The following is a 72,089-nucleotide window of genomic DNA, read 5'->3' as shown; positions in this document are numbered from 1 at the left end:
TACCATTATAAATTGGTCATCCCAACTATAGTACCATTGGCTATGATGATGATGGATGACATGGATGGACTCAAAGCATATTTTCCTTTGCTCTTACAAAGATGGATGGGACTTATCACCACACAAGATCATTGAAATCATGAAATCCAAGCAAGTCCATTGATATATTTGCTCCATCTAATAAACTCTTACGCTCATTTATCTAGTGATAAATGGATTGCATGCTTATCCTTTGTCAAGAGTGACTTTGTCACAATCATCTCATGAGTATTTCACTCCAATGAACCATTGGATGGGATATTGGGTAGAAAGATAGAGCAGAATGTGGGTTTGATACTTGTTGATACGGCTCAGAGATCAAATACTTAGAATTTTAAAATCTCCCCCCTTATGGACTTTGCCATCATGATGAATGGCCCAGATCAGTAGGCAACATTAGTAGGTCATTGATCAAGATAAATTCCTTTGTCATCCCTTGGTCCTGAGGAGGAGTGTGGTAGCAAGTATCTTTTTGACCATTCATACTTGGTGGCTTGATTATGCAAGAATATGCTCTTAGTTTAGCCACCCCCACACCGAGTAGTTTGTTGTGTGTTGCCACACTAAATGTGGCACCCATAGTTTAGCCCATGCACATGTGGCACCTCACATCGAGAATCTTGTTGCTTTTTGCCATATCACATGCAACACCCACAATTTAGCATACTATAGTCCACTCTCTACTTTGCCACATGTCATAGCTACAACCAAAGCACACAATGGAGTCTCATTCATATCATAGTCCCAACAAGGCACTGCTTATGAGGGTCCCCACACGATGCGACATGCACTCCCTAGATCTCTTGTATATAAATCCTCACAAGGTATTCTTCAGGGAGATCTCACTCCTAAATAGGGGCACACGCACTCCCTAGATCTCTTGTATATAAATCCTTGCAAGGTATTCTTTAGGGACATCTCACTCCTATATATTAGGCCCAATTAGTGCATGTTCATAAGCACAAAGTGTCCCAATATAATACCATACTCCATAAGGTAGTTGAAGGCTGTGTCCCTAAGAGTATGTGTACACTAGTGTTCTAGGTTGAAATCCATATTATTAACATAGTTGGACTATAGCGTGTTGCTCAATGTTTAGAGCTATGTAGAAAATTGGAAGATACTCTTCTCGATTTGTTTGGCCTTTAACGACATATATGCCCCTAGCACATCTTTTAAAATTTGATCAACTCTGATGTTCGCTCAAGAAATGGATTGTGAGTTGTATTCAAACTTGTTTTCAACCTATGAAGAACAATCCTCCAAAAATGGCTACTGAACTTATTGCCTCAATTACTAACAATATAAAGAGGTAGACATATTGATCTTATATCCCACCCCCCACCCCCTTTTTAAAAAAAAAAAAAATCTCACCGAAAAGCTAAGCATGATAAAGAGAGCATCACCATGGATTCTTTATTTTAAAGATAAAGAGAGCATCACCATGGATTCTTTATTTTAAAAACTTGCCCAAGAAACAAAGGGACACAATCATGTGTAGGTAATGCTGATAAATTGACAAAATGTTCATATTATACAGCAAATACATTTATGAAGATGAGCTTATGATGTTGCTGGTGCAAGTCGTGAAGATTACAACTCTGTTTTTAAAATTTTCAAGTCTGATACAATGCCATTGCCAACACCCTGGTCTATAAGGCTTGCACATCAAGAAACAACCTGATGTGCTAGGGAAAAGCTTGGAGATACCATTGTGTAAGTGGTACAATGACTTGGGAGAGTAAAAATAAATATGGCATCCAAACGTTCGAGATGAATGCTTTCAATAATGTTTACGTGGATGTAGAGAATTTGCAGAGAGCCATGGTCAAATTCTATGGGATGAGAGAAGAAGGTAAGAGAAATTACCTCTTTGCATTCAAACTTTACTTCTTCTCATTTCTATATCCTCATTGCATTTCTCTTCATTTTACACATGGCAAGCTAATATTTGTTATAAAAATGGATAAAGCTCAGTTGGTAAAAGAGCACAAACTAGAGAGGGTGAGCATTTGTATTATGAATGACACCTTGCATTTTGCTCAAGGGGATGAGGAAGCTGAGCAGGGTTGCTCATCCAATCTGAGAAGGACATATGGTGGCTTGCAGCATTTGAGACCCCAAAGGAGTGCCACGAGACATTGAAGTGGGTTTTGGAGAGAACCAGAATCCCATAGATTATTCAAAGACAAGAAGCAGGGCAAACATTGACAGTGGATGGGCATGGAATGTTTCAAGTTGAATGGCATCTAGCTAGTGAATTGAAGACTCTCGAGTGCTTGTATAATTGTGATATAGGTGCAGATGGAAAATGGACATGTTTGTATTGCATCCACTCTCAAAAGATGCAAAAGGGAAGCCTATAGTGGAAAAATGGCATCCTTTATTGCAACCGAATTCCAGCCCCTGATCATCACCAAAAGGATCCTAAGTGGGACCCCATTGTGCGGATTCCATTGGAGCGGGTACACATGTGTACTTTGCATGCTGAACTATGCATACTTGACAAGTTACTCTATCTCCATCTAGTTTATGCTTGGAACTTGAGGCCACAGCAAGTCTCTGCACAATGCATTGCAAAAGATGAAGAACTACTCTCACCGATGGGCCACAACAAGTCTCTACACAATGCATTGCAAAAGCTAAAGAACTCTCTCACTGATGGGCCTTCACACGAAGGAAATGTGAAGCTTAAGCAAGACAAGAAATAGTCTGGAAAGACACAAAATATTCCTACTAAAGCGTCCACCAGTGGAGGAAAGGCAAGGAGGTTCTTGTGCTCCAACCACAATGCTGATAAGAAAAACATACATAGGCTTAGAGCACCCTAGGCTGGGAGTATTGGAAAGTGCACTACAAATCAAGCTTCACACCCTTGAATTGCTACTTTGAGAGCAAAACTGTGGACAAAGCTTGAGGTATTTATAAAGTTGGTTAGATAAGGTCAAATGGATGAGCTTTATTAGAAGAGATTCAGGACAGCATTGGGAGAATTCATATCATTAATGGTAGAAGCATGGGGGGAGTCACATATTACACATTACACATTACATTGTAATCCTCCTTAGGTTGAAAATTTGTGCATTAACCTTGGGTCAATATGATGTTCTTTACAGCATATCCTTTATGCACATGCATTGTGGTTTGTGGAGCAATGGGGGCCCCTGTCCATTTGGAATACTCAAGGCATGGAGAAATAACACTATAGAGCAAAGGCAGCCTACTTCAAGGATACAAGGCATGGGGGTGGTATCGTGCGAAGCAATGCACTACACAAAATGTTCGATTGGTTTTATAAATGTCTAGAGGCCAACACTCTCAAGCACGACAAGGTAGAGGTCTCAAGTCTCACAAAAGCGGTTCAACATGTCAAGAAGACACGGAGATGTGCTGCTTGGAGGAGTCAAGTCTCGCAAAAGCGGTTCAACATGTCAAGGAGACAAGGAGATGTGCTGCTTGAAAGTCCTCCACAGGGAGTCAAGGGGTTGTGCTTTGGTTGCAACATAGAGTCAGACAGGGGAGGCGTTGGGTCCTAAGAGAACCCCAAATGTAAAATGTTTGATGAATAAAGTTAACACTATTTCAAGTCAATTGCAGATTTCTAAATCCACAGATTTGTTTGGCAATTACCGAGTTGCATATGTGCATGTGCAACATGTAGGGTGGAGGGTTGGGCAGGTGGGGGAAAGGGGGAGTTGAAGAGCTAGCATTAATGAATGGCGACAAAAGGGGGAAGGGGGGGGCACTTGACAAACCCTTATTTAAAAGGGCCTATAAATAAAAACCCTAAAGTGATTTTAAAAGACTATATAAAGCATTTCAAAACCCTAAAATCCCACATTTCTATGGCTCGAGTTAAACAAACTGCTAAACCCACCGACAAACGCCATTTAGACGCAACCCGCTCTCCTCCTCACAACTCCATGGCCTCCAAACATACTCCAAGTCCCAATGGCCAATAGGGCAATGATCAGCAGGAATCTGAAGGCGGTTCTCATCGACAAGAGTCCCAACAATGCGAGTCCCCACCATTTGACTCTCATAGGGGATCCTAGCACGACTTGGGATCTCAGCACGATCAAGGGTCCTCTCAGTCCTTCCACAAAACTAACATGTGTAAGTAGAGAGGTTTCCCAAGAGGTTTAAAATAGTCTGAACAATCGTGATCGGCTGCAAACCACTGTCAATCCCCTCCCTCCTCCATGGGGTCCTAGCATGGAGCATTTGGACCAACAAGGGGAGCAGCAAGGACAAAGCCAGGAGATGGAGAAACTACAGTGGTCACAATTAGAGGAAGTATTCGGTGGGCTTGCAATTATTATGAACCTTGGCCCCAATCCTTCAACCAAGCAGGCCGCACGGAAGAGCATCATCAACCCTTTGTGCCTCGAGATTGTCACATATGAGGAGCCTCTAGTATGAGCTGAGCAAGAGCCTCGGCTTGACTCATAGCCTTAGCCAAAGGGAATGAAGAAAAGGACAAAGAAGACCACGAGATGCAAGAGGTCACCTCCATAAACCCACCAGACAGGTTGCATGGAAGGAGAGGCGAAAGAAGTTCAAAGCGGACAAGCGGCCATGGATCAATGTGCAGAGGCTAGTGTAGGGTCTGCCAAAGATTGAGAGGTGCAAGAAGGCACTTCAAGAGATTCGCAAGTTCGAGACCACTGTGGACAATCTCATTCCCCGTGCGCCCTTCAGCGTGTTATACGTTAAATAGCACAACAATACAAGGATGATGTGTGTTTCACTTCAAGTGCTATGGGAGCAACTCAGGAGGCAACGGAGCAGTTGGCAATAGGTATTTTTGAAGATGCGAACTTATACACGATCCATGCCAAAAGAGTAACAGTGATGGACAAGGACCTTACACTCGCCAAGCGCATCCGCTCCAATCTCTCCCTTAGGCCATAGATGTTTCTACGTAGATTCACTTGGTGTAATCCGAATCATTTATAAATCTCTGCCCTTTGAGGCCAATTAATGAAAGATTTTTTAATGTTCTATTACTTTTCCCATCTTATTATACATGTCATGTGATGCTTTCCATCACTTTATGCAACTTCATTGTGAATTTGAGTGGTTAAATGAAGTTTTTCACGTGGCGCAGAAGGCAAAAGTGCTCAACATCATGTGGGAAGCCCAAAAATGCAAAAAACTGCCATGGCATGTATGGAGCCTATTTGACCAAGCTCAGCATCATGTGGGAAGCCCAGAAATGCAAAACCCGCCATGGTGGGTGTGGAGCCTATTTGACCTAGTCAAACATGCTCCATACGCGCCATGGTAGGTTTTTACATTTTTGATCTTATCATGCAATGCTGAGCACTTTTGCCTTCTACATCAGTGTGAGATTCTTGATGGATTGCTAAAAAATGACCATTATAGTGCAAAAAGTTATCTGACAACATGCTTTTGAACAAAATAATGAATGAAAATATTAATACCAACAACAATTAAAGTTACATAATACAATGAAAACATAAAAGAAATTTTGTCAAAGAATGAAAAATGGGACACCGTAGAAAAAGTATATCTGTATTCATATAAAATAAAAGTTTTGTACAATAAGGCTTCACAACCTGTCTTTCTTCTCCGCTGCATTTAAAACATTGAGAATATTGAGCTTTGAGTTCCCAAATAGACTCCTAGCTCTAAACCTAGTTGATAAGCATCAAGGCTCTTGTCGTTGCTAGCCAAGGACATGGCTGCTACCGTTAATGCCATACCTTGAAAATTGGTTCTAAAAGCATTGAGGGTAGCCATACGGTTCACCAAAATGACCTTGTCAGCATTTTGATTGATGTTAGCATGACCAATCACCCGTGACAAGGCCTTGCACTTCAGGAAGTCCTCAATGCCTCGTGGCAAAAACTTTTTGTGAATAACCCCAAGAAGCGCCCTTTTGCTTGGCTGAGGTAATGTGCCAGTGATGAGCGATCTCGACCGAAGCTACCATAAACAAGGCATTGCCGAGATGAGAAGAGGTCGATCTCAAATGCCTTCTACAACAATCCAACATTACGTTAGAATTACGTTAGAACGCTGATAAAGCAAAATTATACCAAGAGAGAAGAATTTCAAACCTCATAGTTTCTTACCGTTATGGAATCATCATGCTCGATCCCTTCCTCTTTGTCAATGAGGATGGATCTAGGGGTTTCCTATTGTCCAGAGTGAGATGTGAAGGCTTCTTTTGGCACATCAAGTAGGTTGGAGTAGATCGAATTGTCTGCATCTTTGCTTGTGGCCAGTGTGAAATCAAGAACCTCTTCTATTGAATCATCTGCTCCCAAAAACCCAGGTTCTTGCATAGTAGTGTCCACCTCGTATCCACACAAGACACCAAGGGCTTCGTCCTCTCGGAGACCAAACATAACCTTGATGTCATGAAGAAAGAGGTATTGTCCACCATCAACAAGAAGGGGAGCAAGAAACCATATATCTATTGCAAGGTCAACCGAGGTGGTGCCCAAGGTAGATGGAATTTCAAAAGTGAAAGGGAGTTCAGGAGGTCTTTGGAGCACTTCCAGGGCCAACGCAGCTTCCCATTCCTCAACTTCTTTATCAATGGGCTCTTCATTGTAGATGTTGGCTCATCTATACAAACAAAAGGATCAACAAGGGCAGGGGCAGGGTGAAGGCTTGAGGTAGAGGCCCCCTCTTCCATTTGTCCTTCCTGGAAAAGGAAAATAAAGGTCACAGGGTAGGAACCTATTTCCTGTGTTTTCAATGACTCCACATGCTAGGAGGTCATCGGTGTCTACCTCCCTAAACTCTTAGGTGTGAGCTGGGCTCGAAAGTGATCTAAACGCTTCACGAACTTGGGTTCTTGATTGAACAATACTTCAAGTAATCAATTGGGACCCATCTTTTTGTAGACTCATCAAGTTGATCTGCAAAACTTGCGATGTTGTCTTGCATATACTTGATGTGGTCTTCAAAATCATCTCAAGTTCCCAAGTAGGTGCCTAGGACATCTATGCCCTTATCAAATAGTAAAAATAACCCCTCCTCCCTATCAAACTAATGGAGTATGGGAGATGAAATTATGGAAGGCAGACATAGCAGAATCCATGGTAATTTGGTTGCTAGGAGAACTATGGCTATGATAGTAAAACTTCTAAACTAAAGTAGCTTTATAACCTGTATATACCCAAATGTTATAAATATAAATATCAAAATAAATTCTATTTTTTTGAAAAAAAAAATTGACATGAAAACAAACCATTTAAAACATCAAAATAAATTGCACCATTTTTTTAAAAAAAAAAGTTAAATTTCACAAGTGTTCCACCCCACATTGTTTATCATCTTCAATATTACTGGAGGGATAAAAGTGGCACTATGCATGTGCTTCTCTGTACAATTGTCTACCTTTTGACCATTTAAGGTAAAATGGAAGGACTCAAGCATGCCATCCTCCATGACCAATATTTGTTCCTGCACATCCCTGAGAGTCCATTGTGATGTGACGGTCACATTCTTGACATCTCCTAAATGAACATCAATACATAAACTTACCCCTGTATTATTATCATAGTTAGAGTCAAGGGGGAGCCAATTGCCACATGTTTTCTTCTAGCGCCTTCGCTAAATATAACATTTGATGGGAGATGTGGTACTTAACAACCACATTGTCCTTACATGCATGGCATTGAAATAGATCACCATTTTGTTCACCTGACCTGCTTTCCCAATTCACCCCAAGCAATTTCTCAAGGGCATTCTCATGTAGGCGTTTGCATGACCACATGGTTTTTGTTCTGTGCATTTGGATATTTTGAAAACAAGAAGCAAAAATATGCAGAGGCATAAACCAAGACATTTAGAGCCAAATGTAAATGTATCCATGTCTTCAAGTTGTGATGGTGCAATGCATTGAAGATGGCCATAGCCTGATGCCATTCTTGGAGTAATGTACTTGGGATTATACCAATATATATTTCTCTGTTTCAAAGCAGGGAACTTCTCTCCAGCATGCCTTTGCCTTCCTAAATCCTCATGAATGGTAGTAAACTTACCTAAGAACTCGACTGCTTCCCACTTCTCAAAGTCTGTAGGAAATACATATGCTATGTACAAGTGCTATTTCAAAATACAATTTCAAAATAACTCATTACACTTAGAAAACTTAGACAAAATGCAGACTTACAATGTGATGGTATTGTCGATTGATTGCTTAACGGAGCCAGGTTCATGTCCTTCCCCATGTAGATGTGTTACACCTTTGCAAGCCATCCTTTATTCCCAAGCTTGAAGTTCATGATGCGGCCCTTCCACTCATGCAAAATATCACCTCTCTTGCTCTTGGGAAGCTTATCTGGATCTGTGGAAGATCCTCTCATGACTATCCAATCATTCAAGCTGTAGGTGCAAGGCACCCATTCACCCAATGCATTTTTTCTCCTATGGGACATAGAGGATGTGTGTGGTATCCTCACCATGCTAGGCTTCTAGTCCCTCTTTCATTATCTTGCATAGTTCCATGGTCATCTCTCTCTCTCTCTCTCTTCTCTCTCTCTCTCTCTCTCTCTCTCTCTCTCTCTCTCTCTCTCTCTCTCACACACACACACACACACCAATTGAACTTGCATGGCCTTCAACCAACATCCATTCTGAAAGGCATCCTTATGGCATAATGGCTCGTTATTGCATGCTGTAGCAATCAATGCACAAGTAACCAACTTAGCATGCTCTTTGCAGACAGTTTCTCTCATACAGGCTGGCAGAGAAGCATCATGTTTGTTGTCTTCTAATGTGTCAAGGAGCCAACGAGGAACCTTTTTGGGCTGCTGTATTTGAACTCTCTCCTAGTCAAGAGCCCTGTGTATAATGTCCTTAATTAAGCTAAGGCATATCAGGCTGTAAATGAGGCTGAATTTCAGGCTGCACATGTGGCTACAAATGACTGACAGATGAAGGAGCAACCTCAGATGTGACATCATCATGAGAATTGAACGAAAATAAAGGCATCAAGCTGTCAAAGATATTTGAAGCATCAATAATGGGTTATTTTTTACAGTCCAACAAAGGCATAGAGGAAGATTCATCAAAGACAACATCCCTACTGATAAAACACTTGCCCCGGTAGAGCTTATAGCCCTTGCTCTTTGAGCTATACCCAATAAAAATGCATTTGACAGCTTTATCATCCAACTTTGTGCATGTCTGAGAGGGCACAGGTGCATATGCCAAGCATCCAAAAGTCATCATGTGAGAAATCCTGGGCTTATGACTATTAAAGATAGCGTAAATTGCACTATCCACATAGGGCATAGGGGCAAACCCTAACCCTAATCCTAAGGGGTTCACATGTATATCTTCATGTTCATTGTTAATACACTTAGTGTACAGGTAGCTATATCGTGTGCAGTCGTCTCTCTCTCTCCCTCTCTCACTTCCGCTATCATGGTATCAGAGCCGATGGTGCTCCACTCCCTTCATGAGTGTCAAGCCCTCCTTGCGTGAGGCATCTTCCATTGAGAGAGATTTCTGCTAGAGAGAGTGTAAGCCCTTGTTCCATCAAGGCACACAAGCCCTTGCTCAGTCAAGGCACAAGCCCTCTCCTTGATGCATTTCCGTTCTATCTCTAGCTCTTGTCGTAGAGCTCAATCTCCTCTATGTTTCAGTTCAAAAAGCTCGCCATTCGGAGCTATGGATAGAGAGATATGTTCATTTGGTTGTTCTCTGTCTCTTTGAGAGATTTCAAGAGGATGAGTGTTGTGGAAGGCTTATTTTTCTGTGAGGGAAGAGAGATTCAACTCTTTCTTTGAGAGAGTTCTCAGCTCTTCTTTTGGTACCCGAGATAGAGCTCTTCAAGGCGTTCTTTTGTCCATTCTTCAAGTGATGGTTCGACTCAGCTGGCCAAAGATGTAGAAACCTTAGTGCTCCAACATCCTCTCACGGCATGAATGGCCTTCTATGGCCACCCGCAAACAAAGACTCTAGCCGTATGCTTCTCTGACAGAGAAGAAAGAGAACAACAGTAATAGCTCCAATGATTCTATTAGCTGCTGCCAATGGTCTCCTTCAACGGCCCTGCATCCCTCCATGGCTCCCTAGCCAACACGACTCTACAAAAGCTAGCAACCATCTCCACACTCCTGTTGCCGTGCCATCTCCAACGCTCTCTCCACAACTTGAATAGTCTCTCAAGGCCACTGTCTTCTACAAGCGCCCACGTTGTTTCCTCTATAGCAAGCACCCTCAACGGCTGAGACAAAGATCGGCCCATCCAAGGCTCCAATCGCATGCAATCCTCCAACCAGGCGTAGCATCCACCGAGGTCTACCATCCTCCTCGATCCACGAGTGGCTAGCCCATAGGCAAGAGAGCTTACCTCCTATAGCCCCACGATTTTGCAACTCAGCTTCTCCGCCACCCAAGCTATGCATAGCGCAACGACGATCCAGACGTAGCATCATCAACAAGTAGGCTCCTAGCTCCACGACGAGATCCATGGCTAGCAACACGCCTTCTTCACGAGCTTCTCTCAATGAGACCTCACGAAATAGCTTAGACACAAGCAAGCAAGGCTACGGAGCAAGCGACACTCCAACAAGCTTTAGTAGCCCACAAACCTCTACAACTCAAAGGCAAACATAACAAATCCCGTTGAGCAGGGCCAAGCTCCAGCCGACTGGCGACTCGACCAACAATGTCCACACCACCAACACAAGAAGCAAACAACTGTTGCTTCTATGAGCCATGGTCTCCAAGCCTCAGCGACAAACCCGTGATGCCAAAAGCCTACTGCAACAAGCTCCACGAGAGCAGCAAACGAAGGGCAGATTGCTCTTCCACAACGATGGTTACACACCTTCACGGCTTTTGTGCTCTCCAACGTGAATGGCAACAGGACAGAATCTTCTGCTAGCACACGTGGGAGGGACCTTATCCTCAACCTCCACCATAGGTTGAGTGAGTGGTCAAACTAACCTAGGTTACGTTAACCCTAGGTCAGTGGTTTAGATAAGGCTAGCCACATTTGGTCAATATTATGCCATGTGGCAACTCTTCAAACGTGCCACATCAACACCTCATCCACACCTACCACATCATCATCTATGCTGGCGAGTGCCATGTCACCATTGGCCACCTCAGCAGCCTACCAGCTTAACTGCCAATGTGGCAATGCCATATCATCAACCTACCATGTGAGCATGAGACACCTCAACTACCTAGTCAGCAGCACAGTCACCCATGTGCCACCTCATCACACAAAGTGCCAGACAGGCACAGTTGCCTCTTCATAGGCACAGTTGTATTCTGCATGTGATCACCACCTCTGCCACATCACCCTCTAGGCCACATCATCATTTTTGGGCCTTCTTGGGATCAAAATCTGCCTATCCTTTCGGGGGGCGTATCTCTTGATCCAAGGGGAATTTGGAGGTAATCCAAAAAGCAAAATTGCTCACTAGCTCGCCCTCTACGCGCTGAGCACTTCAGATCTTCCATCTGAGATTTTCACATGTCAGCATAATTGATTCCTCATCATCAGAACCACCTCCTGATCCTCTACAGCGCACCAAGCACTTAAAATGAATTAAGATAAAATTCACTTGCTGTATTTTTGCGCATCGACGTGTAGACTAGCACCGCCATAGAGGAGATCCAACTCCACAAAGCCAAGTCAGCCATTGCCTCATTAGCCGATTAGTTCCCACTGACGTCAATCCCATTGGATCTATCATCGGTGTACACATTCACACATCTGACACCAGTTCAATATTCTTGGCATTGGCACTTTAGCACCTCAGTGTGACACTTGGCATTGATCTTCCTCTCAAATTCAGGATTGTTGCATCTTTGCACGCACACATGCCACGCATGTACAGTTACATTTGTTGACTATTTTTGGCATTGGTTCTTGCACACATACATCAGCCTTGTACAACCTCTTGGCTACACCTAACACGCAGTTGTCATCATTCTACTACAGGCTTGATCCTTGGCACACAGTAGTTCTCACATGACTTGGTTTTGACCGTTCAACGTAAGCGCCCCAGTGGCAACTCTCACATAGTGTTCTCATGGGTAGACACTCTCACCGGTACATAGGTAAGCCTCTTGCACAGAGCACTAGACCGCCTCTAGCATGGAGTTATTATCATCACACAGCTGATGATACACCAATCATGACTCCAGATGAGATTTGTGAGTGGAAAGAGAAACTTCTTCGACCATTTATTGCCACGGGGTATGTACCAGTCTATGATGCAGACTCGAGCCTCATTGACCTTGACAGATCAGATGCATATGCCTCGGATGTTAGCATGGATCAACCCGTAGTTTTTGATCATGCACATTCCTCGGTAAGCCCTCAGCATAAGGCACACTTCTTGGTAAGCCCTCAGCATGAGGCCTATTCGGTAGTAATCCCTAAGCGCGAGGCATATTTGATGGTAAGTCCTCAATATGAGGCAGTCCCATCGACATCGGCTCAGACTGATTCTAGTGATGTACAACCATCACATTCATGCATGGATCTGGCTCCATCTACTCTCACATCATATGCAGATACTGAGCAGGAGTTTACCAGTGATCATGCAGTTATTCAATAGGTAAGTCCTCAGCATGAGGCACTCACATCTTCTGCCACATGTAGAGATATATGCCCCAGTGCATTCAGCTCTTCAGGTGATTCATTCCAGTATCCATTACTGATGCTTTCACCTCTGACATAGAGCATACCTTGGGCTCAGTTCCCTTCAGCAATTCAGATCAGCACATCAGTCTTCAGAACATTTCAGCATCGGCTCACTCGTACCGCATTGCATCCTTGGATCCAATTATCACCACCACCTTTTTCGATCAGCAGATCATTCCTTAGCACGAGGATATGTATGCATCAAGTGCGGTCTTGCCCTAGTGCAGTGGACATCATCAGGTTCAGCCATAGCGCAACCTGGGGAGACTCAGTGTGTTATCATGCACTTATGGCTGTCATATATAGCCCATACTTGATGCACATCAGTGGTTGGATCCAAGATTATAGATCAGTCCCTACATCGGCATTCGACACCTCATTCGCCTTAGGGACATCTTATGCACTTTCAGTTGTATTTCGGGCTTCTAGGCCTTTATACTGTCAACTCCTTCTCGACGAGCCTATGACAACTGCTACATCCCATGCCGATGGATGTTTAGCTATGCACACATCAGACCACGACCTCCAGCTCATGACAGTTGAGCATACAGGTCTGACAGATTGCCATACCTTGTCATTGGTACGGGCCTCTTATTCAACAGAGCAGCGTATCATACCTAAACCTCCGGCCCCAGATTTTCAACCTTTGTATCACTCTGTCTACATCGACTATGCAGTCTTCTACGACCCTACATCATTTGACAAAGATTATTATTCTACTATAGCATACCTCACACATTGCTGTCAGTTTTTTTGGGTTGGTGGCACTCTCGTATGTCACAACCTACTGGATCACATCGCCATAGCTACGTAGCTTCACATCCGGATGCCTCTTCTTCAGAGCAACTACACAGTCCACGACGACTCATGACATGTTCAGCTTTGACATGTTTAGTATGCATCCATACATGCATTCACGCAGTCATCTTTTGATCGACTAGTCTTTGATCCAAGTGGACTTGACCTTCTGCATATTTCCTTCCTCTTCCTTTCGGCCTATCTTCTAGGTTTTATTCCCAAAGGCGAAGGATGACCCACAACTTAAGAGGGGGAAATCCACACCTTGTACAAGACCACATAAGTTGTACTCATTGTACATGCTGCCGCTATGTAGTCACCGTGCTCACATACGCACATACTACTCTGATTTCTTTTCAGTTTTCTGTTCAGTTTTAGATGCTAGCATACGCACCAAATGAAATCCACAAAAAGGTCTTGTACATGCACCCTCTACTTACCCAATGCAATTTAAGAGGAGGTGTTAAAGATAGTGTAAATTGCACTATCCACATAGGACATAGGGACAAACCCTAACCCTAACCCTAAGGGGTTCACATGTATATCTTCATGTGCATTGTTAATACACTTAGTGTATAGGTAGCTATATCGTGTGCACTCCTCTCTCTCTTCCTCTCTCACTTCCGCTATCAATGACCTATCCAAGCCTCATAAGGTATGATGGTCTTCAATGCCTTGGTAGATCTTCTGTTCAAAATGTAATTTGTACACATAACGGCATCCAACCATAACTTGTTAGGCAAGTGCTTGCCTTTCAACATACACATGGCCATCTCCATGACTGATCTATTCTTTCTCTCACCCATGGGATTCTGGTGAGGAGTGTAAGGCACAATGCATTGATGATGTATGCCAAGTGAGGCAAAAAAGTCAACAAACCCTTTGACATGTATTCATCCCCCCATGTCGGTATTAATCTGAAAGATTTTCAGCCTGCTTTCATTCTCTATTAAGGTAGTAAAATGCCTGAAGCATATAAAAACTTCAAATTTGGATTTCAAAGCAAAAATCCAAGTAACCTAGTGAAGTCATCAATGAATGTGACAAAATAATAAAATTTTCCAATAGCACATGGGTCCACAAGCATCACTATGAATCAAATACAACTTGCATGAGGTACCAACTCTCCCATTCTTGGAGAATGCAGAACGGTGCATCTTACCAAGCAAGTAAGCTTCACAGACATGCTTTGAAGGCATACGGATTTTTGGAAGATCAATAACCATACCATCCTCTTTTAACTTTACCAAAGCCCCAAAGTTGAGGTGTCCAAATCTCTCATGCCACAAATGGGTGTCTGCCATGGTAGAACAATCAACAGCATAGGCATCTGCATCTGCAAGTCCAGCATCATCCAAGCATCTATCATAGGCATAAAATGGTAAAGGCATGTGTAGCATCATAGACCGCACATCGAACACCATCAAATAGAATCTAATAGCCACAAGTAGCTATGGTTAAAATAGAGATGAGATTCTTGCTAATGCCTAGAACATAAAGTACATTGTCTAGAGTGACTAGACCACTAGAAACATAAGTAATGGCAACTTACCCAATGACTTACTATATATGATGCATTATTGACACATGTAACTCTTCCCCCCCTTAGATGCATGCTCAAGTGAGATGAATAACTTCCTGCAGAAAGTGATATGCTTGCTAGCACCACTATCAAAGAACCAGGCATCAAGTACATCAAAAACTGTCATGCAGACATCATGAACATTAAGGTTATACTGACATGTAACAAGAAAAGCCCAATGCTGGTCTTGTGCAAAGTTAGCTGACTCATGTCGATCATTGAGACTAGGAGAACCAGATATTGCAAGACCAGACTCTTTCTTCTTCTTCTCAGATGCAATTATCTTCCTGCATTCAAAAACGTCATGCCCAGGTTTCCTGCAATAGTTACATCTCTTTTTCTTCTTCTTATCCCCCGAAGAAGAAGCATTATGGGAGTGACCACCATGTGAATAAGGGAGTTTACCAGCTGAAACCTTGACTTTACCTTTGTGTTTATGTTGGGCAGCAAAGGCTTGATCACTAGCCATAGAAGCATTATGATTTACACGACTTTGTTCGTCTTGTAGTAAGAGAAAAACCAGCTGGTCAAAGGAATAATGATTGGCATTGCCACCTACAATCAATCTCAATGTAGTAGCAAAGCCCTGATAAGAGTCAAGCAACCCATTAAGGATATTAGAAACAAGCTTAGAATCAGGCACCACCTCATCAATGTTAGTCAACTGCTCTTTCAAATCCTTCACGTTGATAAGATAGGCATCCATATTACCACTCTCTTCAAGCTTCAAGTCCTTCAACTGCTTGCAGAGATAGGCAACCCTCGCCACATTCCGCGCCTAACATAAAAATGCAAGCTAATCCCATACTTGCTTTGCTGTCTTGCAAGGCCGGATATAAGGGATAATGACTCTTTCAATTGAAAGAGCAATCAAGGCATGTGCTTTGGCACCATGACCATTCCAGTGAATCTGCTCATGAGTAGGAGGCAAAGTACCTACAGTAGAAGATGCAACAACTCCAAAAGTAGCATTAGACCTATCACCACATGAGCTTGAAGCAGTACCTGTTACTAGAGACAATAACTGTAGCACCAAAAGCAGCATTACGAGTAGGCTTGACCTCAGCGCCTAAAACAATATTCCACAAATTATTAGCAACCAAAATATGCCCCATCATATATGCCCACATAGGGTCATTTGTATCATCAAACTTGTCCTCAACCCCAAGCATTCCAAAAACATCATCCTTGCTACTAGTCATGGTGCTGAAATTCAAGGCAAAAGCACCAACTGGCAAGAAAAATGCGAGAAGGGCAACCTCTCAAAACCAAAAGGCAAAATTCTGCTCAAGCTCCAAAGCTTTTCACTGCAAAAGACTTTGCTATCTCAAGGTGTACCTCTTGAAAAAATCCCCAATACGAGGCCTTTCCACAATGCAAATGAAGTAAATAAAGAACTATTTTGTAAAAATTTAAAATAACCAATGCAACAAAGATTTACCCAATGATGTAGTCTAAAAATACATCAGGGAAAAGGCTCCAAATACGAGCAGAGGGATTCACCCTTGAAGAAGAGGTGAAAGGCACAGCAAATGGTAGTAAGAGATGCCAAGAGAAGGCTAGAAATGAGAGTTACAACAAGAGAAAGTGCTCCCACAATGAGGAGAGCACTTCGAAATGAGAGGAGTGTGATCCAATGGAGGAAATCTCACTGCCCGAGGCAAGGGGAAGCCAAATGAGAAGGAATGGACTCAATGAGAGGCCTCTGGATGGCAGTAGCAAGCTTCAAAAGTCTTCAAACACCGGCACGCAATGCGAGCCAGCTCCAAAGGGCTGAAAAAAGCTTTAAACAAACTAGCTTGAATCTTGAGGTAGGACATACAACACTAAATGCATGCGTAGCTCTGAAAGGCATCAATTGCAATGTACTTTCATCCGTACAGTGTCAACCATGCATTAAATGCAATTGCAATTGATCTGTATAGTTCGTACGACCACGAATCCACACATGTGAGACGACTGCAACAACAAATGCAAGAAAATGGCTCAAATCCTACACTTCACAGTCTTCTGCAAAAAGCACTCTAATTCGTCGTGCCAGGAACGGTGTTCTTGCGCGACGAAAATGCTTGAGGCCATAGGTGCTCACGAGTGTGTAGAAACGAAGTAGAGCAACAAGAATGAGCGCTCAAAAGGATTGCAAACAGCTTGGAAAAACTATCAATGGCTAAGGGGATGGATCCCCAACCTGCTCTGATACCACTGTGGCTAGGGCAAGCAATGGAAGCTCAAGAAATGAGGAGAGAAGACAAAAACGAGCTGCTATAATGAATTGCCGCAGAACTAAGTGAAAGTACAAGAGAGAGCCAATACAATAAAACCCTAGGACAAAGCGCCCTTATTGGACTAAGTGTCCTAAGTGGTACATGTACTAACTATACCAACTAACCTAATTGACAGTAACTAGGCCTACTAGGCACATACCAAGGAATGAGTGGCACCTATGGATAGCCCATAGAATGGCCTATAGGAATCAAAGTACCCCATGGTAGCATTTTTGGCCCCCCCATAGAGAGCACTTCCTTTGACACGTGGCCTTGTTGGACCTATCATATACAAACTCAAAAAAACGTTTCCAGATATTGTTTCCAAGGACTAAACAAACTTTTTGAAAAATAATATTACATCACCTAGAATGTGGCGAGGGTAGTACTATGCTTTTTGTAAGGAGAAATGGCCCCTAGGGGCAATGTATTATGACTCAAAGTTAGCACAAGGGATTAAGTCCTTGGGGGGAACCTTGAATTGAGATGAGGAGGGCACCTTAGAGTGGGGATCCCTAGGGCATGTGGCAACAACTTCATGGGGGAAGGTGGGAACTGTGAGGTCAAATGAAACACAAAGGCTGGGAGGCAAGAATGCATGAGACTGCAGAGTGTTCCAAAGTTACTATGCTACATATATTTGTATCGTCTTATTTGCCCTCGATCTGCCTCTCCATCTGACATGAACAGCAAAACGTGCACATGCACAAAGGCATGTCATTAGAGACATTGCATTCGGTGCAATTTCGTAAAGTTCTTCCATGTTGAACAGCTACAGAAATTTTAGAATTTGTACAGGTGGCAACCTAATACGTCAGCAGACAGACACAAACTACTTTTAGCACTGAATTGAAGGTAAATGCTCTCATCACTTCAACATTGACCTCATGCTTCGAATATGGACAAGTAAAGCCTTTTACTACAGTGCTCAACATCAAATTCTTGAAAAATTCGGGGACACTTTACACTTGCTTGTAGTCTTTCTGAGAGTTTTAGGCTATAAAACAAGGTCAATCTGTCCCAAGACTTCACGCATCACAATGACTCAAAAGTGGAAAGAAATATATACGTGGCTGCACCTCTCAGTATTTTGTGAGCTGCTAAAATCGTTTCCCACCAACCAAAACACAAAGCATGAATCAAACATTATCTAGACTTTAATAGATATGCCAAATAATAATACCCTAGTCTTGAATGGAAGCACTACAACGTGCAGCAGCAATTGAAATTCAGTTTTTCACAACAAGAGCTGTTTGCTCTTGCCTCTAAAATATCCTGGGAAGGCATTTCTTCAAGTGGATAGGATGAACGGGATCCACAGCAAAAAGAAATAATATTATTCACAATCCCTCTGCTAAAAGGCTTCACATTGTCACGTACGTTGCTGCAAAGAAGGTTATTCATTAACACCATGCACTTTCACATTCAAGGATTTCCAAATAAAACATGGCATAACAAAAAACACATCCAAGCATAGTGTACTAACCTCAAATAAGGTATCCGTCCCCTTCGTATCAACTCATAAGTAGTCTGATTAGTGACAATTAAATAGCTGCACAGCAACCCCAAGCTATCAGATTACAAAAACGTTTGAAGCTTACAATATTGCAGGGTTTTCATCACAATTCAGCATAAACTACGTTTTAGCAAATATTACACGTTTTGCATACGTAGCATAATTTCACGTGGCATCGTTTGCAATCTGTTACTCCATCCTTGAGTTTGTTCTTATTACATTCCTGAATTGAGTTGATTAGTATGCTATCTTCACTTTATTGATGGTGGTCATTCTGTACCTTGAGCTTTGTCAATTCTACTGCTGCATGGATACCAAGAATATTAGCAAGGTCTGAGCTAGGTGGCTAGGACCCTTCCAGCTTTATGACACTTCTCTCCAAGGCTATAGATCTATGGTCACAAGGCCAATATCTTCCTGTTACATGGTTCACCTCTTTCGTACACACTTGTCACAATCTATCATTTGGCCTGTGCTGCAACAAGGAAACTACATTCCCTCTCCAAGTTGTGCAGCTCCACTGATAAGATGGAGGTTCTCTGAAGCAGAGGTTCTACTATTTCTGCTATCTGCTGCTAGTTTAGGGACTATGAAGATGAGAATAGCAAGAACTAGTAGCAAACATAGGAATAGGGTAGAGGGAAGGTCACTCTTACTGGGAAGAGGGCATGTTGTACGGCTCCATGGGCTGGCTAGCATGGCTAATAGAGGCTGATGTCCTTGCATTTACAGCTTGTAGCTGATGCTTAGGAGGTACAACTCTGAATGGAAATTTTGCATTGTATTAATGATCAATGGAAATGAAGTACAGCTGAAGCCCCTTTTATAATTTTGGGAAGTGGGCCAGCAACACCTTTGCTTATGGGATTAGTACAATAGGCTGCCACATGGTAGACTCACAATGAACCTTGGAATCCCTATTATAAGTACAAGTGAATACCAAAGTATTAACAATGAATGGGACCCCCATTTAATGACTACTGCTAAACCTAGCATGCCCTAATGTTACAATCCTCCCCTTCTTACAGAAATTTTGCCCTCAAAATGAAGGCAAGCAATACAACTGAAAATGAGAACCTGGTAAGAGCAAGAAAGTATGGACTCAATCCATAAGATTTGGATACTCCTGCAAGAAGCTCTCCGGTTGCCATGTTGCTTCCTCATCAGGTAATCCTTTCCACTTGATGAGATACTCCATCACTTTGTTTCTGAGTATCTTGTCTCTATAGCCCAATAGATTTTTTGGAACATATTCAATTTGAACTGATTCATCAATAGGAGGAAGCTCTGCTGCAACTAGAATGGATGGTCCCATGTGCCTCTTAAGTAGAGAACATGAAACACATCGCAGTGGCTGGTAATCTGAGTTTATAGGCCAAGTCTCCCACCCTTTTTAGAATCTGAAATGGGCCTTAAAACCTGTGAGCCAATTTAGCATTAGTGTTGCCCCTTAAAGTGGCATACCTACTATATGAGGATGCAATCTGAGGTAAACCCAATCTCCCTCTTGGTATTTCACATGCCTTCTGTCCACTTCATCCTTGGCATGTTGGTTGAGAAGGACTTGGTCGCTAATGGTGGAAGGTAGTTGGACTTGACACCCATATAATGCTTCAAATGGGGACATATCAATTGAGGTATGCTTGGTAGAATTATAGCAAAGCTCTGCTAAACACAGCCACCTGTCCCAAGACTTTTGAGTATCAAAACAAAAATGTTTTAATCTTCCACCCATTTGTTGACATTCTCAGATTGACCATCTGTTTGAGGATGATATGCTGTACCTGGAGCAACTTAGTCCCAATCTGAGAGAAAAGTTCCTTCCAAAATCCACTCATGAACTTGGCATCCCTATCACTTATGATCTGCTGTGGAAGTCCATGTAACCTGAATATATGCTCCACAAACTGACCAGCCACTTCAGAAGAAGTATATGTGGTCTTGGTAGGTATGAAGTGGGCTGTTTTTGTCATCCTGTCCACAATTGTTAATATACTATTCCATCCTTTGGCTGTAGTAGGCAAACCCACAATAAAATCCATACTTATGTGAGTCCATTTCCCTTCAGGGATAGGTAAGGGTTGTAAAGGCCTGCTGGAAATGTGTTCTCAGTCCTGTTTTGCTGGCACCCTTAACATAAGTCATAACATCTTTCCATAACCCCTTCCAATAGAAGCTTTGCTTTACTTTGTCATAGGTCTTGCCCAAACCCATGTGTCCATCCATTGGTGAGCTATGCATCTCTTCCAAAACAGTTGCTTGAAAGAAGAATAAGGGACCAAATATACTCTTATCTGGCGGATGACATGGAGCAAGACCCTGGAGAAGAAGATGCCGGACACAACAAGCAGAAGACCTCAGATTACTTGCATGTCCTGGAATGTAAGAGGAGCTTGTTCGACATGGAAAAAACTAGTAGTTAAGAAGCTAGTTAGAAAGCATAGACCGAGTATTTTTGCTCTGCAGGAACTAAAGACAGGACCAAAAAATATTGACGGACGTCCCGTCAAGGCGTATTGAGGGAAATCTTGGCATTGTGGATCTTGGAGAGCCATGAAGATCTCAGCTGCTTCTGGTTACCCCAAGTATTCCGCCTGAATATCAAGAATCCAATCCTTGTATATAGTAAAAATGGCATAGCATTGGCAAGACCATAGTCTGGATAATGCATCAGCTATAACATTCTCCTTTCCTCTCTTATATTCAATGTCAAAGTCATAGCATCGAATAAATTCCAACCACCTCTTTTGCTTTGGAGTTAGGGTATTTTGGGGGCAGAAAATACCTCAATGATCTATGATATGTCCTCACTTTGAAATGACTACCATATAGGCATTGGTGTCACTTCTTGATTGCATGTACAATAGCAAGCATCTCTTTGTCATGAGTAGGAAAGATGTACTCTTTGTCACTCAGCTTCCTGTGTTCGTATGCAATGACACCATGACCTTGCTTGAGGACAGCCCCAATGCCCTTCCCACTTCCATCAGCCTCAATCAAGAAAGGAGCCTCAATCAAGAAAGGCTTGGAGAAATCAGGCTTGCCAATATTGGAGCTGTTATAAGTGCTTCCTTGAGGTCATTAAAAGCTGATTGAGCTGAAGAGTTCCAAGAAAAAGCACCCTTCTTAAGCAAATCTGTAGACTGTAAGAGCTGCTGCTCTCTTAGCATATTGGTGATTAAGACGAGGAAGGGGAATCTCAAGTTCAGAGAAGAAATAAATCTCCTTAGAAGACAAAAAAAAGAAACACTCAATTCAGGAGTCACCAGTGTAATCAAAGTCCGAGATAGAAGAAGACCCACAAGAGAAAGCATTAAGTATCTCAGTGGCCTCTCTCTCCGTCTTCAGCCCGTTCCAACCCATCAGCTGCTACATCCGAACCGTTTGATGACACCTCCCCTAAACCTTCTCTTCCTGAAAAATCCATGTCTTTTAGGAAAACCCTAACTTGGAGTGATGCCAACAACGATGGCAGATTTCCTATGCCTCGGTCTTGTGGCGCAGTGCAAGTGGCGAACTTTGTGTCAGTGTTCGGCGAGCTTTGTGAATGGAACTCTTCATGATGAAATCAAGTGTTTTTAATCCAAATACCTTGAAAGAAATTATTCCTTCAATGAAAAGGATTGAGGAAAAGAGGGAGAATGATAAAAGATTGAACTGATTTTAAAAAGAAAAGACATAGGTATCATTGAAACGGACTAAGATTTGTCCAAGATAAAAGAATTACAGCAAGTATCTACTGAAGTTTTGTATTATCCTACTACTAATACAAGTGGTGGATGGGCAGTATCATGCTGATTACTCTTATCAAATTCAGATACATCAAAAGATTTTTGGATTGTCCTTTTAGGGAAGAAAAATGACAAAATCCTAGACAATCTACAACTGATAAAGGGACAGCGAAGGTGAAAGCTGTCTTGGAAGTGGTTGAGGAATAAAGACAGTCTACTTTCGATTTACAAAGTTATTGGTAATCCAAACCCAAGAGCATTATAAGTACTTCACAAATCGACGATGAAGGATCGTTCTATTTAAGGCTGTTGAGTGTTTCAACACTTCAGCTGACAATGGCAATAAGTTTATCAACTTTCTTTATGCTATTATCTTTTTTTTTCAAGTCTCACAATAGACTCATGCTGTACGCATATACATGGCAATACTCTTGTTCATTAATTTAAGCAAGGAAGTTTTACAATGCAATATTCCCATCTAGCTTGTTGCTAGTTGAGGGCAACTGAATTTTCAGCGACGGAGGGAATGTAACAATGGCTCTTTCTCATTACCATATATTTTTAAATCATTATTTTTACTTTCTTGAGATCTCATTTTTACTGACCCACGCGTGTGTATTTTACTATGTAAGTTCTTGTGACAGAACTCCACATCCCGACTGGGCATCTTTTGCTACCATGTGCATTGCTATCTCCAGTACTTCCTTTTCACCTTGCATTGCTATCTCCAGTATAGCACTTGTCACCTTTAGTGTGACCCTTGCATTGCTATCTCCAGTATAGCACTTGTCACCTTTAGTGTGACCCTTTCTAGACATCAGAGCTCTTATCGCCTTCAGTGTGATAGTGTGATCCATCACTTTCAGTGTGATCCATCACCTTCAGTGCAACCAGTCACCTTCAACGTGGCTCTATCACCTTCAACATGATCTACCGTCTTCAATACGGTCTTGGTTTGCCATCTTCAGCATGGCCTATGCTTACCATCTTCAGTATGGTCTTTTGTTACCGTCTTCAGCATGGTCTCTCTCTTTGCCATCTTCAGCATGGCCATGGATCTTCAGTATCCAAAGTCCATCATAGTCACATCTAGTGATAGGATGTCGGAAGCTAGTGCATGGGGTGGACTTCATGCCAAAGAAGTTACGAGTCGAATGACTATCTTACCGGATCACCCTCCACCTGGTATTAAATTACCAACATGCCGTATGAGATTGATGATGCTTTGCACATCCACAAGGGTTCTCCATACCCGATTGTTCTACTCCTAACACCTTCAATGGCCTTGCTTAGTCAATGAGGATAGATCTAGATCACATAGTCTTGTGAGTTGAAAGTGATCTCAAAACCTAGTCCATGAGTATCTAGTTTCTAGGGCTTTTTGTGAGCTAAAAGATGGTTCTAGTTTGGTAGATTTCTAAGCTGTTTAGAGCTAGATACAAGCCATTTACGTTCTAGGGTTAACTGAGTCCTAGGCCCCAAATTAATTAATTGTGTGCATGGGTAGAGGGTCATGGGGCAAAAATTTTAAGAGACCTAATTAAAATATTCAAATAACTCCTAAAAACTATTCAACATAGAATAACAAATCGGATACTATAATTAGAAGCTTTGTGTAGCTTTCTACTTTCCCCCAAGGTCTATATGAAGTTTGGGCTCAGTTCTAAGCAATCACAATTGCTCTCGCTGCAAATTTGCACCCTCTCCTTGCTAACTCTCTTTTGCAAATTCGCCCTCTTCCTAGCCATCCTCCTGCTATCCAACTTGATGAATTGCTGGAATTTCTGCTTCAGCCTACCTTTCTTCCTTTCCAGCACCCAAGACGAGTCATATGGCAAGTATTCTTCGTCGCGCATTTCATTTTTATCAAATACTACACTTTCTTTTACGTGCTGTTTTTCTCGCATTTAGTTCCGTTTTTTGTCTTTCAATCAAATTTTGTTTTTCAGCCATAGGGCTTTCTAGAACATGTTCCCTTCCATTTCCAAAGATTCTAACCTCTTTTAGGTTGAAAAGTTAACCGCTTCTATTGTGCGCTGTGTTTTCCAGAGTCTAAGGTTTCTATACTAACCCTAACGGGTGGATTCCTGTGTTTTAGGGATAAGTGGGACCAAAGACCATTTATGCGTCTTTTTCCACCTGGTACCGGGCCACAGGCTTCTAGTGGTTACTTTCTTGGATGATTTTCAGTCATATGTACATCTAATTCTCACTTTTGAAAAGGAAAATCATTGTAATAGTCCTATATTTGAGTCTTGGTCTAGAACTCTAGATTTCTCATAGCGGGTTTTGTCAAAAGATCTGTACTACCATTGTAGCGGCCTCATTCTCACCCAGTTGGGTGCCAGTGTTCTTGTCTCTATCTCTTTTATTTTCCTGTTGTTATGTGGTGTGAATGCATTTAAAGTTGTGGTATTTTTATGTGAAATTTATTAAAGTTCTAAAATTAAGTTATTCGACTGGAATTCACCATTCTGTGTAAGCACGACTCTGAAACTGTGTATTTGCTGTGAGGTATAAGGCATCAAATTCCTCTAGAGCCATTTAAAGCTCTCAGTGCACCATGGAAATGTCCACCTGGATTGAAGACATGATTCTCATCCAATACTTCATCATCCCTTTGAACCTCCTGCCCACAATCATGGAATTCCTCTGCATCTTTTGAGGAAGACAACTCATTTTCAGAATGTGAGATTTCAATGATTATGCTCAACTTACTTGGAGTTGATAGGCCTTACATAACTTGTTATGGTCCAGACTCCACTTCTCTCCACATTTGAAATAGAGCCCCTTCTTCCACCTTTCATCCATTAGAGAGTGGGAGAATTGCTTATGAGCCTCCTTCCTATTTTTATCACTTTCTGGGAGTCTATCTGCAAACATAGATTCCTTGCCCAAGATATTAGCCTTTGAAACCTTAATAGTAGGATATTTAGGAATTACCTTACCTGAGGTCCCATAAATTGGTGGAAAGGGCGTGGTACCCAGATGAAATTTCTGCTCACCCATGATCTTCCTCCCACTATAATCCACAGTAGATGGCTTTTGGAAAGTCCCAATTCTCTCCCTAGGGTTGTACTTGGGCTCATATAGCTCACCAAGGTGCATTGCCTCATTCAAAGACTTGGGTCTAGATGCCAATACATCTGAGGAAATTGATGACTACATATAAATCTGATCATGTTCTACTTTTCATCTACCCCCTTCACAAACAAGGAAAGCTTCCAAGACTATTTGATGTAGTGTCTAACTGACCCAGTTTGGACTAGGTCATACCATTGACACACAAACTGATCAACAATCATGAGGGAAGAGGAATTTAAATTCCCATGTGGCCAACATAATGGAAGCAAGAGTAAGCAAAGAGAGAATGAGCTGAACGTAGTTCACTCCCGAATGTCAACTGAACTGAAGTGAATGAAGTGTGTGTACAAGGATAGAGATAAGGGATTTGTCTAAGTGACAAAACCCTATCTAATCACTACCCGTAGTTAGAGATTAGACCGTGGTTAGGGGGAAAAACCTCTAAGAGGAAAAAGTGCCCCTGTTACACCTTTTCCATTTTCTAGCCTCTACTGCAGATCACGGGAGCAGCACCATGATTTTCCTCCCAGCCATTTCATGCTAGCACTTGCGAGAGCTAATATCCGCCAGGCTATGGATACAGCCAAGGTGTATGCGGATGAAAATCGGTCTATAAGAGTATTTGAAGAAGGAGCAAAAGTTTTTCTCAGAATTCCTTCGCACTCGAAGTCGTTGACTTCAGGAGAGTGTGCTAAGTTATCACCTCGATACTGTGGGCCGTGGTTAATTCTAAAGAGAATAGGCAGTGTAGCCTATAAATTAGAATTGCCACAGGGGTGTAAGGTGCACCCGGTTTTTCATGTTTCACGTTTAAAGAAATTTTTACATACAGGTGACTCACTAATCGAAGGTGTGGTTTTGTTTCAGGAGATAGAGGATATTGCAAGGCGCAAACCAACAAGAATCCTGGACCGAGGAACAATACAAATACGAAATCGAAAGATACCCACGGTGTTGGTTGCATGGCATGGTCAGCCTCTATCCGAAGCTACCTGGGAATCCGTATATCAGTTGCAGAGAGTGTTCCCAGACTTTATCATCGAGGACGCTGATGTCTGAAGAGGGAAGGAATGTTACGCTCTAGCCGAGGTAGCATGACCTCGGAAGAATCAGTCGACATTTCCCTTAAAGGATCTATCTCTGTAATATATGTGTTTGCGCTTCATGTAAATGATCGGGAGGGATTTAATGTCAAGGTCCTAGGTGAGGGCTGATAGCACCAGACTAGATAGATCTGAGAGGGAAATGTCGACTGATTCTTCCGAGGTCATGCTACCTCGGCTAGAGCGTAACAGCCCCTAACTCACTTATTACATTACATTGGCCAATGCCTAGAATATATTAATAATTCTAACAAAACAGAATGGAAGCAAGAGTGAGCAAAGAGAGAGTGAGCTAAACGTAGTTCACTCCCGAATGTCAACTGAACTGAAGTGAATGAAGCATGTGTACAAGGATAGAGATAAGGGTTTTGTCTAAGTGACAAAACCCTATCTAATCACTAACCATAGTTAGAGATTAGACCGTGGTTAGGGGAAAAAACCTCTAAGAGGAAAAAGTGCCCCTAACTCACTTATTACATTACATTGGCCACTGCTTAGATAATTCTAACACCCCCCTACAGTGCCAATGTGGTGTACAAGGTAGTAATCGCAAAATGCCTCAAACTTCTCACGTGGAAGTGCTTTGGTGAAGATGTCTGCAACATTGTCATGTGTTGACACATACATCATATTAATCTCCCCTGCATGCAACTTCTCTCTGACATAATGATAATGAACCTGAATGTGCTTCGTGCGAGCATGAAACACAGGATTCTTTGCCACTGCAATGGCACTCTGACTATCAATGAGAATAGGAGAAGGACCCTCCAATATGAGACGAAGATCAACGAACAAATGTCGCAGCCAAAGACACTCAACAATCGCTGTGAAAGCTGCCTTGTACTTAGCTTCACATGAGGAAGTAGCCACTGTAGATTGCTTCTTCCTCAGCTAAGAAATGCAAGCGTTGCTAAAAAAGAAACAATTACCACTAATGGATTGCCTGGTATCATAGTCTCCAGCCCAATCTGAATCACTGTAAGCATGCATCTACAAGTCACTCCCCTTGGGAAACATCAAGCCAAAAGACTTTGTGCCTTGCAAATATCTTAAGATGCGTTTTACAGCCTGCCAATGTGTTGTCTTTGGGCTCTGCATATATCTGCTCACCTGAGATACTGCATACTGAATATCGGGCCTGGTATTGCACAAGTATATAAGGCATCCAACAGCCTGGCTGTAAAGTGTGACATCCATTGATTCACCTGCATCATACATAGTAAGCTTCAGCCCTGGCTCCATTGGAGTGGCAATAGGCTTACAATCATGCATGTTGAACCTATCCAAGAGTTTTTGCACATACTTGGATTGAGACATAACGATGCCACGCTTGTCTTGTATAAACTGGATCCCCAAATAAAAATTTAACATGCCCAAATCTGTCATGTCAAATTCAGCTTTCAGCTCAGCTTTGAAATCTGCAATTATATCCTCATTTGACACCATGAGCAACATGTCATCTACATAAAGAATGATGACCAAAATATCCCCCCCATCCTTCTTGATGTAGGGGGTTCTTTCCGTAGGACTATTGTGTAATCCCTTACTTGCCAAGAATGCATCGATCTTGGCATACCATGCACGTGGGGCTTGTTTCATCCCATATAAAGCTTTGTTAAGCTTGCATACCTGAAATGCATTGCCAAAAAGTTCAAATCCCGAAAGTTGTTTAACATAAACCTCTTCTTGCAAGTCCCCATTAAGGAAAGCTGTTTTATGTCCAACTGATGGACATTCCACATAGCCTTTGGCAACCAGCCGTGCCTTATACCTGTCAATAGACCCATCTAGTTTCCTTTTTACCTTGAAAACCCACTTGGTACCAATGGCATGCTTACCTGATAGCAAATCCACAACAACCCAAATCTGATTTTTCTCTATGGACTGCAACTCATTGTGCATGGCTTACATCCAATGCACATTATCCTTTGCTTCTTCAAAAGAGTCAGGCTCCTCTTCATCAAGAAGAGTCCCTACATAAGCTGTCTCAACTGAAAGAGCCCCCCTTGCGTGCCTTACTGCACTACGAGTCCTGCCAAGCAATGGAGCCTCAAGCCTACTCTCCCTGCGAGTTTGAAGCAACCAATTCGGGACTGTTTTGGCTGCATGTATCTCTTGAATCTCTTGCCTGACAACTTAATCCACACCCTAAAATCAGCCGGTAGCTGAATCGGGGCATGTGGATCTGGAGGAGGTTGCTGTAAATTCTGAGTTTCATCAGGGGAACCAAATGCTATAGGAAGCATCCCCTCAAACACATCATCTGAAGAAGCTGGAATCTGAAATTCAGCATGTGTATGTGCTGAATTTTCAGAGAATATAACATCTCTACTAACAAAAATCTTACGTGTAGCAGGATTGTAGAGACGATAGCCTTTGCTTTGTGAACTATATCCCACAAAAATGCATTTGAGTGCCTTATCTGACAACTTGTGTCTAAACTCCTCAGGCACGTGGGCATATGCAACAGAACCAAAAACTCTAAAATCGTCCACTAAAGGCTTTCTCCCATGCCATGCCTCATAGGGAGTGATTGTATTCAAAGTCTTTGTAGGAGCCTGATTCAAAATATAGTTGGCACACATGAGGCCTTCAAGACAAAACCTGTGAGGCAACTTCTTACTTGTGAGCATGCATCTATCCATCTCCATGGCAGTGCGATTCTTCCGCTCAACTTTGCCATTCTGTTGAGGTGTAAGCCTCACTGTAAGCTGATGCGTGATACCTTTCTCCTTCAAAAATGCTTTAAATTCATGAGACATATACTCTCTCCCTCGATCTGTGCAAAGTGTCTGCACCTTGAGTCCTGTCTCATTCCCAACCATAGCCACAAAGTGTTTGAAATGCATAAACACTTCTGATTTTGCCTTGAGACCATAGACCCAAGTGTAGTTGGTGAAGTCATCTATGAATGTAACAAAATAGAGATAACCCCCAAAAGCAGGTGTCCTCATGGGACCGCAGACATCACTGTGAATAAGCTGTAATTTCCAGAGGTTCCAAATGTTTGACAAGTTTGAAAAAATGAGGTAGAGTTTCCAAACATGGGTTTTTTTAACATCATAATTTTAATAAATAAAATGCTATGCTGCATTTTTTGACATATTGTTATTACAAATAATAATACACAGCTTACAATCTAGAATTTGAATTTTAATTTACACTTTTAAAGCAAAAACCAGTTACAAACTTACCACTGCCGAACTAGTCACATTTTGAGTTTCGACTCTCAAAGAGTTGAACTACGACAGGAAGGCCTGGTACATTTTGGATGAACACACATCATCAAGATCTGTCCCACAGGCTGGTCTAAACTCTGAACCTCCTGACTGAGTAATGTTCCATGAGGGTACTGATTTTGGAGATTGTTGTGGATGTAACTTTTTAGCATCAGCCATGAATTCACTCCTACTTGGGTTCGATCCAGCCTGTCCCGGTTCCATGGACTTCTTAGGAGGATCATGCATGGGAATCTCCTTACCCTTTGGCTCAAATCTACTCCTCACTTGTTCACTTCTCATGATCCTCAACTGAGTGAAAGCATTGTCAACCTTGCCCCTTCAACCCTTTGTTCAACCCCTTCAACCCCTTCAACCCTTCCAGAACTGAGGTGAGTTGCCCTAGCTGGCCAAATAACTTTTGCTGCTGGTCCACAAGCTGTTGCATCAGTTTGCTCTGTTTATCCATCATTTGTCCTTGCTGCTCCAACATGACTGCCAGAAGACTTTCAAGATCCAACTTGTCCTTTTGGTGAGGGGACTTGGTAGGTGAATGGTTAGGGGATCTTAAGATGGACTTGCCTCTTCTTGCTCCTGGTCACTGGTCTGAGCATCCTCCATATGTGCCGTTGCTTCAACTTGACCGATTAATTGGGCTCTATAGGAAATCCCTCCCCTTTGAACTTTTCCACGAGCAATGAGGCGGAAGTAAGAGAGGTCATTGTAGTGCGCAGCAAGCAGCAGCTCCAAGGTGGAAAGAAAGTGATGTCAGGTGGAGATGAATAGCAGGCAGTTAGAGCATGAACAGCTGGAGCGGCAAAAGGGCTGAAATCTGAGGCAGAATCAGCAGCATGTTGGAGCACAAAAGGGCCAAAAGATCAGAGGCATAGGCAGCAAATTACGGGCAACCATTACGGGCTGATTGGAGCGTGAATAGCAGCTGGAAATAAAGGCGGCATCAGAGAGAGCAGCTTCAAGGGTGGGAGCAGCAGCAATAGGCGGCTGGAGATGAGAAGAAGAGCCATGTAGTGAAAGAGGAAAGGGGCAGATTTGGAGATGGGGAGAGAATAGCAGGAGGAAGGGAGGAGAAGAGAGGAGAAGGAGAGCAGAAGAGAGAAGGATGAGGGGATAGAGAGGTAGAGAGAGAGAGGAGAGAGACAAGGTACAGCAACCTGTCAAACCTGTATGCTCAATTGTCATGAGATGAAGGTCGTCTATGTGTGCATGGCTAGACATCCATCGGCATGGGATGTAGCGTCTATCATAGGCTCATCGAGAAGGAGCTGATAGTAGAAAGGCCTAGAAGCCTGAAATACAATTGTCAAGGCACTCCAAAACATTGTCTGCAACTATCTAAGAGTGTTGGAACAATAAACTGTCTGTTTGGGCCTGATTTTGAACAGAAACACACTTTCTAAGCACTGTTTAGACCCTGTTTAAAACTCTGAGCAGAAAGAGTGATTATATGCCTCAGATGCACTGTTTGAACAGGGAATGCTCTGCCATGGTACTGTATAGGACTGATCAGCAATTATCACTGGCCAGGATAGAAAGAATGATTGCCACGTGGCAGACTAGATCTGAAAAGCCCCACATTTCTAGGGTCTTTTAGCATAGAAAACCCTAAATTGTACCTGCTGGAACTGATTACAAGGTATTTAAATGATAGGGCAAATGAGATCCAATCAACACCAAACCTGGTACAGGTGTTCCCAAAACTGAGGCGACTCATTACATGCCATCAAAACTGAATTTGGAGCCGTATTTGAGCAGATTGCAGCAGATAAAGGCCTCTGGCAGCGCACTGTTTTCCTGTCAATTTCTAGCTCGAAGCTGGGAATTTCTCTGAGATTGTTGAGGGCTGATGATCAGGAGATCATGCTGAACACGCTTATATCAAAATCACTCAATTCTGACCACATTGGTATTTAGGACTGATCAGAGGCTGACACATGCCAGAGCAGAATCCGGAGCACTTCACGCAATGAAATCTTGCACAGAGGTAGCTCTTGGGCTCAAGATAGGATGCTCCAATTTTCAGAACAAGATAATGAATCTTTACCCACAAAATTCCCAAGAAAAGGACTCTGATATCAAATGAAGCAGAGGTTCTACTATTTCTGCTATTTGATGCTAGTTTAGGGACTACGAGACATGAGAATAGCAACAACTAGTAGAAAAGATAGGAATACGGTAGAGGGAGGGTCACTCTTACTTGGAAAAGGGCATGAATGCAGCTCCATTGGGCTGGCTAGCATGGCTGCTAGAGGCTGCTGTCCTTCTTGCATGTACAGCTAGTAGCTGATGCTTAGGAGGTACAGCTCTCATGGAAAGTGTGCACTTGTATTAATGATCAATGGAAATGAAGTACAGCTGAAGCCCCTTTTATAATTTTGGGAAGTGGCTCCTTTGCTTATGGGATTCGTACAAGAGGCAGACTCACAATGAAGCTTAGAATCCCTATTATAAGTACAAGAGAATACCAAAATATTAACAATGAATGGGACCCCCATTTAAGGTTAACTGGGCCCATTTAAATGAATACTGCTAACCCTAGCATGCCCTACTGTTACACTCTCTCCTCGTAACTACTCAACTTTCTCCCCCCCCCCCAAAAAGAAAAACAAAAACAAAAACTCCTTTTGTCTTTCTTACACTACCCATTTCACTTTGTCCCTCCCACTGTCAAATCCGAGTCTTGCTCTATTTCAACTTGCTGCTGTCTCTCAACCTCAAACTCTTACTCTCACTTCAATTCTTCCAATCTAAACACTCGATGATGGTGAAGTCAAATCACTTAAAATTAAAATGGGCTCGCCTAAGTACGCTAAGTAACAATGTAACAAATCGAGCATTGAGTTCCCATGGAGATCATATTGATTTCTATGCCAAATGCTTCAGTTGGAATCCTATGCCACTAAACCCTGAAATCAGATAGAATACACAGATGTCCACAAACGTAGGTATTCGGAACAGATTAATCACGGATCTCCAATGCCACAAATCAACTTTTGGAGCCAAGCTAGAACTAGGGTAATGATGCCAACATGGCCACCCACTTCCATATAAAGGAGATTCTGGACAGGAAACATCTGATTTTTTGGCAGTACTAGGAAGCAAACATCAGACAGCATCCTGGCAGTCACGAGCAGTCAGCAGTACACAGGGCAGGTCAGTCCAGGCAGAACGGGCAACTGCCGGCCATACATTCTGCGGCGATATCAGCAGACAGCCGTACAGCAGTCAGCAGGAGCAGGTGTCTGGTCGACCTGTTTTACAGCCTGGTCAGCCAGATCAGAGGGCCTCTAGAGTCAACATTTAATCAAGGATGGCTTAAATGATGTAGCAACCACGTCATCTATGGCCTCAACTTGTGCAACCCTAAAATGTCTTCTTGTCCACCTAACTTTATATTCAATGGTGTGATGTTTGAAATATCAATGGCTTGACCTATGCATCCTAACTAGGCCAATGGAACTGATCTTGACTGAAGCACCATAGTTATGACAATGTCTCATGTGCTTCTTCTATCTAATAAGACAGAAAACCATTGGATTTCAAATCTAACCATAATATTTACACAACTCTTGTTTGATTTTGCCAAAGGGACACTCTCACCATTATCGCATAGGAAGATAGTCTTCTCCAGTATTGGAAGACAATACAAATGTAAAGAATATTTGACTTGTCATGCTTTTTGAGCAACAACTTCATTAATATCTCATCTAAGTTTCTAAAGAACTTCAGTTTCTTCTTGCTTCTGCTGGAAGAGAGCTCCATTTTCTTTGTGTGTTTGGCAAAGGAGAGTTCATGTTCCCCTTCTTTGGTGTGTTTCTCCCTTCCATGTATCTGTCCTCATTCTATAGCTCCAAAAGTCATGCATCATGTTCCTAATAAAGGAGATCACACTTTGACTGTTATTGGAACTGCATGAACATTGCCATCATCTAGCATCATGGACTCTTAAGAGGGGTGTAATCGACTTCCAAAGAGTGACAGACATCTCTAGCTCTACAGGCTCTCTAGACATAGATGGATTGGTAATTTTATGTGCTCGTAAACTATCAGCTCTCAACATAACCAAAACCTTACAGTGTTTACTCAGCTGAAGAAGAGGGATGTGCTGGAAAATTGTCCATCGCTTAGATGGTACCGGGCTTTAGGGGCTACTCCAGGCTATTAAAGCCCAGCCAGATTCAAGACCTGGAATTGCTTGCTGGATTAAGAAAGTGGGGTGGAACTGCCCATGTCGACATCCAATCCTGAGGAAATTCTGAAGCCTTGCTGTCCTTGCCAGAAAAGTACCTTGGAGCAACGGAAGAAACCTGTGAAGTTGAACTTTACCACCAAATATACCCTTGCACTGATCTTGCTTTTAGGGGGTAAGAGCAAAAGAGAAAAGCCGAAAAGGAATCAAGATCATGTGATCCATGGGAGAAGTGTGATGTAGACTATGCTTGCCTAGGATGGCTTCTTGATTCATTCACCATTTGCAACCCTTCAGCACAACTATGGCAATAAAGATGTTCCTGATGTCAATGTAACAAGCATGTGATTTATGCGCACACTCATACATGCTATTCTTACATCAATGCAGAAGTGTGTGCTGTCAAATTAAAGAGGAAAGAGAAAAGGAGAGAAGCTATGACCAACATTTAGCAGATCCCAATGGTACTCCCTTCAAAAGAGGGTATTTCCTTCCTACAATGTTTGGACATGTCCAAGGTTGCAGAACTCCATTGAGGCCAATCTAGAAATCCAAAGCTGCTAAGAGGCCTCCTCCGGGGTTGTGCCCAATGGCTACTCCCAAGCTGTCCTCTTGAAGCTCTTCCTTGGACAATGGAATGGGGGAGGGGATCACCCTTTTCAGTAGGCTTCCCCCCATTGTCAGAGGCCAACTTTGTAAGATAAGGGATGCAGCAGCGGCTGGAGTGGGGGGGAGCACTGTGTCGGGTTTACCAGCCTACTCTTGTGGGCAAATAATTCCACGGCCTCCTTAAGCCACCATGCCAAACTGGTTTTGATAACCCAGCTGGGGAACTATTAAATTCCTAGGTCCGGCCTTGTTGATGTGTCATCTATTGTGTTGGGTTCCCCTTGAAGAGGACTAGATTATCAAATGTTGTGATGCTTAAGATGTCTCCCTAGAGTCACAAATACCCGTCCTAGAGTATCACACTTCTTCAACCAGCCTCTTTCCTTCTTTATGCAATGGTCGCAACAGGAGCCTTAGTCATTCAATAGAATACAAACTTACTATAACAGCAGGCACGTAGTCTTTAAAAATATATTAGTCAGATGATGTATATGATACAATTATGGGACAGATGACATAAACAAAGCAGAGAAGCTCTCTGAAGGTGCTAGACTCTCATTTTTCTTCAATTTCCATGTTTGTCATATCTCCTATTTTGATCGATACTTTTTTTCTCTTGTTTGATTTCAGACCCCTTTTCTGTACTCCCCTTTGTACTTTTTGAGATGTTATTTATGATTTCCTTGTTTCACATTGGGCATTTTGGCATTTTATCCTGAAGACGTAAGTCATGACTAATGTATCATAAGGTTGCATTCATGCTTACAAGGGTTTCTGTTCCATTTTAATTCATATTCTATACTGAGGTAGTTTGTGTCATATTATATCAAGCCTTTTTTCCTAGCTTTGAAAAGCGTTTCATTTTAAACACGATTTGAAATGAGACTTACACAGAAAATCACCTAAAACGATACATTGCTCACAGAACAAAATACTAACCTATGGAACACTAGAAGCATCACCAGGAAAATATTGCAAAACATAAGGATGACAAGTAAGATGACCACTGCTGTGTTGTGTAACCTGTTCAGATCAATATGACAAATCATGTCAAGCAATTTCGCCCAAATCTGTGTTTTGCAGGACAAGAACTGCTTCAATTAAGTTAACACATATGACCGATGGCACATAGATCAAAAACTCCCTCTCATCTGAAAAAAAGGAATACCATGTTGTAGAGCTTTTGCTGCTAGTGAAGGCTGTTATATACAAAATAAAAGTCCACAAGCATAATGGCAATTCTAGGAAGATATACCACCTGAAGAGAAAACCCATGTTGTTAGGTTTGCAAAGTAATTTGATAATGTAAAATAGGTTTGAAATGCATATGCATGTGCCAATGGTAATGAAAGAAAGAAACCCTTACTTAATTCAAAAAAAGGCTTCCAATTTTTCAAGTCTGCCATTTCAGGATGGACTTTGTGGCAATAGAAATTGTTTTTCCTTCGAAATTTGTTATATCCACACGAAAAAGCACAAACATATAAACTTAATCAAGAAAATTAACAAGAGCTCTCATATACTAGGATGCAAGGCCTATGCCCAGCTTGCAGCATGCATCTAGATGGTAACACCAATTCAATACAGTGTTGCTCTATGACTCACATACATCTTGTATCTCTGAATCTGCCAATATTGTTTGCATGCTAGCGTTTGCACCTCCATTATCATCTTGTCATATGCAAAACCTGGGCCACCCTAGTTTAGCTAACACTCAAGAGGGCTACACTATAATCAGAGAAATATGACCCTGAGAACAATCCTAGGGAGTGAAAGCCCTGTTAGAAAACAGAGGGTACACACAGCAGAAGACTAATAGAGAGCCCAGAAATTCACACAAAGGTGCTAGATATGGAATCCAAAACTTCTTTCCTTACATGTACTTGACATACATGTGCAGTAAGTAAATGAGCAATGCACAGGAGAGATGTAGAACCAACAAAACTTATATTTCCATTCACAACGGACACAATTCAAAATGTATGCCCAGTGTCTCACCCCCTGTAAAGTGCTACCTCGATGTGGCCCCATGTGCACAACCAACAGTTGTTTTCCTACCTCCAAGGCACTCTCAAAACACTCGGCCTGCATTCTCCCAATGAGCTTAGGTGGGCGTGGTTGCCGTGCCCTACAAACACACTTTCAAGCCATCCCTGCCGGACAGCCACAACATAAGGTAGTGAATGCTGTGAACTCTTAACCTCCTTGCTGCCCTGATGTGCAGCCAATGGTGAGACCCAAGGTTCTCCTGACTCCCGTTCTCTTTGCTGCCCTGGATGACAGCCAAAGGATGTAGACCTCCAAACAATTGATCCCTGCAGTAGCCACCTCCCTTGCTGCACCTTTGTGCCCCTCCAGAGGATGTTGGAGCAGGCTCCAAACAGCACCAATCTGCTCCAAAAGAGGTCCAAGGATGAGTGAGTGAGGCCACCTCGAGGGGCTCCTTTTACAGGGGCTGGGAGCCCACCAAAATGGCTGACTGGGGTTCTATTTGGACCATCAAGCCAACCACACCCCTAGTCTGTAAAACTGACTTGAGGAGCAGCCCTTTTTAGGCTTTGCAGGTCACGTGGCAGGCAGCCACTGGACCAGGGTTTCCTGCCCCTGCCCTGACCTGCTCCAGGCCATTTCCCTGGCCTAAATTCTGCTCCAAACAGGCACCTTTCAGCACCATCAGTCCCGCCTTCTATCTGGTCCTGCTCCTGCTCCAAGAACCCTGCTGCAGCTCCGTACAAGTCCTTGCAGACACCCCGTACAACAGGTGCATCTGCTCCTAACATATCCTGCAGGGTCTTGAGACTCTTCTAGTGATGCCATGCAATCAGATCTGCTCATAAATGCACCGTACAGATCCGTACTGCTTGCCCCTGTCATCCGCACTGCTGGCATCAGCATCCACGCATCAGTTCCTGTGCATATCTGTTCCAGCCCATTCCAGACTGACACGTGGCAAATCTGTACATCTTCTGTCCACGATGGTGGCTCCACCTTGCCAAGTACCTTCTCCTGAATGCTGCCTACATGGCAGCCTATGTGCTGCCCATGTTTGCTGTTTGTATGCTGCCCACATGGCAGCCAATGTGCTGCCCATGTGGCAGCCCTAATATGCTTTATGCTTAAGTCCACCTCCCCCACGCTCTCCTTGGGACAGGGAGGTGACTTTTCCAACAAACCACAACAAAAACAACTTCAAAAGTAAGCATAGATCAGGAAGTTTTCCATTCAAAAGGCCAACGAGATTGGCATGGTCAACTCCGTCAATTATTTGGCCAACCAAGACAGATGGGTTGATCTTGTCACACCTGGACACCCACGTGCCCCCTACCAGCCCTCTAAGGAGGACACCCTCCAACATCCAGTGAATTACCCTGACATAGAGCATTCATACCCCTCCCAAGACAAAACCTCTTAGTTGGCTGACCCCAATAAGCAAATACAACGACAATGATTTAATGGAAACGTGCAAGGGTCATGACATATTTCGGAATCGACCATGGTTGTGCCAATGTTTAGGTGCATAGTGCTCAAGGCACGTTAGGTGCAAGCTTTGGAAGCATTTTATTTCTGAAATCTTAAGGTGCAAGCTTCTAAAAAATTATATTTTTTAAAGTTGAAAAGAAGGGGGGAAGGCGATAGAAAATATTTGCATGACATGTAGAAAGGAATGAGAAGGGGCTGAGACTCGAGAGGGAGGGCTGAGAATGAAAGGGACTGACTCTTGAGAGAGGGCAGGGGCGAAGGGAACGAGAGTGTACAGGGCTGAGGAGGAGGGCTGAGAGGCGAACAGGATGAGGGGCTGAGAGAGGGATGAGAGGGGGGGGCTGACACGGGAAAAGGGGATGAGAAAGGGCTGAGAAGAATTCAGAAATGAGAAGAGCTGAGAGAGGACAGACGGGGCTGAGTGTGGGCTGCGAGAGGGCTGAGTAAGGGCTGAGACGCAAGGGCAACAGAGTTGTGAGAGAGGCAAGCCCATGTGGCGGCCCTAATATGCTTAAGTCCACCTCCCCCACGCTCTCCTTACATGGGATGGGGAGGTAGGTGACTTTCCCAACAAACCCACAACAAAAATGACTTCACAAAGTAAGCATAGATCAGGAAGTTCTCCATTCAAAGGGCCTACGAGATTGGCATGGTCAACTCTGTCAATTATTTGGCCAACCAAAACAGATGGGTTGATCTTGTCATGCCTGGACGACCATGTGCCCCCTATCAGCCCTGTAAGGAGGACACCCTCCAACATCCAGTGAATTACCCTGACATAGAGCATTCATACCCCTCCCAAGACAAAACCTCTTAGTTGGCTGACCTCAATAAGCAAATACAACGACAATGATTTAAATGGAAAGGTGCAAGGGCCATGACATATTTCAGAATTGACCATGGTTGTGCCAATGTTTAAGTGCATAGCGCTAAGGCACATTAGGTGCAAGCTTCGGAAGAATTTTATTTCTGAAAACTTAAGGTGCAAGCTTCTAAAAATTTATATTTTTTAAAGTTGAAAAGAAGGGGGGAAGGGGAGAGAATATTTACATGACATGTAGAAAGGAATGAGAAGGAGATGAGACTCAAGAGGGAGGGCTGAGAATGAAAGGGGGCTGACTCTTGAGAGAGGGCACACAACATTCTCAACTTCTTGCTGAGTGACAAGACCAGCCATAGGTTCAGGCATCAACAACTTGTAAATCCTGCTGCAAATTCTGATTTTCAGCAAGTATATCAGCTCCAATATCAAAAGAAATAGGCAGCAGCCCTCAAATACATCTGATGAACCCTAATCTTTGTCAAATATTGCAAGGGGAAAATCTGATTTCTCAGCAAAAATAACATCTCTAACAGTGAATACTTTCTTGGTAGCAAGATTGTAGGTCTGTAACCCTTGCTTTTCATGCTGTCACCCACAAATATGCATTTCTCAGCTTTCTCCTCAATTCCTGAGGTACATGTGCTATGCTACACAATGATAGACATAACTGACATTGGGTCTTCTTTCATAGAAAGCCACCCAGTTGCGCAGATTTATGCACAGCCCCAAGGGGGTAGCTTGCATTTACATTCTTACAACGATTCGGATTCGGCTGGCTATTTTGACGCTAGGCAGTCAACCAGTGTTGATTGTTTCTTCCTCAGACACTCCTGTATTTCTTGGTTGAGCAAGAAACAATCAACGGTCTGCTACCTCATCGTGTGAAGCTGAGTACAAGGTAGGCTTCACAACCAGAATGTGTCTGATTGAGAAGTCTGTTAGTAGATCTACATGCATCATTGGAGAAGCCTATTCCAACTCTCACCGGCAGTCAGAGTGCCATTGTAATTGTGCAAAATCCTGTGTTTCATGCATGTATGAAACACATTGAGATACATTATCACTACACCAAAGAGAGGCTACATGCAGGGGAGATCAACTTGTATTTTCCCCTAGACATCAAAATGCGGCAGATCTTTTCTCAAAAGCTTCACCTCATGAAAAGTTTAAGGCTTTCTGCAAAGCTTTGAACTTATATCCATTTTGTGATTGACATTATTCCTTATACATTCATACATTGTCACTGCAGGGGGAGTTAAAAATATCAATCTCTAAGGTAGCAGCCAATGTCATAAGGGTTAGGCGCACTCTTTTCCTTTTTAAGGTTGTTCCCCTAACCACGGTTGGTGGTTGAGTTTTGAGTTAGTCACCACGTGTGTGTTAACCCTAGTTAGGGTTCTGTCTCTATGACTACAGTGTAATCATTCGTTTGTTTGTTGTTGAGTTCTCAATACAACTGTTTCATGTGTTCTTCAACCCTTGCTCCATTTCCAACAAATTATGGCTGCGACAAACAATTCATCCTTCATATGCATGACAAGATGAAAATGGACTGCCATAAGTCACCTGTCCCAAGGTGAAAAGCAGATGACCATTACCAAATTGTTGAATAGAGATTCCTTCACAAACATTTTTCTTCTAAAGCATTTAGACTTGTAATTCACTCTTCCATAATTACATTACTGCTCTCATGACATTAGAAAGGTTGCGTGCACAGCTAAATATACTTATTAGCTTTTCAATGCCCATTCTAATCTGACAGATCATTTGACAGCCATGAGACCTCCCCCAAGAGACACAGATCACATACCAAAACTTTCGACGATTCATGTATCCCACACATGTGCCGAGCCAGAAACAGTGATGATCAAACTCTATCACACACTTATTACAGTCATTGCAATGTTTTGACCGGAGGGGCTGCAACTCCAATTCATAGAACATTAAAACAGCATAAGCCTCAAATGCATGGAGATAGCCAGCTAATCAGATAGCACCACATAATATAAGTTTCCATGCACGAAAGTTGCCTTTAGATCAACCATCAGGTTCAAAATGCAGAAAATAAATAATCAAGCAAAATGGAGAATGGACATCTTGCAAAAAATATTACTCTGCGGCTTTCAAATACCTGATGAACTTGACAAACAGAGCACATCTCGTCACTGCATCAAGAAATTAGGAATTCAATTAGATTATTATATCCTTACAAATAATGGCATGACTTCCTCCCCCATTTCCCATTTGGGCCCTCAAAAAAAAGAGGTTTTAAATGAAAGAATCATCACAAACTTCAGAGAAATACAACAAACCTTGACCAAGGGTCCTACTATTCAGGATAGCATTCAAAAGGTAGATGTCCTAGTTAGCTCACAGTCACAACAAGATCCAAGGCAAGGCAGCTACAGCAATGTGTTCAAAGCAAAGGAGTCTATAGTGCTGCGTGCATACTGCATGGAGGGGCAGTGTTTGCTTAGCAGGGGACTAGTTACAGCTAAAGAGCTAGGTCTCAAAGCAAGAAGGGTCTGTTACAGGAATCCTATGAAGACAACATCCACAAAGCAGAGGACAGTTCTTGCTTTGGGACCACAGGGACAGCATTTTCATAGTACAATGCCAGTCAGCCTCCAATCACACCAAGAGCAGCTGCAGCTAGAGCAACAGGATGCAAAGCAGCTAGAGCACCCCCCCCCCCCCAACAACCCCCCCGGTTTCTGCCTCCTCTTTCCTCCCGAGTTGCTCCTCCATGCCCACCAGACAGGCTATTTCTTTGCCACCTCCCAGGCTGACTTCTACCACCCCCTCGGCTGCATCTTTGCCCGACTGGGATGCTGTTCTGCCTCCCCCAGGCTTCTCTTCCACTTCCCCAACCGTCTTCCTCCCTCTCGCTGTCTCCTCCTGATGGTCTGTTTTCTACTCCCCTGGCAATTGCTCTCTTGTTCTCCCTTGGCTGTCCCACAGCAGCAGATGTGACTAAAGATTCATACTGTATTGTCTGTAAAGACAAGGCTTATGCTATCCCACAGCAGCAGATGTGATCATACTGAATTGTCTGTAAAGGCTACACTTGTTTTTAATATTTAAACAAGTGGCGTGATAAGATTTCTGTTGGCATCATCACTAAAATCGAGATTCATTGTGTACAATACAAATTTATTTACAGACATTTCTGTTGGCATCACTAAAATCGAGATTCATTATGTACAATACGAATTTATTTATAGACAAAGACTGCAGTTCACAATATCCCATAAACAACAAAAAATGAGAGAACACTTAATGAATAAGATCATTGCTTACCTGCAATCGTTCCTGATCCTACCAAATGAGTATACTTTTGTATTTCCATTTTGACTTCCACTTTCTGCAGCTGCATCCAACCTTCGCACACTGGCTTTCAAAACCATTCCAAGATACACAGATCAAAATGCTTGTAGAAAATTTCTTTCACACATTAGTCCAGCTACAAGAACAAAATTATAAAGTTCAAATACTGCCCAAATAATATTTGACCATTAAGTTTCTAGACAAGTACCATCATCAACACAAGCCAATCTTAAGTTCGTTTTCAATCATGGCTAGGTCTTTGCAGCTATTAATTATTGATGAATGGCATAAAGAAGCATATAATCATACATAATGATGCAGACTGCTTGGACAAAATTGTTTATTTTAATTACGCAAAAAAGGAATACAAAAAAGAGAAGCCAATATGGACTCCCAGAATGCAAATCTATGATCTAGGCTAAGGCCTAGTTCATCTTTCAAGAATATGGAAATTACAATATGAGCCATAATGCTTTCTCTTAGACTATTATGCATGTACAAACAAGTAGGTAGCCATTCACACTACACCTTAGCATGTGCATATGACATCCTCTCCTGGTAAAAGTGTTTCAATATGGAATCAAGCTTCATCATCATGTGTGTACTTCACAACCATTCATGTGTGTGCAGACTAGCAAATAGACTGTGCTCAAAGACAATATAGAGGCAACTCTTATATATTTCCGTCCGTCCACAAACAGGACAAGATACAATACTAAAAAAGGTTCTCCTACTACCCTCTAGATCTCTGAGCCTGCGTGCTCCACTGAGCTTATGTAGACTCTCCGTCCAAAGGATCTCTTCCACCTTGCTGTCCAGAAACTCAGCCTAGGTGGGCTGCCACTCTAGCTCAGTCTGCAGCTCCTTCTGGGTCACCTTCTCCTCCTGAATGTAGGCCCAAGGCTCCCCAACTGCTGCTCCTGTCTGCTGTCCTGAGGGCTGCTCCAAGTGATGAATAATGAGCCTCCAAAGCCTCCCTTTTATAGGGCACGGATGCCCCCAAAAATGCCGACTAGTACGAGGGGATATGGCCGACCCAAGCAGCCCCCCCCCCAACCAACTCTTGTGGTCTCTTCAGCCGACCAGGGGTCGGCCCCTTTTCCAGCATACAAGTGCCTGGTTGGCTGGCTTGGACCAGCCCAACCAGGCCCCTTCCTCCCTCTATACCATGGGCTACCCCCAGCTGCCCCAAACCAGGCCTGTTTGTATGCCATACGGTGACATACCGGCCACGAACTGTCTGTCCTCTTTTCCTGCTGGTCCCGCCTCTGCTCAGCCCTGTTTGCAGGTCTGTAAAGCATGCAGAACCCCTCCGTACTGTCCGTATGTTGTTGACGTGGGACCATAACCTGGCTGACATCATCTGCCTTGTCCAGGCAGCCTTGCTTGCTGTGAGGTGCTGCCCATGTGGCAGCCCCCTCTCTCTTTTTCCCTTTGTCCTATGGTTCACCCCCGCGTTGCACACCTCATTTGGGGGCTCACACGTGGGGAGGTGACCAATTCTATTCCAACGCCCCCTCTCACCAACCCACATTGGCGCGATCCCAAGCCGCCGATGAAGATGCTCCACTAGCTCCTGTGTAGTAGCCCTCTGGAACACTCCGGTGTTGTCCTAGTCTCTTTCTGGCTTTTCAACCAGTGGTGCCTTCTCCGCCAGGTCCGGTTCCGCTTTCTTACACAGCTCCATCTTTGGCAGCACCTAATGGCACCACCACCTTTAGTCACGAACCCACCTCTAAACTCAAGCTCTCCAAACACCAACATCTTCCAACTGTCCCCCTCATGATAGGTGAACAGCCTTGAGTCCTCCAGGCACCAAGCTCTCACAGTCTGTTTCAACCCATCCTCCGTCTGGCTAGGTTTGCAACCAAACACCATACCTGAGACATCATATCCCAGGCACAAATCCAGTTTACCTAGACCATCAACTCTATTGTGGTTCTGTATTGTTGTCCCCCTCTAAGTCACAGCCACCGTCTCACCCTGAGTCTTCAGGCCCTGTCAAAGTATCTCCCTCTACTCCAGCAATACAAGCCAAGCACCCAAATGACTCCAGGCACACGTCACTATCCATCACCTTCACAAAGGATCCTGACTCCTCTTTTGACCAATCCTAAATGTCTGACATTTGACAATCACACCGGGGTCCACATATCTAATCTCAGCAGCATACGTAGTGGCCAGCAAGAAAAGTTCTCCTATGACACACTTGAGCTGACTCCTCTGACTCTGACTTGGCACCCTTCTTCTTCTGATTAGCCTTCTTCCTTTTGCAATCTTTCACAAAATGTCTTCACTCATTGCAGTAGATGCACTTCCTCTCTTTCTTTCTCTTCTTCTTGTTGTCTTCGTCTGGACTCTGAAGAGTACACTCCCTCGTCAGATTTGGGCTTGCCTTTCCCAGGCTTACCCTTACCTTGCCTTGCTTTTGTCTTGAGCTATCAAGGCCTTGTCATCCTTATCCATACCATTGTACTTCTTTTCCTAAGCTTCTTACTACAGCAGTAATGAAACCAGCTCCTCAAAAGTCATTGGTGCCGCCCTATGCCCTACAGTCATCATGGTCACAAAACTACTATAGCTCCGGGGGAGCATTCCCAACAACAACCATGTCATCCTAGTCGAGCTCATCCTTTGACCAACTACCGCCAATTTATCCTGCACCACCTTCATCTTGGTGATGTGTTTCTGTACCGATTCCCCTTCATCCATACTCATGCCGTACAGCTCTGTCTCAAGGTCCAAGATTATCGCCTCATTGTCGAGCTCATACATATCCCTCAATGCCATCCATGCCTCGAAAGAAGTGTCCGCCATTTGAATATGCGGTAGCACCATATCCGCTGTCGTACCCACCATGATAGCAAAGGCTTCCACATCTCGGATATGCCATGCTCTCACTAATATAGTGTCCACTGGCATTGTCACCGCCACCGAGGTTGATGTCGATGGAGTAGTTACGGTGACCTGAGGTATAATCTCTATCCCCGTCGCAATCCCCCATGACTCCCTCAACACTAAGTGGCTCTGAACCTTCATTTTCCACAACAGGTAGTTGGTCCCGTCGAGCTTGCCTGTCTCACTAAAATTTGGGATCTGGTATCTATTGGCCATGATAATGAACTGAAATAGGAAAAGGGTTTTAAAGTGTCGTACAGCTGTCTGAACCTGAGCCTCCCACCTGGGTACAATAGACTAGCAAATAGACTGTGCTCAAAGACAATATAGAAGCAACTCTTATATATTTCCATCTGTCCACAAATGGGACAAGATACCATACTAAAAAGGCTCTCCTGCTATATGCCTAGCACATCTAGATCTCTGAGCCAGCGTGCTCCACTAAGCTCATGTAGACTCTCCGTCCAAAGGATCTCTTCCACCTTGCTATCTGGAAACTCAACCTTCCGGGTCACCTTCTCCTCCTGAATGTAGGCCCAAGGCTCCCCAACTGCTGCTCCTATCTGTTGTCCTGAGGGCTGCTCCAAGTGACGAATAATGAGGCTCCAAAGCCTCCCTTTTATAGAGCAAGGATGCCCCCAAAAATACCAACCAGTGCGGGGGAAATGGCCGACCCAAGCTGCCCCCCCCCCAAACCAACTCTTGTGGTCTGTTCAGCCGACCAGGGGTTCGGCTCCATTTCCAGCATATAAGTGCCTGGTTGGCTGGCTTGGACTAGCCCAACCAGGCCCCTTTCTTCCTCCATACCTTGGGCTACCCCGAGCCCTTGTGTAGGGCCCCAAACCAGGCCTGTTTGTATGCCACACCAGCCACAAACTATCCACCTTCTCTTCCTGCTGGTCCCGCCTCTGCTCAGCCCTGTTTGCATTTGCCAAGGATCACACAGAACATTAGATCCTATCCCATATGTGTACACAAGTACTGAAAAGAACCAGATGCAAGTCTGACCTGACATAAATTGAGCTACTGACATTCAGTTTGGTGCCAAAGTATCAAACAAAGATTTCCAAAATGACTAGTAATCTGTGATTGTTGGAATCTAGACACTGGAACCATGTTAGATAAATGATTGTCAGCCAAGCCCTAACAGCAGCAGAAGATTTTGTTGCCCGGGATCACACACAACAAGATCCCGTTCCACATGTGCACAAAACTACTGAAACCGCATGCAAGTCTGGAATAGAAAGCCAAAATAAAGTATGTTCTCTGCTCCAAAATGAACAGATCTGTGCTACAAAAGTTACCTCAAAATGTACCCCACGTGGAGAGCCAAGATGCTGCTCAGTGGGTGCCAGAACTGAGACAATGGTCAGCTGCCTGTTCTTCCTCCTGCTGCATGGCCTCCTCATGGCTATGAGTGGCAGTTGGAAAGTCTGCCTGACTCATTCAACTGCCTTATGCCCCTCCAGGGGGGCCTTTATATAGGGCAAGGCTAGGGCCTTATCCCCTTTCTGGATCTGGCTGATTTGGCCTCTGATCTGGCCAACCAGCTTTCCTTGCTGGTGAACTTGGCCTCAGATCTGGCTGACCAGCTATCTGCTGCCTGGGTCTGTGAGCTGGCCAACCAGCTTTTTTTGCTGGCCGACCAGGGCTGTTTGGGGCCCATAAAACAACTCCTACCCCAGCCATTTGGCTGGGCTCTCTGTCCCATATCTGGGCCTCTGATGCCAGCCATTTACCCCATGTCCAGTGCCCATGGGCAGCCCCAAACAGTAGAGGTCCATGACACTCCTTAAGGGACTGATCTGCCCAAGCAGGCTGGTCCAATTAAACCTGCCCATGTGGAAACTGTTAGAGTATATGGCATCTCATGGTGTGCCCACCCCTTTCAGGATAGGATAGGGAGAGCTCAGATGCCCCTTTAGAGGGCTGGTAGGAGGGCATTTTAGGCCCAAAACAGTGGGCTGGTAGGGCCAGCCTTGGGGAAAACCCTAGGCACCTGGCACGCCCTTATGTAGGACTGGGGCTGGCCTGGGTCAGCCGACCAGCAGATCGGCCAGAACCAGCTGCCTGGGTCGGCCAGATCAGGCCCTAAAGTCAGTGGTCTTGCTGCCCTATTTATAGGGCCAGCCTCCTCCCTTTTCTGGCATCCACTGGAGCAGTTTCTCTCTTGTATCATTGGGTGTTTCCCTTGCGTATACACGGTTATCATTGCCTCTATCAAAGTCTCTCTCTCTCTCTCTCTCTCTCTCTCTCATAGACCTTCACGGTCTCCCAAAGACTTTGATAAACTTTCTTTCTTTCTCTCTCTCTCTCTCTCTCTCTCTCTCTCTCTCTCTCTCTACTACGATAGGGAGACTCTACTACGACAGATTAGAGAGCAGCAGGAGGCGACCAGACCACAGGATAGAGAGGCTGATAGAGCATGGCAACTCGTCACAGACTTCTATGCATTTGAGTCAGCCTTAGGACACAACAGGATGGAGGTGGAGGAGATAGCTGACATGCGGGCAGCCTGGATTACTGAGAGAGGGACGCAGAGACCACCTGCGCCACGGAGAGTTACTAGAGCACACTCTATTGAGGTCTGTCCTATCACAGCTTTCCTCAAGGGAGACCGCCTGAGATGAGGGGTTAAACATAGCCCAGCGTGTTCAGAGATCAAGAAGACCATGCCCTCCTCTGCTACCACAGCGTGAGACAGCTCTACAGGCACAGATCCAAGACATTTTCACCGCTCACAGACGAGCCACCACCGTGCCGGGCTTCAGCTTATAAGACGATTGGTTTCAGCTTCTAGCCCATCAAGGCTCATATGAGATCTTCCTTTTGGTGTATTTTGTACTTTGTCCCATAGGCCCGCGAGGCCTTCCGCGAACGTAAATACATCTCTCTCTCTCTCTCTCTCTCTCTCTCTCTCTCTCTCTCTCTCTCTCTCTCTGCTGCATGTTTCCGCGCATTCCATCACTCTCACAACGACCTCATCTGCTGTCCACATTGCATGCTATCTCTCTCCCTACATGGCAGCCATGCTGCTGCTCACACGGTATCCCTTTCCAATTCCAAAGCTGCCCAAATGGCATGTTGACTCTCTGTCCATGTGGCGGGGTCACAAATGCCCCAACAATGAATCTTTATTTGACACTAGAGCGTGGGATTCCATAACTTTATACCAATGAAGAATGAAAAAACCAAGCTGCCTCTTTGTTTTGACTGTACCTTTGCAACTAATCAACATCACAAACTTGCTGAAGCAATCCAATATAGTTAAGACAACAAGGATTCCTCCTACCCTGACTAGATGGAAGGTTGGTGGCAAGGTTCATGTTGCTATTTGAATGGCTGGCCATGGATTTCCAACTAAGGCTGTTTCCCATACTGAATCTTGACTTTTAGGCAAACTAAGCAAAACATCACATATTGAGTAGTGTGAATACTGGGGCACTTTTCCAATTAGAAGAGCTTTTCCCCCTTAGGGTCAGGTCTTTATATTAGAGGTATGTAACTCATTTTGGAGTTGTACTTTGCAACTTTTTGACGTCCTATGCTCTACTAGCTCAAGCTAGTCTTACCTCAGGAGAAGGTCTTGCAAAACATCTTCCTTTCAAAGAAAAACGCTTGACCGGTGAAGACAGTAGCCGGCCCAATATGTGATGAAGGGTGGGAGTGGCTTCTAGTTGTCAATGCAACCCTACGTCCAGCTTTCGAACAAAATTAATTAAACAAAGACCACTCGCTCCATTTTGGAGTGCCTTGCTCTATTCATCATCTGAGGGTTCTCCACCATCGCTTCATTTGTCCCCGTGCGCTGCCTGCAAAACGGTCCATTTCCTTCAGCTCACAGTCTTGCCTTCATCACCACCTATTACCCATGTGCCGCCTACTCCATAAATGCCGTACAAGATCTTGTGGACAAAGCCGCTGCCTCGCAACCCATGTAGGACTTGCTCCATCAATGTCGCTGTGCGAAATCCTCATCATCTTCCATACAATTTGTTTGTGGCTTCTCATACTATTTGATGTCTGCTACCATATTTGCAAAGAGACTTAGTCAACACATTTGAGCATTTACAATATTGTGCCTTATTGGCATTTCAATTTTTGGAGCTTCTACAGATTTCAAAATTCAAGCTGATTTGCACATCTGGTCATTCATCCAATTTGAATCACTCACACTAAGTGAAATTTTGAGGCTTTTGTCAATTTCAGGTATATTAGTAGGTAAAATTTGGGGCTTGTACCTTAAATCCGCTTTGCAGACTGACATTTGCAAAAAATTGCAGGAATTCAGAGTTTTTGCAAAAGAAATTCTGGGGCTTGGGCTACTATTGCAACTTTTTGAGTGTAGTTAGACTTAGGGAAATTTCATAGATATCTGAACTCAGTGTAAGTCAGATTTTTGGGACAGATTGCAAGCACTTTTTGAGCTTTTATTTGCATAATAATGGTTCAGCAAGGAGTTTGGTCCAAGAGGATACGTTGAATGCTTCCAACTGTTCTTTGTAGAGCTTTATGGTCAAGAGCATGCTTGTGGCCAAACCCTTGTGGAGTTATGTCAAAGGGGATGGCACTTGTCCCCCTTAACACAGTTTGAAATCAACCTCAAGGAGTTGTTGGACCAGGTGGTAGGTAGCAAGCCAGATTGTCTAGGCACAGTAGCCAGGAGCACTTGATTTGCCCACTCTGGATCAGCAAATATGGGATGCCAAATATGCCCAGGCTATATCTGTGATCACTTTGTCAGTGAAGAGGTTTACTATTCCTCATATCCGGTCACCTGAAACATCAAAGCGAGCATGGAACACTTTGTAGACTATGTGCTAGCCCAAAAATGAGGCTAGGGTCCCTCATTTGAAGAGACAACTTGATGGCATTATGACGCATGAAGGGGTCACTCACATTCCAAGAATTAGTGGGGTTGTTGTTGCAAGAAGAGTAGACATGAAAAAATACGGTAGAAGGCTCAGTTGGAGTGGATCAGGTCCTTATTGCCAAAGGCAAGGGGGAGACTTTGTGCACAGTGTCATATGCTTGATGTGATTGATGACCATAAAAGAATGTTCCCGTGCATTAACCCGATCCCAGAGCTAAGTCATAGTCTAGGCGTCCTTTTCCTCAAGGATCCCAAGGTTTGCATCAAGTGGATCTAGCTTTGGAACCCCCACAAGGATGAAGTCTGCAAGGTAGTAGGACTGCAAAACTGACTCCATCATAGCTCTGCATACGCCGTAATTGTTGCCATCCAACTAGCATGCCAGTCCACTAGAAAGGTAAGACGGGCATCTTGACCTTGTTCTCAGCCATCTCAAGTAAACTCAACATCTCGGAGGAAAGGGTGGGTGGAAAAAGAAGAGATGGAAAAAAACTAGGACGGAAGGGGGAGGCTCAGAGAAGAAGAAGAGAATGAAGAGAGGAAGGGGCTGCTCCGTTGCTTCTGTCTTCAACTTCATCGATCCAAATGCTTGCTGCCCTGGCCTCTTGTTCCTTCTCACAAAGTCGCCTTCAGCCCCCAAGCACGCCTTGCCTTGCTCCTGCACGCCTGATCTACCCACACTTCTCAGCAACAAATTCCATCAGCCCCAACTGGATCTTTACATGATCTTGTCCAAGACACAGGCGATGGTTTCATCCATGAGCGGTTGTAGGGGTGGGAGGGATATGGTCCGAGACAATACTCCAGCGTCAGCCTGAAACTCCTGTGAACTGTCCACGCCTCAAACGCATGCAAAGCAGCACTCTCCACCAGCCCCTCGATGACCTCCAAACAGCAGTGAATCCCCCACGTGCTGGTCGTCTACTGCTGCAGCTCTCCTGGTCCCAGGTTCTACTCGTTTCGCTGCTCTGATACCATGTGAAAGTGCAGCGGATTTGTGAACTGCAAACTCAAAGACAAGAAAATGTGATGGATGGGGAGAGATTTCGACACCCAATATCTGGGAAACAACCCTGCTGAACTGCTGCAAAAAAACCCGGCACAAGATTCCCAAAAGAGGGCAGGGAGGGGCTTATATAGAGGTCCCCAAACCCTACAATCGACCTGCTTATGTAGGCCAACCTGGACCGGACCCTAGGTCGCCTGACCCGACCCAACAAGGTCAGTTCGGTTAACCTGCCAGGTTGGGGACCTGGTTGGCCCCCAACCCAGGCAGCAACTGTGCGGCTGTAGGTAGCTCCTGAGGTGCGGCAAATCAGACCCTAAACCCCATAATCAGGCTCGTACCAGCCCATCTCTAGCCGGACCTCCAGCTGTAAACTGGTGAAGCCTCTGGCACCCCGAACCAGCCCTGAACATGGCTGTATCCAGCGTGGTACCCTGGCTGTATATGTGGCTCTGGTATGGATCCATCCCCCTCCTGATCTAACCTCACATCAGGTGGGCACACCCACAAAGAAGCCCTCACTCATACTGTACATTAAGAAATGTCAAACTCTAAAAAAAACAGCTCTTGAGATAAAGATGACAAAGATGGGAAGGTAAAAGAAGATGCCCTCATTAGTGCTCAAGGGAAAGTGACAAAACTTGTCGCAATTCTATGTGGAATTTTTTAGTGGAGCTTTCAAGATATGGAAGAGATTGATCCCCATACTTATCAGCTCTAGATGAGCTTAAAGGTGGATGTCACTCTGGTTTGATAGCAATATCACTGAATGAATCCTTAATATGCTACAGAGGATATTGATCGACTCCATATGGTTGGTTTTATTTACCCCATTGATCTTGTGAGTCAGATATCCATTCCAAAAGAGCATGCGAAACTCATGGTCTATGGATTATCAAAATCTCAATGCTCAAACCAAAATAGACAACTTTTGGTGGTGTGAAGTTGCCTACGCCTAATAATAAGTTCCATTAAGCCTTATTATGGGCTCCTTCTGGTAGGAGATCCAATGCCAGATATTAGTGGGTAAGGGTGGAAGATGACAAAGTCGTTACTTGGATTAATGTGGTAAAGCAGTTTCCTTTCCATTATTTTTTTGAACAAAGGACAAGTTTACTGCATGATATTGCATTGACAAAATAGACAACTTTGGGTGGTGTGAAGTTGCCTAAGCCTAATAATAAGTTCCATTAAGCCTTATTATGGGCTCCTTCTGGTAGGAGATCCAATGCCAGATATGAGTGGGTAAGGGTGGAAGATCACAAAGTCGTTACATGGATTAATGTGGTAAAGCAGTTTCCTTTCCATTATTTTTTTGAACAAAGTACAAGTTTACTGCATGCTATTACATTGACACACTTCCGAGGCATGCATGGTTTTGACAACAAAGGCAGCTAGCCGCCATAGGAGTGATAGTGCGACTCTTGAGGCACATAGTTTGTTTGCATGTTGCTATGCACTACAGTCTTTCTACCATTGTCCATCTTGCTCGTGCTGCAATTTTGCTTGTTGCCTGTTTGCTTCCTGGATATTCTACTCACTTACATTCTTGTTCCACTGCTTTGATAGCCGCCATATCACTTGGTAGTTAATGTGTTCATTACCTTGGCTATCTTGAAGCTTCAAACCATGCAACTCTATTTAGCAGGAACCGTGCATTAAGTAGCAGTGCCCATCTCTGAGCCAGAAGCTCAGTAATAATAAAAGGTATAATGTCGGCAAAGAAGAACCCCCAACAAAAGCCATAAAGGTCCTGTTCCATGCTACACTAGGGGACAGCCAATGTAGAATCATTGCCAGTATCACAACTCATTTTGAAAGAGGAACAGCCACGGAAAAGCGCATAAGCAAAACTGGTGAGAGATTCAAAATCCATCTTAAATAGAACAATCTGAAAGGTATTGTATCATCTCCACTCTTTTAAAACCATCAATAATGAGCAGCATGTGCACCCTTACCGATCTAATTTGGCTACAATCAAGGCAGAAAGCATTTACACAGTAAGTACCAAAACAACAGAGGATTGAAAGCACCAAGGCAATTCTTTTGAAACCATCAGGAATGAGCATCATGTGCACCCTTACTGTTCTATTTGGAGGCAGGAAGCAACTATGAGAACTAAGTACAAAACTAATAGAAGATTGAAAAAGCAAAGACAACTATGGGCAATTAACAGAGGAACATTTGCATGCTCATATCCCTTTGCTTTTAGGGCACTCCAATCAGCTACTAGGGTGCTTGCTATAGTAGTGATGATCCATCATCCTCATGAATATACATCCCTCAGTATTTATCCAAAGGGTAGGATCAAGACTATAGTAATGGACTCATGTGTTTCCCATCCAAAATTCAATTCATGCCTGCAATCTGTTTATAGGTGCAGTCTAGGTTCACAAATTGCATAATAATGTGAAATCCAAACCCAGTGCTGGACTGCAGCAACTTCGAAAGACACAAGTCTTTTTAAATATCAAAACATCAAACTTAATTTGATATCGACCATGGTCTTAGATTGTGATCCCACCACAGATGAGGTGTTGCAAGAGCATAAATCAACTACCAAAGGGGGCAGTACCAGAATGCGTAAATAGTTCAGAGACATCATTCCAACGCTCCACTTTCTCTTTAGGTTAATGTTACTTCCCTACACTGTCATCTTCCAAAGGTCTTCATATTACCAAGTCAAATCTTTTGAGGCTCTCTTTATTTCAGTTTCGGCATCCACATCTCTCCTTAATTCTTCGACGAGATACCTGACACAAAATATACCTTTGTAAGACTATCATACAAATTCAGATACGTGACACAAGACCAGGAAGGTGTTGAAACTAATCATTTTTACCCCTGAATAACAAAGTGAAATCTCTGAGGATTTAATATTGGCAGGAAGTAAAACAAAAGGGATACAGGCCTTCCAACGTCTAGTGAGCTAATAGAAATAGTAAAGTAAATAGGTTCAAACAGCTTCACAACATGACACTGATAATCACTTGCTAAAGTTGATGTACCCTGGATCAGAGCCTGCGGTGAACCAATACTGGAAAAGTGTAATGGCAAGCAATGCAAGATATAGAACTGTAAACCTGCAATTAAGAAAAGCAAATACAGTTCACACGTTAAATGCAGTAGAAAATGGTTAGTATAAAACCTCGAGTAACCATATCAGTATCAAGTTTGTGTGAGATGGTTCCTTTGGCCAGAAAATTTTTGTTATTTGCTAATTAATTATTTGCTTAATACATGAGCATATGGTTTCAAGAATATGATTATTTTCACAACCATTATGAAACTGCACAATCAAGTTTGAATTATTTGCTTAATACATGAGCATATGGTTTCAAGAATATGATTATTTTCACAACCATTATGAAACTGCACAATCAAGTTTGTGTGAGATGGTTCATTTGGCCAGAAAAGCTGTGCTACAAAAGGTTACAAATATTATGAAACTACATTCATAAAAATATGCACAAGTTTGCAGGGTTGGATCACAAAAATATAAATAAATCCACTCTGAACAATATGCTGCAGTTTCATCACAGAGGTGAAAAGTTGACTCAGCCAAAAGGCAGGCTTGCATTGAAAGCCGAGTCCACTTTTGGTTGAGGCCCCGTCCACAAATAAGTAGCCTATTAGGATTAAAATCTTGGGGGAGATTCGTGTGGCTCTTGGATAAATACATAACTAGTTCCAAAACTTACAATGCATGTTATCTGACTATGTTGCTAGATCAAGATTTAGAATATTCTGAAAATTGCGGAAGGTACTTCAAAAGTCAATTTTTATAAAAATAGACATACCATGGATGTAGTAATGTAGCTCTTCGCAAATCAGAATTCAACCCAAACACAGCCGCGACAAAAAAGACGTGCGCAAAAATCATACTGAGTTTCGATCTCCATGATACTCCAGCAGCTGCTCCTCGTGCACCATTAGACAATGCAAATCAATTAAAAGAAATCAACAACGTGGGCAGGTCATAGCCCTCAATTACGCACAGTACGATAACTTGACTCGTAAACCAGGGAGACCACGAGTGACAAATCATCGCAAAGAAAGGAGCATTGCTTAACAAACATGAATGTGAGTTCATGTTAAAAAAATTCGATGATTCAGGAGGCGGAGCAAAAACAGTGCTTACAGATCATATAACCCATTGCAGCATCTAGCGGCTACAAACTTAGACTGATGCTTGCGGGTTTGAAAGGTTGCAATACGATCTCCATTGTAAACTGAGGGGAAAAGCAGCGCCGTTGAACGTTTATGAGAGGGTCTTGAGGCGACAGCAACTGAATGATTCCCGTACTAGCTTCTGTGGGATGGTGATGGACAAAAAGATATGGAGACAAGAAGCATGCTCCGATAGATAAGTGATGAATCCGCTTGGGCATCAAAAAAGATGGGGAGTGGTGAAATCCACGGGAGCTCAGTGGGGACTTCTCCATTCCCGTACTAAGATTGCATTGTTCTGCCTTCTGCTAAGCCGCAGATTGTCCTCCATGAATGGAACAAGTGCTAGAGGACTGTGAGTGATTGGGCTGATAAGCAGGATGCATTCCCATGTGAAAGATCTAAGCGGGGCTTTACTGAATCATAGTTTGGGAAACAAAACGAGCAGTTCTATAGCTTTTCAGTCAACCAATTGTATGAGATGATTTCGGAGTGTTTACTCGGCTTTGAATGGTTAAAGCCATTTGTCTTGCTTGTAGTTCTTACTTGTGGTTCTTACCTGGTTCTTTCTTTAACACTGCCTTGTTAGAGCTTCGTGTGCTTTCTGGACGCATTCGGGCTACTTGCTTTTCCCTAGAGCTACTTGCTTTAGGGACGCTTTCCGGCGTTTTGAGAAAAGTTGTGTAAAAAGCCACGTATTTGTTTCATCTTCCGGAAAATCGGCACCTCGAGTTCTTTAGGACTTCACTCGAGTTGTGTGGGGTTCTGGTCGAGTTTCCTTTCCCTGGATGGCTTGCCTTGTGATTGGTTGCATGGCGGCTTGCATGGGGAGCTATCTTTGACGTGCCTTCACCACACAGTGCTCCATCGTCTGCTGTTCTATTCATTTGCTCCTACGTGCTCCTGCCATTATTTCTGTTTTCGGCTCCACCCCTGCTACTAAGGCGAGGTCGTTGCTAACTCCATCAGTAAGCCCTGCGAGGTCATGTCGAGGTCGTTACGTTTCCCACCGAGTGCTATCATTGGTAACCTTCCTTTATATTTGTGTGCTTGAGTTCTATATAGGGGACGTAGACGAGAGCGTAAGGCTTCACCATAGTCATGACCTTCCTGTGTAACTCCATTGCCCATCACCAAAGCTACAGCCATAGGTTCGTGCTCTCCTTCTCCCTCTCTTTTGCATCCCAGAGCGCATCCACGTAGCCTTGCTTCCTCACATAAATCTGTGCATAGATATGTCGATCTCGTTCCAAAGTGCTTCTCAATTCGAGTTCAGCTGGTCCTCCTCCTTTGCGTGTGGCTGACTTCTATGATCTGTAGATGACTTGGCTTGCTCATGATAAAAAATTGTGGCTACCACATGGTTCTTAGAGTTGTGTAGTATTGGCCACGTACCAGTCTCTTTTTTCCTCTCTGAGGTCGTGCTCATGAGAGTCATCTAGGACCTATATGCTCTTGCTCAAGCAATCCATAGAACAATCAAGGTCTACCATTACATAAGTCAACGAACCCGGTGGTCGTTTTTACATTGTGGTGAACCGCCTTTCTGGGGGATTAGGTGTTGGCGTGTAGCTTTTTCGCATTGACTTTTCTTACTGGGCTTCAAGCCACTTTCTAAAGTAGTCTGTGGTAACAATGATGTGACATGCTTGTGTTCCCTTTGCGGCTAGATGTATGGGTCCCACGAACTCAATCCCCCATTTTTTAAATGGTTGTTGAGCGATAACTATTGTTAGGGGGTTGAAATCCTTAAGTTGGGGTTTGATGGTTCTTTGACATACATCACATCTTTTGGCATAGTCGTAAGCATCTGCCAAAAGGGTTGGCCACCAATATCTTGCTAAAAGGATTTTTCTTGATGTTGTTTCCTCTGCAAAGTGTCCTCCTACAATGCCTTCACGCCATTCACGGATGATGAGTGGGATTTCATGTGGCATGAAGCATTTGTGCAGAATGTGATCTTTTCCATTTTATAGAGTTGGCCGACTATGAGTTGATAGGGGGCAGATTTGATAATGAGTTTTCTAGCTTCAACTGGTCGCAAATTTGGCTGGGATCTGCTTATCATTAAGTATCCAATGATATCTGCACACCAATCTGGAACATCATCTATTTGAAACAGTGTGGCATATGGCAAGTCATCTTCTACTCTAGTGGCTTCTTCTCCCAACTTGACACGAGACATGTGATCGGCAATGTAGTGATGGGCACCTTTGCGGACCACTATTTTGAAATTGAATTCTTGAAGCAAAAGGAGCCATCTGGTTATTATTCCTGGTGTACACAGACGGTTCACAAGATAAAGCAACATAGCTTGATGGTCGGTGTAGAAGACAAAATCATTTGCCAACAAATAGTGTCAAATTTTCTTAGCATTATATACCATTGCATGGGCTTCTCTTTCTGTGGTGGTATCGTTGATCTTTGCATCATTGAGTTGTCAACTGGCAAAGTAGAATGGGTAGTCTTTCTTATGTTCACTAGGTTGGCAAAGCACACTCCCAATTGCATACTTGGAGCCATCAGTATGAACATGAAAATCAATATCCCAATTGGGAGATATAAGGATTGGTGATGTGATTAGGCTCCACTTTAAAAGCTCAAAGGCTTGGTCGCACTCTTCAGTCCATAAGAATTCCACCAACAATTTGTAAAGTGGTCTGGCTATCATGGCATACCATAAGATAGATCTTCTATAATAGCCGGCATGTCCCATAAACACCTGTACACCTTTGGAATTTGTAGGAGGAGGCAATTCCATGATGATTTTAATTTTGTCCATGTCAGTTTCAATCCCATGTTGAGAAACGATGTGTCCCAAAACAACTCCATGGGTGACCATGAACTTGCATTTTGTTAGATTTAGGGAGATGCCATACTCCCTGCATTTGATTAGAACTGCTTCAAGACATTTTAAGTGGTCTTGCTTGTGGGAGTGGATGCATAAATTATCCAGAATACATGTAGGAACTTATACACAAATGACAAAGGCGGTGAACATGATTTCTGGAATGTGGTTGGGGCATTACATAGGCCACCAAAGGGCATGACTCTATATGCAAATATGCCCCATTCTATAGCAAATCCTATTTTGGATTGGTCTCATCAAGAGCAATTAGCACTTGGTTATAGCCACGGGTCAACATTTGCTTGGGTGTAGCTAATCATGAAATTATTTTCAAGGCCATTTTGGGGTCGCGACGCGACGTGCTCTTGGGTGAGATTTTGAATTTTGCAGAGACCCACACTCTCGCCGAAAAATTTCCCGACATCATGATGTTGCACTGGCGTAATAATGAGACGCAATCTATTTATTCTGAACACCATAGAGCTCGACACATGGCAGCTTTACACTACATCATGCATCTCTGCACTAGTTTTTGCAGCACAACAGACCACCTATCATCACGCAGCCTTTTGCCATAGCTTTGCCACATGTCATTGGGCAACGCGCCCATGTAGATCATGAAATTCAAGGTTGTCATAAAGAGACCACCGCGCTGCTGGTTCTTGGCGTAATAATGAGATGCAATATATCATTCTAAACACTGCCGTAGCACAATCTCTGGCCTGACCACCTGTCATCATTGCGCAACCTTTTACTACAGCTTTACCACCTGTCATTGGATAGCACGCCCATGCAGATCATGAAAATTCAAGGTTGGCTTGGAGAGACCACCATGCTGGTTCTTGGCATAATAATGAGACGCAATCTATCATTCTGAACACCGTCGTAGTGCACAGCCTAACCACATGTCATCACCCAGCGTTTTGCAGCACTTTGGCACCTATCACCGGGCAGCGCGCCCATGCAGATCAAAAAAATTCAAGGTTGGCTTGGAGCAACCACCACTCTGGTTCTTGGAGTTATGGCTCCGTTACCTATTTTTACGTATTACAAGAGGAGATCTATGATGGCCACTGCGTTAGCAAACAGAAGGAGATCTATGACAACCACCCTGCTAGTCCTTGGAGTTATATATTTGTGTACTAAGGAAAATGAATTTCCTTGTGCAACCAAGGAAAATGCAATTGATGATATGACCCTTGAGGGGTCCCCTCTAGGGGCAAGGGCCATATCAACATGCCAAATCTGATCAGTGGCATCTTGGATATTGTATAATACATGTCAATATGGCCCTTGCCCCTAGAGGAGACCCGTCAAGGGCCATATCGTCAATTGCATTTTCTGAAAGTTTAATTGTATTTTTCTAGATGTATCTCCATGCAACCACATCGGTGGGTTGTTCGAGCTATTTTAGCACTATTTTGATCCTAAACCAAGGAAATTGTAGTCCTACTTTACTGGTATTTTAGTCCTTATTGCAATAAATCCTAAATGAGGGCAAAAGTATTCCAAGCCACCCTGGTGACTGGAGGCCCTCCACCCGGTGGTGCCATCCAGATAATCAACTACAATTCATCGAGAGCAAAAGAGATTACATCTACATCCAATAGCAGGCTATATAAAAATTAACAACAACTTATACTGAGAAAAAATTGAACATAAGATCTTACATTTATAAAAACTCAGCAATTGCTAAGAGCCTTAGAGGCCAAAAGATTACATCTAGCGACCATAACCACTCAGATATAAAAATTAACAACAATGCATACTAAGAGCCTCAAATTGAACAAAAGAGATTACATAAATATAAAAACTGGGCAATTGTTGAGAGCCTTAGAGACCAAAAGATTACATCCAGTGAGCCAAAATATTGTTGAGAGCCTTAGAGGCCAAAAGATTACATCCATCCATTGCTAAGTGGTTATGAGCCTCATTGAGCAAGAGAAAATTTGAACAACTCCATATTGTTGCTAGTCCAGCTTATTGCATTCGATTTTTTTAGGGAGCCAATGGAGGAGACGATGGAGAGGCCAAAGATCATGCACATTGCTAGGACTTAGATTACGGCCCCCCCAACAAGACGAGAGTACTCTACTGTGAAAATCCTGAGGGCTTCATCGTCAACATCTGGGGGGAACCCATACAGCAGAGCGATATGCAGGCCCTCTATGACCATGTCATCCAACAAGCTGGTGACATGCAGATGTGGGGGGAATCAACCAAGGGAACGAAGGGTGTCCACTAGAGCCAACATTTCTAGTCCTACAGAGTGCAACACAATCACCTTATACGAGAAGGCAAATAACATTGGGATCACGTTGCATCGAGGGGTCGTAGTAGTTATAATAGGCATGGTGAAGATGGGTGGGTGAGTAGGGGAGCAGATGAGCAAGGGGGCCGATGAGTGTTGAGAGTTGGAGGAGGGAGCATGGAGCAAAGTAGAGTAAGGGCAAAAGAGACCTGAAGGAGTGTGTGTGGAGCAAAGTAGCTGAGTAGGGGCAGATGAGAGCAACGTAGTAGAATTCCAAATGCAATGGATCTTATATATTATAAAGTTCGAGCCACCGTGGTGGCTGGAGGCCCGGTTTTCCATCCATATTACTTGCAGGCCATTGTAATGGTTGTAATTAACTACTAGCCCGGTGGAATTTCAGGCGCCACCCCAGACGGGCAATATCAATTGATTATGACGTGGTTGGTATTCATGAAGCAGACGCTCGGTGGTGGTAATTGGCAAGTGAGTGATTGCAGGCCACTATGGTGGTTCGTAATTAACTGCTAGCTCGGTGGAATCTTAGCCACGATAAATGTGGCTAATGAGAGTCACCACCAGGGGGTAGTAATTACCACAAACATAAATCATGAAACCTAATCACCTCTAATCACTCATTACCATGCACTCTAGTACTCTATTGAGGATGCAAGCCTGGTGACTGATATGGTTAATGAGAGCCACCACCATGGGGCAGTAATTACCACAAAAGTAAATCATGAAGTCTAAACACTCATTACCATGCACTCTCCTGAGCATGCAAGCCTGGTGTGACTGGTAATTTACTGCACTCATAGTAATCATGCCTGCAAGCCCGGTAGTGGTAGTGTTAGATATTAATGCTCCACTCTCGTGTAACTATGCGTTAACCAACTAACTCTACTTGTAAGCCCCCCATATGAGGAGAAGGCATTTGAGTAGCTCGGTTATCCGGTACGTCCTAGTTTGAACACCAGATGGGGGCCATGTGTGGACTGATGGCTGGATGGAGTTGGCACACTGCCAACTAGGCTACATGCAAGTGCAGGAAGGCATCCCATGAATGACCGCATTGATGGTAGATGGAGCATTTCCCGAGGCAGCCCACTCTTGGGTTGCGGGGCCCGTTTGGAGCCCCAAATGATCCCGAATGGCTCTGGGCCGAATGGATATCGTAGGTTAGTTTCTCCATTTTACACCACGGTTCTATCGTGTGGTCGATGGCCTATTTCGGGACTGACCCCCAGTCGGCCGTTTTGGGCGGACTAGGTCGGTCACCCAATTGGGTCTAACCGACTACGACTGGTGGCTATATAAGAGCAAGCCCATGAAGCCCATTTCATCACTGGCTATAGCAACCCTAATTACTTAGCATCCAGCCTCCGTCCTCTACTATTTCCAGCTCGCCATCAAAGCTTCTTTCACAAGAGTGCATGGTTGGGAGGCAGCGCCATCTATTGTATCAGTTCTACAGTAATCAAAATTTTGATTCTCCATACTATCTGCTTTTCTCTCTTGCGTACGAGATCTTGTTATCTGTTGAGCACAGACGTTGTATTGTTTTGTTACATGGTATTAGAGCCTGGACTCTAGCAAGAAGATTTGGTAGTGTGTTTCTATTTGCGAGCAGATTGTGAGAGATGGCCTAGCCCGCAAGACTGTGAATCCCACCGTTTAGCGAAAGTGGAAAGTTGGACGGCACTAACTATCCACTCTGGAATTCAAGATGATGACCATCCTAAGCGCATACGAGCTTTGGGATACTACTACTGGGGTGGACGTGAAACCGATTGCGAGACCGAATCTGACCAATGCAGGACAACAGATAGTACAACTACGGATGAGATTCTCGCGTGGACAAGAAGAAATGCAGATGCGCTGTGTTCTATTGTCTACAGTGTAAGTGACTCTGTCATGGCGTTAATTCAACATGTCACCATAGCGGAGGAGGCATGGATAGTCTTGAAAAATCAGTATGAGACCACGAATCAGACGCGGATTCAAAATCTGGAGACTCAACTCGCGAACGAGAAACTATTTGAGTCTGAAGCGACAGAGAAGTTCATCACCAGGGTGAAGAATCTGCGTGATCAGATGACTGTGATTGGCATCACCATCACCAGCGAGAATCTAGCACGAAGGTGCATACCGATTCTCCCACCAAAGTACGATGGTCTTGTTACGGCGTTGCATACGTAGAACAGAAATTCGCCCCTCAACTTTGAGGATTTCAGCGCGATGCTTCTGCAGGAGGAGATGCGTCAAAAGATGAGGATTGGAGAAGATTCGGCTTTCTATGCTGGATCAAAGAAAGGTAAGGTAAGGACTCTAGTGATGATAAAAAGAGAAAGAAGAAGATCAAGTACTTCTATTGCAACAAGGCAGGGCACAAGCAGAATGAGTGCCGAAAGAAGATTGCAGATGAGAAGAACGAAGTAAAGAAAGAGTCTGGCAATAGCGCGCAGGCAGTACCAGTAGAGCTATTCGTAGCAATTAAGGAGATTTGCACAGAGGCAGTTCATGTACCTGTGGATGAACCTTGGATCATTGACAGTGGTGCATCACACCACATGACCAATCGGAAGGATTGGTAGACCTTTCTACAGCCGGTAGGGAATGACATCCTGGTAGCAGTCGGCAATGATGCAAAATGTCCAGCAAAAGGAAAAGGTAAGATTGCTCTCAAGTCAGATGGAGTTGTAAAACAACTCTCTGATGTTCTTTATGTGCTAGATATCAAGGGGAACTTGTTGTCCGTTTCTGCGATCACGAATCGGGACCTCAAAGTTTAATTCGATAAGAATGGTGCACAGATTCTGAATCTTCAAGGGAAGGTCATTGGTAAAGGTACACGGCGCAACATCTATGAACTCTCAGCTTTCAGTGCTCGAGCCAATGTGAAGAACACTAAGCTGTGGCATGAGAGGTTTGGTCATCTTAACCTTAGTTCTTTAAAGGAGATGCATAAAAGTGGAATGATTGCAGACCTACCAGAAATTACAGATCTGCTCGATGTATGTGAAGCTTACATGATGGGCAAGCAGCATCGGCAGCCCTTTCCTAAAGAGGCCAACAGGGCAAAGGCTCCTCTAGAGCTTGTTCACACGGACCTTTGCAGAAAGATGGAGATGGAAGCTTTGGGTGGTTCCTACTACTTCATGACGCTGATCGACGACTATAGTAGAAGGATATGGATATACTTCCTAAAGACTAAAGATGAGGCTTTTAGTAAGTTCAAAGAATGGCATGTAATGGTTGAGAAAGAAACGGGGAGGAAGGTGAAGAAGTTGAGATCAAATAGAGGTGGTGAGTTCACATCAAGTGAATTCGAAAGTTACTGCAAAAGCCACAGGATCAAGAGGCAGAAACCCCCGCCACATACATCACAGCAAAATGGAGTAGTAGAACGCAAGATGCACGTCATCTGTGAAATGGGCAGGAGTATGATGAAAGGGAAAGATTTGCCAAAGACTTTCTGGGCTGAAGCATGTAACACGATAGTTTACATTCTGAATCGTAGCTACACGAAGGCTGTGAATGGAATGACTCCACTACAGGCCTTTTCTGGTAAGAAACCTTCAGCTGCACATTTCAGAGTTTTTGGATGTGACTGTTTTGTGCATGTCCCTGATGCTAACATGACCAAATGGGAACCGAAGAGCCGAAAGTGTATTTTCTTGGGCTACAGTGAAGAGGCGAAGGGTTATCATCTCTATAATCATATTACCAAGAAGGTAATAGTAAGGCATGATGTGGTCCTCTCAGAACATCCGCATCAATTGGAGGAGGATGCTTCCTTCCCAGACAACCAGGACCAGGATATCCATCCAGTACAACCACCAACAGTAGACCGAACTCCCCCAACAATGCTTGGGAGGATTCAAGATAAAGAAAAGGAAGAAGAGCCTGCAAAACCACAACGGCAATAGCCATTCCTGAAGTGGGTAAAGCAGCTTTTGGACAGCAGAGAACCTCCAGCCATTGAGAAGAAACCATCTGAACACCGTCGGTCCAAGAGATTAGAGGAGCAAAGAAGGGCAGGAACACTTGGTCGACTATGCTTTGATGACAGAGGTGATCCGTGCTAAAGAACCCAAGTGTCTTGAAGAGGCATAGGGTGATGATAGGTGGATGGAGGCTATGCAATCAGAGTATGGCTCCATAATGAAGAACAACACTTGGGACCTTGTGGATCGACCACCAAAACACAAGGTAATCGGCACCAAGTGGGTGTACAAGACCAAGTACAAGTCCAATGGCACGTTGGATGAGTAAAGGCTCGGCTCGTGGAAAAAGGATTCGCACAGGTACATGGTTTTGATCATCAGGATACTTTTGCTCCCACAGCTCGACTAACCACAATTCACAGTGTTTTGGCTTTAGCAGCCCAGGGAAGTAGGCGCATGTTTCAGATGGATGTAAAATCTGCCTTTCTGAATGGAGATCTCAAGGAGGAGGTATATGTGGAACAACCACCAGGTTTTGTGATCCCTGGTTTAGAAGGTAAAGTCTATAAATTGAAGAAGGCACTTTACGGGCTGAAACAGGCCCCACGAGCATGGTACCAGCAGATTGATGCCTACTTTCTGCAAAATAGGTTCAGGAGGAGCCCATCTGATGCAAATTTGTATATCTTCAGAGAAGGAGGTAGGTGTATGATCATGGTCCTTTATGTGGACGACCTTGTCATAACAAGGGACCATGAAGAGAAGATCTCACAGACAAAGCATTTGCTAGGAAGAGAGTTTGAAATGACAGACCTTGGACTGATGCATTTCTGTTTGGGGATTGAAGTTTGGCAAGAGCCAAAACAGGTCTTCATTTCATAGCTGAAGTATGTTGGAGAGATACTGAAGGCATTTGGCATGACTGAGTGCAAGACAGTTGGCACCCCTATGAGGTTGACGTGAAGCTCTCAAATGAGGATTCATCACCACTGGTGGACGAAGCGAAGTACAGAAGGCTTGTGGGCATCTTGATTTACTTGTGCAACATGCAGCCGGACATCAGCTTTGCGACTGGTGTACTAAGCAGGTTTTCCAATAAGCCCCAGGAGAACCATTGGAGGGCAGGGATGCAGGTGCTGAAATACATCAAAGGCACACTTGATTATGGCATCACCTATATCAAGGGCAACATCTTGACCAGATTCTATGACTCGGATTGGGCAAGAGACATGGATAGTAGGAGATCAGTGACAGGTTACTGTTTCTCGCTTGGATCTGGAGCTGTGTCATGGGTCAGCAAGAAGCAACCTACAATTGCTCTTTCTTCTACCGAGGCTGAGTACAAATAAGCATGTTGTGCTTCTTGCGAGGCAGTGTGGTTGAGGAGGATTTTAGGGGACATGGGTGCAGTGCAGAACAAGCCTATGTAGTTATCATGTGACAATCAAAGTTGCATGGTGATTGTAAAGAACCCTGTGTTCCATGCTCGCACAAAATACATTGAGATTCAATATCACTTTGTTCGCGAGCTCATCATGGATGGAGAGGTCGACTTGGTGTATTGTTCGACTTTTCTTTCTCCCTTGCACTCTTCCTGCAACTTCTATCCCCTCTCATAATGGATCCCCTTGGACACACCAACCTCCAAAACATGTCTGCATAGTTTCACAGTCAAGGACTTCCTCACACAATCTTTCCTCCCCCTTTGCAGCACACTGCAAGAGCCTTTCCTCCCCTGATCTTGAAATCGTGACATCTAGTAGCTCCTCATGCTCTTCAAAAGTCCAATTTGGATGCTCTTAGCAACTTCACCAGGTTGGTACAGGAGGTGAACATGAAGGAGGGTTCTTGATTGAACAAGTACTTCAAATAATCAATTGGGACCCATCTTTTTGTAGACTCATCAAGTTGATATGCAAAACTCGCGATGTAGTCTTGCATGTACTTGATGAGGACTTCAAAATCATCTCGGGCTCCCAAGTAGGTGCCTAGGACATCTATGCTCTTATCAAAGACTAGAAATAACTCCTCCTCTCTATCAATTAATGGAGTATGGGAGATGAAATCATGGAAGGCAAACATAGCAGAATCCATGGTAGTTGAGAACTATGGCTATGATACTGAAACTTTGAAGCTAAAGTAACTTTATAGCCTATATATACCCAAATGTTCTAAATATTAAAAATAAAAAGAATTATAAATTTTTTGGGAAAAACTTGACATTGACATGAAACAAAACCATTCAAAACATCATTAATTGAACCACTATTAATTGGAAAATGTAAAAATCCACAATTGTTCCACCCCACATTTTCTAGACAATCTTCAATATTGCAGGAGGGATAAAAGTGGCACTATGCACGAGCTTCTCTGCACGCTTTCCTACCTTTCACCATTTAAGGTAAAGTGAAAGGACTCAGACATGCCATCCTCCATGACCAATAGGTGTTCCCACATGTCCTTGAGAGCCCACTGTGACATGACAGTCACATTCTTGACATCTCCTAAATGAGAACCAATACATAAACTTACCCATGTATTATCATCATCGCTAGAGTCAAGGGGGAGCCAATTGCCACCTGTTTTCTTCCAGCGCCTATATTGGAAAGTAAAATATAACATTTGGTGGGAGATGTGGTACTTGACAACCACATTGTCCTTACATACATGGCATTGAAATAGATCACCCTTTTGTTCACCTGACCTGCTTCCCCAATTCACCCCAAGCAATTCCTCAAGGGCATTCTCATGTAGGCACTTGCATGACCACATGGTTTTTGTTCTGTGCATCTGGATATTATGCAAACAAGAAGCAAAAATGTGCAGAGGCATAAACCAAGACAACCTTACCCATTTAGAGCTAAATGTAAACTTCATGGCCATGCCCACATCCTTTGTAATCTTTTCCTTATATGATTGCATTGTTCTTGTGTCCACCATGCTGCAATCCATGTCTTCAAGTTGTGGTGTTGCAATGCATTAAAGATGGCCAGTAATGTACTTGGCATTATACCAATAGATATTTCTCTGTTTCAAAGAAGAGGACTTCTCTCCAGCATGCATTTGCCTTCCTAAATCCTCATGAATGGCAGTAAACTTACCTAAGAAGCACTTGACTGGTTCCCACTCCTCAAAGTCTGAAGGAAATACATCTGCTATGCACAAGTGCTACTTCAAAATACAATTTCAAATTGACTCATTACACTGGTTCTATTTCAAAATACAATTTCAAGCTGACTCATTACACTTCAAAATCTTACACAAAATGCAGACTTACAATGCGATGGTATTGTCAATTGATTGCTCGACAGAGGAAGGTGCATGTCCTTCCCCATGTAGATGTGTTGCACCTTTGCAAGCAATCCTTTCTTCCCAAGCTTGAACTTCATGATGCGGCCCTTCCATTCATGCAAAAGATTACCTCTTTTGCTCTTGGGAAGCTTATGTGGACCCTTGGCAGATCCTCTCATGACTATCCAATCATTTAGGCTATAGATGCAAGGCACCCATTCACCCAGTGCATTTTTGCTCCTATGGGACACAGAGTACATGTATGGTCTCCTCACCATGCTTGTACAGAGGTCACAACAGCAATAGTGGACTAGAAAGTGCAGCTTGGAGGGAGAGAGCAGCTCTGATAGAGGGAGAGAGAGGAAGAAGGTATAGAGGGTACAACTGAAGCTTGCGAGAAGCTCCAAGAGGTGCTATAGCTAGGAATGGAGGGAGAAAGAGTAGAAGGGGATGAGCAGTTGATCTAGGAGGTGTTGTAGCTAGGAATGGAGGGAGAAAGAGCAGAGGGGGATGAGCAGCCACTACAGGAGGTACTGTAGCTAGGAATGGAGGAAGAAAGAGTAGAGGGGGATGAGCAGTTGCTGCTATAGGAGGTGTTGTAGCTAGGAGTGGAGAGAGAATGAGCAGCTACTACAGGAGGTGCTAGAGAGGGAGAAACACAGTGCACCATAGCAGGAGGGGGCAGAGAAGACGCCAAATGAGTTCCCACGTTTGAAAAATGGAGGGAGAATGGAGCTGGACCAGAGAAGAGGAGGGGGTAGGCCTGTAACAAGCTGAGAGGGGGGAAAAATTTGCCCACAAGGGCCCACCGCCTCTTGAATGACTTGTAGGTTTGTTTGGGGGAGGTGTATATGGGAGAAGGGTCAAGCATGGGTTGAGGGGGGGGATGGTTTAAGTGGTCCCCGGTGTAAGAGGAGTAGCCAATAGGGGCTGTTTGCAGGTCTACCCACCCTCCACCTCAACATGGCATTGCCCCACAAAAAGGAGCACTCCCATTGGTACACCTCAAATACCTCACTAATCCCTTGAAATTAGGAAACACTAATTGGGGGCCCTTTGGAGACCCTAATTCTCCCCTAATGATGTGCATCATTGGAGTGGTAAGGACGGAGAAAGTCCTTGATTTATGTGGTCATTGTAGGACTATCCTCCAAGGATTTTAGGCTCTCATACAAACTGCCCAAACCCCTTTGCTCTAAGAAAGATGTTGTTGCATTGGAAAGAGCATAACTCGATGTAGGTGGCCACACAAGCTCAAAGGATTGGGCCTTGTCAATGGTTGTGTCGACTGGTGGTGAGACTGGGGTGGCATTTGTACTTCTTGTGTTTCCATGTCATGCACAGAATCCTCATCAGAGCTATTGCTCTGAGCCACAATTTCCTGTGGTCACCTTGGTTGAGAGGAGGTAGATGGCTACTGTGAACTCTGAAGGGGGTCTCATGGCTAAGGCTGTGGGCTCTTTCTTCGCATCCTCTTTAGTGGTGGCAGCATTGTTCTTGAACTTGCATCCATGTTTATATGGTGTACCATTTATCATTAGATTAGTTGGTATGCAAGTATGATTCTTGTGTGTGTGTATTGTGAGAGATCTTATTTTTACGCATGCTTTGAGAGTGTGGAATGAAAGTGTGTGGCACAATTATTCATGCAATCAACTATGTGTCTAAGTGAAAGCATGTGACTGCATGTGACCTAGTAACTAGGTAGGGACTAACTATATGGATTTTTTGTTGTTGCTAGGATTTCATAGGGCAGCTAGGTCTCAAGCACCACTTCTGAGCCCTAGGTTGATATTGGTTGATGCTACCTATATGTGCATCTTATGTACATCTGCAAGTGAGTGCTCATGATACAATCTAATACTAATTAATGAAGACTTAGTATTCCCAAATCTTTTTTTTTATTAGGGATGGCTTGTGTATTGATGTAGTAGTGCTTCAGTCAGCTCCCATTTATGGTTGTGTCAAATTGGACTCCATCCAATGTTTCTAGCAACACAGGACTGATGGGATTCGTTTTTCTTACTCTCGATAGGGTCCTTGACCTATATGACTTTTCCCTTGTGGACTTTGGCATTGTATAGCATGTGAAGAGAGTGGGAGAGAAGTAAGGAGTCTCACTTGAAACTTTCTCACATACACAATGGGGGAATACACACAAAGGTGGAGGCTGAAAACAGTTTTCCTCTTCTTAGTTGTAAAAGCCAAAAGAACTCTCTCTAAGTACAAAAGGAATAGATGAACCCTATATGTGGGTCTCAAACCAAACTCAGCTAACCTAAGTGGCATACTAACTGAGCCACTAACTAGAGTATGTAAAGATAGCTGTCATCTAGCTATTATTCATGGGCGGTGTACCAACTGCATCTGCAGCCAACAAGTCGGTGACATAAATGCACAACGGTCACCCTGGCATATCATGAGTGGAGCTCGATATCTCAACACTCCCCCTTGAGCTCAATCCCAATTCCTACACACCAAGCCAGTCTCTGAACTTGCGTAGCTTCTCTGCACCCAATGCATTCGTGAATATACCAGCTATCTGATCCTTTGTGCTGACATAAACCAAATCAATAAAACCTACTAGAACCTTCTCCCGCACATAGTGATAATGCACCTCAATGTGCTTTGTTCTAGCATGATAGACTGGGTTATTTGCCAAGTGTATATTGCTCATGTTGTCACAATAAATGACAACTGGACCATCTGTAGACTGACGCATATCATAAAGTAGCTTACGCAACCAAGCTACCTCACATGCAGCCATTGCTGCACCCCTGTACTCAGCCTCTGTGCTTGACAAGGCAATTGTAGGCTATTTCTTGCTGCTCCAAGTGACTGCAGCACTCCCAAAAGAGAACACATATCCACTGGTAGATCATCTATTAAAAATACTACCAGCCCAATCAGCATCAGTGTATCTATGCAACTATATTTGAACCCCAGTCTCATAAAATAGTCCATACTGCAATGTGGACTTCACATACCTCAGTATGCGTCTAATCGCATCCAAATGTAGTTTCCTTGGAGCCTGCATAAACTGACTTACCAACCCAATAGCATAGCTCAAATCTGGCCTGGTAATAGTCATATGAATCAAACTTCCTACTATGCATCTGTACATAGTAGCGTCTTTTAGAAGCTCACATGCATCTGCGCTCAGCTTCACATTCTGTTCCAAAGAAACTAAAATAAGCTTATAGACTATCATCCCATATTTGGATAGCATGTCCAATCCATACTGCCTCTGCAAGAGCCATATCCCACTTGTGGATCTAATCACCTCAATGCCCAAGAAGTAATGCAGCTCTCCCAAATCCTTCATCTCAAGCTTCTGCTTCAATAGCATTTTCACATGAAGGATATCTTCATCACTATCACCTGTGATGATCAAATCATCAACATAAATGACAAGCAGCATAATACCTTTCTCTGTTTTTCTCACATAAGGTGAGAAATCTACCGTGGAAATCTGAAAGCCAATAGTGACAAGATATTGTCCTATCTTGTCAGATCATGCTCTGGGTGCTTGCTTCAAGCCATACAAGGCTTTCGTCAACCTGCAAACAAACTCAAGATGAACAACATGCACATAACCTGGTGGCTGCTCCATATAGACCTCTTCTTGCAAATCACCATGCAAGAAGGCATTCTTTACATCCATCTGATGTAAAGACCATCCCTTTGATGTAGCCATAGTAATGACTGCTCTTATGGCTGCCATCCTTGCAACCAGACTGAATGTTTCTTCATCATCAATGCCATATGTCTGTGCATACCCCTTGAGAACTAATCTTTCCTTGTATCTGCTCACAGAACCATCTGCATTGTGCTTCAACTTATAGACCCACTTGCAGCCAATTGCATTCTTGTCTTTAGGCAAGGCACCGATTCCCATGTAGCATTTGCTTCCAAGGCATCCATTTCTTCATCCATGGCTTTCTCCCATTTTTCTTTTCCCATGGCTTGCTCAAAAGAAGTGGGTTCTAGTTCTTGTGTCACTTTGACCATATAGGCATAGTGAATGGCTGTGAATCCATCATATTTTAGCCTATCCACAAGATACTTAACTCTGGTAGACCTGTGCAAAATAGGCTCACTACCAGATGCTCTCAAAACATCCCTTATCTTCCTTACTCAAGGTGTAATAGCATAAGGAATACCCAACTCATCATCAAGGCTCTATTCTGAGCCACTGGATTCACCATCCACATAAGAGTGACCTGCATTCACATCAACCATGGGCTGATCTACTTTCTCTTTTCCCTTTCGTGATACTTGCATACCTCTATCTGCATTGCTCTAAGGAGATTATCCTGATCTCAATCTGCCTATCCATGGCAAAGTATGTGAACCACTGCTAGAGGAC

General features: G+C 43.6%; 1 protein-coding gene across 2 annotated transcripts; it reads right to left on the bottom strand.

The window, feature by feature from the left end:
* Nucleotides 1-18,295: 18,295 nt before the first annotated feature.
* On the bottom strand, nt 18,296-55,874 carry LOC147883967 (protein S-acyltransferase 10-like). Of its 2 annotated transcripts, none has more exons than XM_087398587.1 (11): nt 55,394-55,874; nt 55,014-55,128; nt 54,222-54,296; nt 53,892-53,966; nt 42,410-42,499; nt 41,241-41,274; nt 40,920-41,029; nt 35,975-36,064; nt 35,746-35,829; nt 18,825-18,890; nt 18,296-18,722 (listed from the first exon to the last, which is right to left on the bottom strand). In XM_087398587.1, exons 1-11 carry the CDS (start codon nt 55,656-55,658, stop codon nt 18,542-18,544), a joined length of 1,185 nt encoding a protein of 394 aa, XP_087254713.1. In that variant the 5' UTR covers nt 55,659-55,874; the 3' UTR covers nt 18,296-18,541. The 2 variants fall into 2 exon arrangements, with proteins under 2 accessions (XP_087254713.1, XP_087254714.1); XM_087398588.1 differs by having other exon boundaries at nt 18,297-18,722; nt 55,355-55,874.
* Nucleotides 55,875-72,089: the final 16,215 nt, after the last annotated feature.

The sequence above is a fragment of the Dipteris shenzhenensis genome, chromosome 27 (genome assembly GCF_047967505.1).
Source record: "Dipteris shenzhenensis isolate YYH24624 ecotype China chromosome 27, Dip_SZ_1.0, whole genome shotgun sequence".
In the NCBI taxonomy this organism is placed as follows: domain Eukaryota; kingdom Viridiplantae; phylum Streptophyta; class Polypodiopsida; order Gleicheniales; family Dipteridaceae; genus Dipteris; species Dipteris shenzhenensis.
The sequence above is the reverse complement of the archived record's forward strand: the minus strand, read 5'-3'. Positions and strand labels throughout refer to the sequence as shown.

Excerpts from the sequence above, each read along its gene's own strand:
- LOC147883967 (XM_087398587.1), bottom strand. The coding sequence starts at position 55,658 with ATGGAGAAGTCCCCACTGAGCTCCCGTGGATTTCACCACTCCCCATCT. Across the intron at positions 35,830-35,974 it reads AGCAAAAGCTCTACAACATG|GTTACACAACACAGCAGTGG; the intron begins GTATTCCTTTTT and ends TGATCTGAACAG. Across the intron at positions 18,891-35,745 it reads ATGCTTCTAGTGTTCCATAG|CTATTTAATTGTCACTAATC; the intron begins GTTAGTATTTTG and ends GTTGCTGTGCAG.